At 45.2% G+C, this 72089-nt stretch overlaps 1 protein-coding gene across 2 annotated transcripts; it reads right to left on the bottom strand.

Moving 5' to 3' along the window:
- Positions 1–24635: 24635 nt before the first annotated feature.
- Ice1 (interactor of little elongation complex ELL subunit 1) lies at positions 24636–71380 on the bottom strand. Of its 2 annotated transcripts, XM_052159278.1 has the most exons (20): positions 71082–71380; positions 58670–58728; positions 58179–58213; positions 55791–55809; positions 55024–55135; positions 53373–53449; positions 52074–52111; positions 50345–50427; positions 50076–50115; positions 49936–49992; positions 45815–45901; positions 44050–44450; positions 37585–42252; positions 36521–36689; positions 34333–34493; positions 32079–32269; positions 30772–30878; positions 28630–28728; positions 27821–27883; positions 25719–25813 (listed from the first exon to the last, which is right to left on the bottom strand). In XM_052159278.1, exons 1-19 carry the CDS (start codon positions 71160–71162, stop codon positions 27870–27872), a joined length of 6498 nt encoding a protein of 2165 aa, XP_052015238.1. In that variant the 5' UTR covers positions 71163–71380; the 3' UTR covers positions 25719–25813; positions 27821–27869. The 2 variants fall into 2 exon arrangements, with proteins under 2 accessions (XP_052015237.1, XP_052015238.1); XM_052159277.1 differs by lacking the exon at positions 27821–27883 and having other exon boundaries at positions 24636–25813.
- Between the last annotated feature and the right edge of the window lie 709 nt (positions 71381–72089).

The raw sequence follows: 72089 nt of genomic DNA, 5'->3' as shown, positions 1-72089 counted from the left end.
TGCCATGCCCACTTGTGGGCCTCTGTTTTGATCATCATCCATGGCAAACAGAAGCTTTTTTAAAGAAGAATGAGAAATGCCTGTATCCCTGGGTATAATGATAAGTCACTAGGAGTTCATTTAATACTATGGCCATTTAGCATAATAATAATTGTAGGTTCCCTCCTAGGGTCTATGACCTATCTGGTCATAGGTCCTTGAGCCAGTATTAGTGCCATGTATGGTATTTTATTTGTGGACTGGTCCATTGTTAGAAGAGGGTCTTGTGTATTCAGATGCTGATTTCTGTGTCCTGAGATCAAGTTACAGTCTAGACGCAGGCGTTGTCATGAAAATTGAAAAAAAATCTCCTGTATCAATATGGTATAATTATCTCTAATCATTTAATAAAAATCCAAACAGCTGATGACTGGGCAGAGATAGGAAGGCGGGACTTCTGATCCTAGCCAGGGATTCCAGGGAGAAGAGTCAGACAGAATGAGTTTGTCTCAAGGCAGGTGAGGTTTCAGAAGAAAAAGGGCCATGAGGTTGGCGAAGAAGACAGTCACTATGAGGTGGGCCTGAGGAGGAGAACCAAGGGAGTTATCCACGAGGGCAGACAGCTTCAGCAGCGTGAGCCAAGGAGAGACTGAATGTAAATGACTTAGGGCCTGTGGCTGGGAACCAGCTATGTACCATAGAGGATTAGGAATATCTACTCAGTGTTTGTGTTCAAAGCTTGTTGAATAAATCTATAAGTCTCCATCTCAGTTACTTGGGAACTAGCTGGGTTAGAAAAATCACTCCTTTCAAATTGTATCCTATATTTCTCCTTAAGTCCAATCAGGAAGTGGTTAGTTACTCCCATATCAAGTTTTGAATGTAAGAAATCATAACATCCTCTCTTCTTAATGAAAACAAACCAGTGGGAAGTATGAAACCAAGATGAAAACGACCCAGTGGGAAGTATGAAACTCACCAAGATGGGGATGTGGGGAGAATCATGCACACAAGGCTCTTACCAGCCAGAAGGACTGGAAGCAATAACAGGAGAGAAAAGGAGATGGCTGGGTGGCCCAGTGAGCAGGGCTGATGGATGAGACAAGGTAATGTAACAAGTCCCTTTTATCCATGACACTAAAGCAAAAATTTAGGTAAAACAGAGGATCATGGAAGAGTTGGTGAAAGCACCCAAGAGTGGTATCAGGTGGTGATCTGTGGGTGCAATGGTCAGGCAGTGACCAGGGCTCACTTCAGTCCAGTGGTCACGGATTTAATAAGAGAAGAGTGAATGACCTGCACGTTGTTATCCAGCCTTGTTCTACTGCACACGCACAGGGAAGGGTAGCGACGGCCCAGAGCACTGGCCTTGCTGAGGAAGAGAGACTCTGAGAGGAGCAAGGGATCCACTTCCTCAGTGGGGACATCCTAGCATTTCTTTGAACAAAGAAAGTAGGTTAATTTGCCCAACATAACTGACTTGAGATACAAATCAGGTACGATGATTTGAAAGCCATCAGTTTTTCTAAAGCCCTGCTTTCTCCCTACGTGATCAAGAACTGGAGTTGGATACACAGCTGCTCTATCTGTCTGTGCGGAGCTCCCTTCACCAGCACGCCATTCGTGTGCTTTGGATACACACGCATTCTGTCTGCACATGGCACGTCGAACTCCCTTTGCCAATATGTCAATCATATCACTTTGACTTATGTTTCTATCATTCAACACCAGATCTTTACTTTCCTAAGTACTTCACAGACTTTTTAAAAGTACATGTAATATAGTCAACATGCAGAAAACCCAGAGCAGTCACGTCTAGCGTGGTAGATATCATGTTGTTCAGAGCAGTCACGACTAGTGTGGTGAGATCATGTTGTGACCACCATCTGCAGGCCTAAACCTGTGAATGAATGCCTTTGTTTATTTTGGAACAGTAATCCATCACAGTAATCCCTGATTCATTCTATAATTTTCCTCTTCTTGGGGTTGCCAATTGTATGAATGGCAGCCCCTTGGTTTTGCTAATGCCCCCTTAACACTTGCCGAGCTTCCCAGCATTTATTCCTCCAGGACTTCATTGAGGATCTGTATTTACCTGTTCTCTCACTCTCTGGCGAGATTCCTCAGCTCGACTTTTCAGTTTGTTTGTGTCTGACACCGTCAGCGGTCTCTGCTTATGCTTCTAGTTATTCCTGCTTGTTTTCACATCTATTTTATTTTATTTTTATTGAGACGGGGTGTCACTGTGTACTCCTGGCTGTCCTGGAATCCACTATGTAGATCAGAGTGTCCTGGAACATGTGGCAATCCTCCTGCTGCCTCTGAGTGCTGGGATTGCAGGAATTCCTGTGTGGACCTGGCATGAGGGGAGAGACCCCCTGAGACTGAAGCATCCGCTGTCTTTCTTCAGAGGATATTGCATTCTCTATGGCAGGAATGAAGGGGCTGGGTAACCTGTATCCAGAAGATGACTGTCCTGGCTCATACTTGGGGCTCATCTTTCTAGAGTTTGGCCTCCTCCTGAGTGACCCTCACCCTGCCTGCTTCCCAGCTGGGAGCCTGTGGAGACCTCTGCGGATTCTCAGACTTCAGTAGCCTCTCATTTCCTGAGAGGAAAATAGTATCTTACATCAAGTGCATGTGTGTGTGTATGCATGTGTGTTGCTTACATGTATGTATGTATATATCACATGTGTGCCTTGTCCTAATGTCAAATATTTATGTTAGTGTTTCGCTTACATGTATGTGTATGTATCACATGTGTGCCTGTTCTTAATGTCAAGGATTTATGTTTGTGGGAATTTTTCTTATATGTATGTGTGTGTATCATGTGTATATCTGGTGTCCATGGGGGGGTCAGAAGAAGGCACCAGATCCCTTAGAATCAGAGCTATAGAAAGTTGTGAGTGGCCATATGGGTCCTGGGAACCAAACATAGGTTCTCTGCAAAAGAAAAATGATTTTCACCACCAAGCCATCTGCCCAGGTCCACGTGAAACACCTTTTGAAAGTGCTGATCAATACAGGAAGGCTCAGTCCTTTATGGGTCATATCCCTAGGCAGGTGAGCCAGGGCCACATAAAAAAATGCTACTCCACCAAGCTGGTAAGTAGTGTTGGTTCCTTTTAGGTTTCTGTCTTGAGTTCCTGCCCTGACTTCCCTCAGTGATAGACTATTACTTGGAAGATGCTTTTGATCACTGTGTTTATCTCAGCATTGAAAAGGAAACCAGAATGTGAATTAACATAAAATAGACAAACATTATTGTAGAAATAAGTATGAATTAATTCACACCTGGACTTCCTTCCTGTTAGAAATCGAGCAGCAATATAAGATACCTCATGAAAACCTTACCTGTAACTGCCCGCAGTTACATCCAACGGGTTACCTGGAAGGGACGCTGGGGATGTATGGGAAGGCGGCAAAAAAGAGATGGAGACCAAGATAATAACACCTGCTATTCATGGTCTCAAAGTTTAATGATGAACTCCCAGTTTATATAGGCAGGGGGGAAAGGCTGGAAGCGTCTCAACAGAATCAGTTCAGTTGCTCCACAGGTGGCTAGTGTTTCTCAGGAAACTGCAGGTCCTTGAAGAACAATAGGCTTCACCTTTGTCTGAGCACTCCACCCTAGGTGGAGGGGATTATGGCTAACACAGGAGTTCCCACTCAAAAGCTGGGAGAGGAACTTCACGTTGGTCGATGTCAAGTTCCTGCCAGGCAGCATGGCACCTCAATAAGGCTATCTATACTTACCACCAGCTCTTCTGCATATCCCAACCCACATGTTGTGATCTACACACAGCTGTGCCCACACACAGTGAGCTGCAGTCTAAGTGGGGAAGTGACATTCAAGTGTCACTGCACAGCCTCAGAGGAAAAAACATGACAGGGATTTGTAAATGACTATTGGAAAGGTGATTGATAAACATGCATTTAACTTCTAAATATTTAAAATTGAGGGAAGTGGCATGATGACCCCTTCCATGCCCTCTGGGTCTACCTCTGTGAGGTGAAGCAAATTCAAGTCCTGGGCTAAAATTCATCAACATGGAACATGTACAGACTCTTCATGCACATCATTGTTGTCCTGAAGTTTCTGTTCAATGGCTATCCCATAGTATATGCATCATGCAATGTTCTGTGTATTATCCATGGCCACAAAGATCATTTCTCATGTAATCCTCATGTGGATGTAAACAAACACTGCCTATAACACATTTAAGATCTACTTCCTGGGGCCATTCTAGGATTGGGTCTAGTGAGCCTTGATGGTAACTAATATATCTGAAAGCTCATACTTTTGATTTTAATTACTAATAGACCCTCAAAAATGAAACAAGGGAAGATGCTTCCTACAGATGCATTCCAGAAGCTGAGGATTACATGCAGTTCCTCCTGCAATAGAATATGATACAGTTCCTCCTGCAATTATGGAAGCATCAATGGAATCTGAGGTGGTTGTGACAAAACCTGAAGTGACACCCTTACCACTGTGCTCTTCTGATGAACTTCATGACACACAAGCTTCTCAGGGATTAGGCTTCAATCAGTAGTGATGGGAGTGACTGTCTGTGACCTCTAGAATGACATCATAAATGTCCTGTAGCTTCTAATTGGTCTCTAAGTAGAAGACAGTTTTAGAACCCCCTTTCTCTAGGGTAAGGTTATAGCTTAGCCTTCCTCAGTAGAGTCTTGCAATTCACGTATGAGGACTTGCGTGGAATTCCCCAGTGCACATGTAAGAACCTGGGCATGCAGGCATGTGCTTGGCAACCCCAGTGCTGAGGGACAGAGACAGGTGTGTGGACATATAGATGGACTTACTGGCCAGCCTAATAAGGTCCTAGTGAGAGATCCTGCTCAAAATTACGGAGAATTGTGCCTTAGGATGACTGAAAACTGGGAGCATCTTCCGTTTCCACGGAAGATGTGTGTATGTACCTTTGCATACACATGCGCATCCCCAGTCACACAGACACACAGAGACACCCTCACATAGACATAGACACATACTCACAGAGAAACAGACACACACACATTCACATAGACACAGACACATACTCAGTCACATAGACAGACACAGACATAGACACACACATACCCTCACATAGACATACTCACATAGAAACAAACACAGACACACACACACACATGCAACACATACAGACATAAACACATATACAAAGACATAAACACACACTTATATACAAATATATACGTGTACTTACATAGACACAGACACACTCACATAGACACAGACACATATACTCACACACAAGCCTATATATACACTCACACATATACATACAGGTAAATATACTCACATAGACACAGACACATACTCATATAGATACAGACACAGACACATTCATATAGACATAGACACACACAGAGACATAGACACACACACACACACACACACACATACACATACGAAGAATTACCCTTCTTTAATGCAAGTCCCCTGTATCCAGAAGACAAGGCCATATTGTAAGGCCATATGTCAACAGATGTTCAACAACTGTCCTAGTGAGTGCAGCTTTAAAACAGCCCAACTCCAAGGACCTGGCTGCTACATGAAGAAGCCTCCAGTGCTTCTGGGTCCCTATTACAGCTCACAGTCCTGGTCACCTTGCTATTTCATTTTTCTAGGTCAGAGCCCAGACCTCCTTTCTGTATAATGTTGGGGCCCACAGAGCTTGTGAGCTAAGCACACAGCTGCTGTCTGCACCTCTGAGACCCTGGCCTGAGTGTGTGGAACCTGAGGACCGTGGGATTTGAGCATAGATGGGGCCACATCTCAGCTCTTTTCACCCAGTCATGCATTCCTATAGGTCCTCTCAGCCACATCACACTGATACCCATGCTCTGTAAGGCCGCAGAGTCCTTTCTCTATTTTTGAGGTCATTTTACTATTATAGGATAATTTGGGGATAATTATGAAGAATGCTATCCTGACTATCTCCATAATCTTGTGCTTAGGTTGAGATTTATTTCACAGATGGGATTTTTGAGAGTTCAATTGCTGGGTTAAGAAGGATTAATGAGAGTGGGCCCCCGAGAGTTCCTGCCACGTGTGTTTCCAGAGAGTTGTAAGGATTCTAGTGACACAGTAACAGATGAGCGTGCCCGCTTCACTTGGAGCCTCCGCAGCTAAATCTGGTCTTGTAATTAAGAAAACTATTAATTTGAAGCACGAAATTCATAGTTTGAATTATCTCCCAAATGCACGTAGACGGGGACTGGCAGTGAGGGCAGCTAGAATAATAGCCATATTATGGCCAGAAGGCAGAGCCAAATGAGGGGTGCGTTAACAGGACAAAGAAATCAGAAAGAATGACTGTCAAGCCCTGGGAGAGCAGAAGAGTGAGACGGATGATTGGGACATGGGACAACGTTTCCAGAGGAACGTGCAGGGGCCTGGCAGGCTCACAGGAGTTCCTGCAAACCCATGTGCACACAGGATCCCTTGCAGGGCCACATGCGTGCTGGGGTCACCAAGCTGAAGACTCTGAGGTACAGGTGGTGCTCTTTGTGAAAGGGACTTAGATTAGATGAGGTTTCAGTGGGAGTTAGGCTGAGGGGTTGGGGAGACCAGACAGGGTTATCACACAACGGGTCAAAGATATAAACAGGATGTCACTGCACCTGCTTTCTTACCTGTTCACCTCCCATGTCCTCTCTGATGGTGGCTGGAGACTGGAACAAAAGCTTTAGATGAAGAGTCAGAAAATGAAGAAAAAACACAGAATGGGGTGAATTCTGCTGAACAGATGAGCCATTTTCTTTTCTTTTCTTTTTTTTTCCGAGACAGGGTTTCTCTGTGTAGCCCTGGCTGTCCTGGAACTCACTCTATAGACCAGTCTGGCCTCAAACTCAGAAATCTGCCTGCCTCTGCCTCCCAAGTGCTGGGATTAAAGGTGTGCGCCACCACTGCCTGGCCAGATGAGTCATTTTCTAAAACACTTAGTGTTTCCACTTATTTTTAAGGGCTAAGCTGATTTCCATGAGGCACTAAAATCAGCCCTTGAGATCCTGACTCGCGCTACCTGCTACACTGCCCTGTTTTTCCAGATACCCATAGCTTATAGCACCCATACCCTGTTATGTGTACTTCGATGCACCAGTAATTGTTTGTGTAAATGCCTGTTGGCTTTGAATTGCATTGCATGGCATGACAGATGTGATCGGTGACCCTGGTTATAAAATGCAAGCTGACCATCAACTGAGCCTTCCAAACAAGAATTTGGAAATAAAGTGGCCAAAAACCCCAACCCCAGCTGCCCAGGCTCTAGGCCGCATTGCCCTTGAGCATCTTGGTAGTGAAGTGTTTTGGAGCCACGAGGCTCCTTGACTTGGGAAGAGAGGCTAAGAAGACTGGATCCACGAAGTGAGTTCATTTCTAGGGTTCTTGCTTGGAGCAGGAGGCCCTGGGGAAGGAAGATGGGTTACTCATATTCAACACTGTGTCCCAGGCTGTTGAGAGACTCTCAGGATGGTGGAGGCTCACCCTGTATAAGTACTGACTGTGTAGAACTTGCTTCTGTCGCGCGTGCGCACACACACACACACACACACATGGAGGTGGTCTGGAATCTCCCCATTTCACAGGTGGGTACAGGACTTGAAAAGCCTTGTGCAGGGTGTGGTTTGGATGTGGGTGTTGATCTCTCAGAGGTCCATCCCCGGCGGATCCTATTCCCAATGCCATGTCTATAAAATGAGCCAACAGGCTGGACCACTGCAAAGGTGGATGGTGGCTCCTTTTTTCAGTCTGTTTAGTTAAAGTGTATCCCTGTTTTTCTTCATTTGATGCAACACAATAATCCCTAAGTGTCAGCCTCTGCTCCCGGGTGAATCTTTCCCTGTGACATCTCTTGACAGCCTCTGATCCTAGGTGAGTCTTTCCCTGTGACATTTCCCATAAGTCCTTTGCTATATTTGAATCAACAAAATTAGTGGACTGCAGAATGCTCGCCATTAAATTATCCTACAAGATCCTTAACAATGCAGAAGTGTCACCCTGATAAATTTTTATTTTTGCAAGCTGGTGGTATGTCTAACACAATGCTCAGTGTGCTGGCTTTATTGTAGCCTTGAAAAGTTACTCAATTTTATTATATTCTGTTCCTTTTGAATTACTGATTCGATAAGCAACTTTCCAATCTCAAGGAAACAGAAAATTGTTGTAGGAACTGAGTCACACCTGACTCCCATTGCCTCTCACATTCTTCCACAAACTATCCATGGCAGTACAGAGGCCATGTGTCTCAACCATAGACTAAAATCAACATTTCCCATAGAAAGTTAGCCATTTGGGGGCAATTAAGAGTTATTGGAGACAGGCATGTTAGCTGCTGACCTGGTTTGATTTGACCTGTGATTTGTTCCCAGTGACTCATATGCTAGAGGCTGATTTCCACTGTGATCATGGGCAGAGGGCATGGGACCATAAACAGACAGGACCAAGCGGGATCGGGCAGGGACGCTAGGGGATCTGTGTGAAGTAGACTACTCCAAGGGTCCAGACTGGTTCCTCAAAGGAACTCAGTTGCTGTAAAAAGTCATCCTTTCCCCTGTGGCTCCCTGGCCTTCTCTATGGCCATAGTCATCCTATGTACACAGAATTGCACCACAGCATAAGTCGTCCACCATAAGGCCCCCATCAGAGACCCAACTGATGAGGCTGCCTGACGCCTGACCTTGAACTCCAGGCTCTAAAAGTGTGAATATGTAAATGTACTATTTATAAAGTCATCGGGCCTCAATTATTTTGTAACAGGTAGAAAAAAAATCACTGAATCAATACAGCTCATTCTTGTGACAACTCTCACCTGCCTTCTGGTCCTCCATGATGTGAACCCCATCTAGTGAAGGCTCAAATGAATTGAGCTCCTCCACAGGCCTCCTTTGACATGATGGACCAAGACCCATGAGATCTGGAGTCAAAATAAATATCAATAATCCCTTATGTGTTTCAGGGAGGGAATATCATAGCAACATAGAAGTATGCAACTCAGAGAAGTGAGAGCCTTGTGCACCTAGACTAGACCATGTGGTTCTTGTCTTGTGGACCTGGTTTGTGGACTAGAGACTCCAAGGAAGAGCTGGGAGAACAAAAGATCACCAGAGTTCAGGGATGCCAGCTCATGGGGTTCCAAACAGGAGCAAGGACCCTACTGGGACTGAACCAAGGTAGTCTGTTTTAGGTTCTGGCCTGTGTCCTGAATCAGAGTGAGGCTGGGTAAGAAATACGTTAAGAAATCATAGCATTCATGCTGTGTCCTGGTTGCAGCCAGAGGCTTTTAGTCAGGTTTACAGTGAGAACCCAGAGCAAAAAGCGGAACAAAAAGATGTAGAAAAAACCCCCGCAGTTTGCCAGATGAACCCACATAAAGCTGCAGAGAAAATCCTGTGCTACAGGCTAGTATCTCATGTGGAGAAGCAAGCATGGAACTATTACAGCACAGGTGGTAAGAAGCTATTCTATACACTTGTGAGATTTCACAGACTTTTGATACCCCACATATCCCAGGCCCCAGGGAATAAAGCCATAAACACATTTAAAATGCTTTTCTCTGGCGAGGGAGTTTGTCCCGGTTTTCCTGCTTGCATGAAGGCATTTAAGGACGCGCTCGCCCATGTTTGGTCACTCAGACCATGGCCAAGCAGGGAAGCCTCTGCTAAGGCTATTCACAGCACTTCTCATGTAGTATGAACTTTGCCTGCAAGGAAAATTCTGGATTCAGAAGCTCATGAAGGCTTCTATCAATAGTCTAGCAGGAAAAACAAAACAAAACTTGAGGCCAGAGAACATGTGCCATGGTCAGATTCCCCACAGAAATGCCAGAAGGGGGCTGGAGCTGTGACTGCCCTTACAGAGGACTCAGGTTCAGTTCCCAACATCCGCAGGGCAGCTTAAGGTCTAAAGCTCTGTGTGGCCTCCATGGGCATTGCATAAACACATACAGACACTTGACCATGCGCACGCATGCACACACACACACACACACACACAGATACACACAGACACACACAGACACAGACATAGACACACACACACACCTTTTAAAAAAGAGGGTCATGTATGGAGCTGCCAGGATGAGGCATAGATTTCAGTGAAGCTGTCAGGATGTTGGAAATGCATGAACATGGGAAGCCTGCAAAAGGAAGTTAGGGGCAGTGAGTGAGGCCACGGCAGGAGATGGGTGATGTGAGCTATTAGGAACAAGGCCGTGGGTGCCAGGTGTCCTGCACATGACCTCTGGGCTCCAGGTGGAGCGAATCCTATTTGCCTTCAGTCCCCCTCTCTTCTGGGTTTCTATTCTTTTTAGAATGAGTGTTTAGTGTGCGACATTTCACGTTGGAAGTCAATGACACTGTTTTCTGTTTCACAGGGTGAAGCTGCTAGACTCTTTTGAGTCTTAACAGAAACCTGGATTTGGACCTTTGCGTAACACTGGGTCCTTTAAACCATTGGCTGCTCTTGGAGTTGGACTAGATGCATTTTCAACTAAGAAAAAAAAATGAGCCTTTGCAGTTAGGAGAAATTGTACAGCTTGAATCAGACATGTTGGGGGGCATTTTGAGTGTCTGCTCCTTAGTAGATAGTAATATTTTGTGAAGGTGTGGGACCCTCAGGAAGTGGGTCTGGTTGGTGGACATAGAGGTGGCTCAGCTCTCCACCTCCTGTGTACAGCGTGATGGGAAGAGGCTTTACCACGTTCCTGACACCAGGTAGGGGGTGCCATGGCTGTCATCACTTCCTTTCCATGATGGGCTTGAGACTCAGTGTAACCTTGAGTCAAAAGTTTTTCCTTCCCTGTCCCTATCAGGGGTTGCAGTCATAATGACACGAATATAACTAATACATCAACTTGCTACTTTATGTAGTTCTTGGGCAAAAAGCCTAGAGGAGCAACCCAGCGCACATCCCCGGGAGGGACAAGGGGATGTGGAGTCTGCGTGTGTGGATCCCTGCAGAACGAGGGCCACAGAGTCTAGAGCAGTGTAGCAAAGTGCGGAGCCTCCCAACTCAAGTCTAGGAAACATTGTCTTTTGTTGCATTGGAACAGCTTGATATTTGTGTAAAACAACAATCAGTAGGGATCCCCAACTATGGGTACCACAAGGAAAATGTGAAAGACATCTCTTACTCAGTTACCCAGTGCAGATATGATCCTCTGGAGACAATTCTCAGCCAGCATGGAGGGTCACAATACAAGATGTAGGTGGGTGGGGCTGGCAATGGGCTGGCCATCCTGACCCTGCCCAGGCCCACTCACAGAGAGCAGGAGGCAAGACTGGCACACACAAGGAGGGCGGGGACAGAGTCTGCGGCGTGGCACAAGCCTGCATGACTGAAGTCCTTAGAGGGCTCTGGGGCTGTCCCTGAGGCCTTCTCCCACTTACACCCCACCTTGAGCTTCTGCCCTGGATTGTACCCCCTGCCCCAGCTGGGGAGCAGTTCCTGTTCTCTCCACACAGCTGTCTACTCATAACGGTATGCACACATCCACACAGCACAGCAGCTGCAGCTGGGTCCTATGTGGAAGTCTGGGCAAGCAGTCCTGAGCAAGATGGAGAGAAGCCTTCCGTGCTCCTCCTCCAGCATAGGAGCAGCCATCTCCTTCCTTCCTTCCTTCCTTCCTTCCTTCCTTCCTTCCTTCCTTCCTTCCTTCTTTCCTTCCTTCCTTCCTTCCTTCCTTCCTTCCTTCCTTCCTTCCTTCCTTCCTTCCTTCTTTCCCTCCCTCCATTTTTTACACCCAGAGGGATGTCTAGGAACATATGCTGAGCAAGCTATGGGAGCAAGCCAGTAAGTGGCACTTCTCCATGCTCTCTGCTTCGGTTCTTGCCTCCTGGTCCTTACCTTGAGTTCCTTTCTTGACCTCCCTCAGGGATGGAGTGTGACCCGAGAGTGTTAGCTGAAATGAGCCCTTTCTTCCCCAAGTTGCTTTGGTGGTGTTTATCACTACAACAGAAAGCGAATTAGGACACGTGGGGTGCGGCCATCCAGGTGGCTTGGACAAAGCCCTTGTATTTCAGGTCTGTCTGGGACTTGTCTCTGCCGAGGCGGCGTTAACCCATAGCAGCCTGAGAGCCTGACCTTCACCTGACTGCTGAGTTCACCAGAGCACAATCAGCAGTGCAATCGTCCTTGAGGACAAAGAGGCACCTTGTGATTAAAAAATCACGCAGACCCTGAGATGGAGCGGATCAGCCTAACAACCTTGAAGTCTCCCACGATTTTTCACTGAGGAAATAATGAACACACACATCATGAAGAATTATGCAGTGAGGAGAGAGCAACACCCCCACTTTAAGAAGTCTAGACTCAGAAATATGAATGTCTTTGTCCCCAAATATGCCAGCTGGGAGCTGTGCTCATCAATCACTTCAAAAATGTTTTCTTCCAAATAAACGACCTTTCACACTAGGCCGCCTGTCTCCCTGAGTCTGGATGAGTGACTGGTGCAGGGGGATGTGGCGAGTGTGCTGGTCTCAGCCTTCCATAACCAGTTCTGGAGAGGGAGCCTGGGTGTTGAGAGTCACAACACAATAGAGGTGATAGTCCATAGCGATATCTACTGACAGACGGGCAACAGATACACAGACAGAACACAAGATAGGCAATAGAGCCCCAGACAGATCTGATGGATGGACGACAGACACAGAGAACACAAGATAGGCAATAAATTCACAGACAGATCTACTGACAGATAAATGCCACACAGACAGACTACATTATTCAGACCTTATATTTCTACAATTGGATATCTGGCAGAAAGAACCAAAGGGATGGGAGTAGTTTTTGGTTCTTGGTTACAGCGGATCCAGCCCAGGCTCTGTCAGCCACAGGCACACAGGCAGAACACCAGGGACATGAAGGCACACAGCAGTTGACAGCCTCTACCTCATTCTAAGCCTCAGGTGAACAAGAAACAGAGGGAGAATGGGCAGGAGGGTGTTTTTTATTCCTAAATCCACATTCTTGTGGAAGCTGCTGGCATATCTGAAATCTGTAAAGAATGGCTGTGTGGAAATTCATGGTGCAGTTGTCTATGATATACACACTCATGTACACACATACACACAGACACACACACACACACACACATCAGGAGGAAAAGGTGACAGACAGACAGACAGACAGACAGACAGACAGACAGTGATAAACAGTGTCTCACATTACCCAGTGCACATATATTCACAAATGTGTGCCCTCCATTGCTCCCTAAAGACTCAGGTTTGGAATTATGTAACTGTCTCTCCAGCCAAAGAAAATTATTCTAGTAATGCTTGGAGAGAAATGATGGGGAAAAATTCCCTTACCTTTTGTCTTTTGAACACGTGCTCACTTTGCCTTATTTAAATTAACTGTTTTTATTCCAGGAGAAGGGTAGACTCATGTACAATTGCCAGTCAGAAATTCCATGTCCTCCATGATCACAGCTTACAAACAGCAGCAAGGCATCATAATCAGGAGAGAGGCAGTAGCTATAATCAGGATCACCAATGCAGGGGTCCCTCACTCTGTGGAGTAGTAAGACCTAAGTCTCCCCCTGCCCTGTTACACTCCTCTGTGTAATCAATCACTGGCAATCAATAGCACCAATGACTACTAGTAATAAATGATGCACTTGCTTTCTGTGATTTCATTTCAGAATATTTCACAGTGGGTAATATTAAAGCTCTTCTCCACGTTTGAGGCCAGTTTTTGAAGGATACAGAATTCCAGGTTGGTGCTTGTCTGTGTTTACATTCATGTGCCTTTTCAGTACTTTAAAGATGAGTTTTCACAGACTCTGGTGACTTTTCTGTCTGCTGACAACAGTGCTCACAGCATTCTTGCTTCCCTGCACGCTTTCCTGTGACTTCCCTGGCCAGTCACTACTTGCTGCTCACTTCCGGTTTCCGGCAGTCACCTGAGGTGTACCTAACTAACGGCTTGCGTCGTTGGCATTTCCTGGGTGCTTTGCATCTGTGGATTGGTGGCTTTCAACACTTTTACTCTCGGTGATTTCTCACTGAACCTCATCTACTTTCTCTTCTCTTCTCCTCTCATGTTAGGCACCGCTGTGCTGTATCCCAGGGCCTTTTCCTTAAGCCAGTGCTATCTTTCACTATTGTCTGTGTTGGTTTTTCTTGTCATTTGTTTGCCTTTTGAGTTTCTTTAGCCGAGACTGGCCTTGCCATCCTGGCCATCCTCCTCTTGCCTCAGCCTCCACAGTGCTGAGATTACAAGTGTGAGGCATCATGACTGACTGGGCTGGGAAACGCCTAAAGCCTTAGTGAGACCCGCCTTTGCATGTGTCTGTGAGGGGTTTTACAGAGGAAATGAAGGACCTGCCTTGAAGAAGGTCCGCATCATTCCATGGCTTGGGGGGGCCTGAGCTGAATGAAGGAGGACAGCTGGGGACCAGAACCCCTTCTCTGCTTTCTGATTTACCCAGGTGTGAGCATGTAGCCTCCCTCATGCTCCCGCCATGGCAACCAACGGCCACTCTGACCTTCTTGCTTTCCCTGACAGGATGAACTGTGTCCCATGAGCCAAAATAAGCCTTTCCTCCCTTAATTTGCTCCTTGTCAGGTATTTCGGTCACAGAACCAAAAAGTAGGAACACAGACACTCAGAGCCAGCCCTAGAGTTCACAGGCTAATGTGCCGAGTCAGTCCATCCTCCGCCCATCTGCAGACTAACGGTGGGTGTCCGTCCCATTTCATGCAGCACTGCAGAGGTCTGACATGTCCTCACACATGCTAGACATTTTTCAGAAGATCATGTCATCTAGTTAGTCCTGGATATTATGGGAACCCTTATTAAACAATTCCAACTTGTGAGCCACAGAGACTGCTTCGGTTAGCCATTGTTGTCTCCTGGGACATCAGAATCTGTCTGCTGGGGGAAGTTTTACTATAATTAATCCTGATCTATAGTCCAGCTGGGTCTGAGCTTTTGGACAAATATTTGCTTCTCTAGAGATCCACCTTCACACACTGTATAAGCTGCCTCAGCATTTCCCACTTTGGGATACTTAGTTTCTGAGCACTTGCAGAATTAACATTTTTTTTCTTCGTGCTACTGAAATCACCAGCTGCCAGGCCAGGAGACATCTCACTGTGGTGTATAGAAAGGACAGGGCACTTGAAGCCTGAGCTTTCCCTCTGGGCCTCTATTGCTCTGTGTGCCCATGTGTAACCTCAGTCAAGGCTGCTGTTCCCAGACAGAAGGTTCTTGGGTCAATTTGTGCTCAGAGTACAAAGGTCTTTGTCCTCAGCACCCACTCTCTTGCCCTGCTTTAGTGAGGAGTCCTGGAATTGGGGCTCTCGATCTTATCTAGTCTTTGGCATTCTGGACCTAAGATGAGGGCTGAGGGAAGGAATGGCTGTTTGGGGATTCCCTAGAATAACCTGTGCTATAATTGTTTGCTAAAGTTTACATCAAGTCCCCTTGCCCTTACACAGGGAAGACTTCTTTCTCTATTGTACCTACAAGAGTGAGCACAGTTCTGGGCATCAGAAGAAGATGCCCCATTTCTAGACTGGAGCTCACTTATTTTTTCCACATAAGCTCTAATATTCACATAAAAAAGCACATGATTTTGTGACATATCCATCAAGTTAGCGTTGAGAAGAAGTCTCTTTTTCTACATCCTACACACACATAACAGACATCTTCCACCCTGCTTACCCTCCACTGTCTATCACCATGTTTCTATAGGCTGTTTCCTGGTGTGTGTGTGTGTGTGTTTGGGGTATGTGTTTAAGTAGTGTGTGTGTCTGCAAGAGTGTTTGTGTGTGGTATGTGTGGTTATTTTTCTACACCATGTTTTGGCTTTATAATTTGAAGCATGTCTTTGTGTCTCTAGGAGCTTCATATGTCCTTCAAGCCTTCTTAACATTTTTATAGTCTCTCCTTCTGGCATGCTCTCCCCTTCATGCCCCTGTTAGCCTCTGAACACGCTGAGCTCCCTGATGCTTTCTATTGTGAGCCTGATGCATAACGGACGAATGCAGTCTCTTGACCCCATGCACAGTCGCCCCTGTTGGTTGTCTTGGGACATTTTCTTGGGCTTCTCACAGTTTTCACATTTGTAGATATGTGAAGCCATGCTCCTTTAAAGTTTGTCTATAACAATCCTTCATTCTCCCCTTTGCTTTTTGTGGTGGCAAGGTCTCACATACCCCAGGTAGGCCTTGGATGCTCAGTCTTTCTCCACCTCCCCCACCCCCCACCCCCATGCCCCGAGTTTTAGAATTGCCAGCCTGGACCACAACATCCAGCTCCTGCCTGGCCGAGGATGCCAATCAGTGAGTGGAGCGGCCACTTGCCCAGCTCCCAAGCACTTTCCTCACCAGAGCAACCTGCTCCGGCTCTGGCTCCGGCTCCGGCTCCGGCTCCAGCTCTAGCACTCCCTCTGTGGTCGACTCCTCCCTGTCCTTTCTCATCTCTACGAGTCCCCTTCACTTTTTGCCAGCTCACCTGTGCAGGGCACAATTACCACCTGGTACTCCGTGTTGCAGGTAGAGTCTCTGTGGGAATCCCTCCTCCTCTGCCTGTGAGCCAAGCTGTCAACCACGTTGTTCATACCGCCACATGGCCATGTTAACTGTGCAGATTCAGACTCAAGGTAAGAGACAAGGCCCATTCAACCTATTAGCTAAGGGGCCTTGATATCACCAAGTCTGCTCTGCAGAACACCAGAAGGGACAGCTTTACTCTGTGTACAGGCCACTTCCCCATCACAGCTGGAGAAAAATAAAGTGTTGATGTGATTTCTACTTAGTCTCTATTGTAGTATCTGTAAGTGTTAAGGTGAATGCAGATGATGATTTAGTTATCTATTTAGCAGTGCTGAAGACCATGCCCAGGACCTTGTGAATGCCAGGCCACTTACATTTAAACATGTATTATTTCCACAAATTCTTTTATCCACATTTAACTTCAAATAATTCAAACAATAAAAATCTCAACCTTCATTTCTAATATGAAACTAATCACTGAGAAGAAATAATTATCTTAGATGACTAGACTTTGTTATTTAACTACTGCTTGGAATCTTGTGAATAAATCTTTGGTTGACTAAATCTGTGTGAGACTGAATTTAGAAGCAAAGTGCTGATCCACATTTGAATTTACACAGAGATTCTGCGAGATGAGGTATTATCTATTTTGAGATGGAAGTCATTTTCTGTACGGGAAGGACAAACCTCAGGGGTGGTACACATGGCGGGGTCCTGAGCAGGACACATCAGAAGGGTGATTTCTGTATCGACAGACAGACCTTGTCTGTGTCCTCCCTCTCTCACTCCTCTAACTCACAGTGATGTTTCCACAGTGAAGCCCACACCAGCTGTGCTGTGTGAAGGACCAATGGAGATACATTTGGGTTGCAGACAAGCAAACTGACAATACTCTTGTCTTTATGGGACCAATTTTCCTGTGGTCGGCTCAAACCCACTTACCAGGAGAGAATGAGTAGCATCTTCTGTCCCCAGGAGATGATGGAGCCAGCTACCAAGCAAGCCAAGCCTTTCCACACCTGTTCTCCTACCCTTGTTCAGTCACCTGAAATGCCCAGATGTGGGCTCTGGAAACACATCCTGCCTTTGATGAATGGCTGTGAGGCCCAGAAGGCAGACTCTGCTGCCACCAAGTTGTAGTCTGGTCGTGCCTCAGGCTCGAGAGGCCCGGTATAGTGACAATAATCTGCTCTGAGGAAGACAGAGGTGTTGAATTCCTTGGTTAAGAGTTTGTGTTCTCTCTCCAGCAGAGAGGTTGATAAGCTCACTGAACTGCAGCCTGTAGCAACTTCAATAGTTAACAAGGTGAGCTGTGATACTCGGTATGAACTGAACATGAAAGAAATCCTGGCTCATCCTCACTCACAGTCAAGAGGCACAAGCCAAAATTAAGGCAAAGCAACGCAAAGCAACCCAAACCTTCCCATTCTGGTCTGAAACTTGCTAGCTCTGTTGAAATGCCACGATGTCAGACTCTCCCTGTGCAATGGGACAATGGGTATTCTTTCAGGACTTTGCATTTTGTATGAGTGTTAAGGCTTGCCCAATGTTTTTGAATGACAAATATTAAAGATTATATGAGTCTTATAAGGCAGCTCATACCGATAGTTCACTCAGAAGATACAGGAGAAATGAGTAGGAGACCAGCCTGGACTACATAGTGACTTCAAGGACAGTCTGGGCTACAGAGTGGGACTATGTCTCAAAAATTATTTGTGGTTTACCTGTCTTATTTCATCTTTGCTACCTACAAGCATGAGGTCAGAGGCCTGTCCCCCACTCATTCTGCACCTGACCCATCCAAGCCTCCTGTCTGTGAGAATCCCAGAGAAGCCACACTGCAGCCATGCTTGAGGAGGCATCTAAAGTCTCAATGCTGCCTCTTTGGTCCCTCCCTGGCTCCTTAGAAGCCAGGTCACATCTGCTTTGCCTCTGAAGAAATTCTTCACATCATCTACGGCTGGCTGCAGCAGTGGATTCTTTCCTAATATGTGAAAGGCCCTGGGTTTGGCCCCCAACACAGCAAACAGGAGCATAAGAGATAGGGGCATGAAGAGGATGGAGGTGGATTGTCTGAAAGACCTTTTGTTTCCAAATGTGTTCTCAGCAGTGGCCTCCAGACCAAGGTGCACAGCACCCCCTGCTGGGAAGTCAAGGTTGCCAAGGCAGATTTTCCACTAAAAAGACTAGTAGGAACTACCAATAATAATGCAAAATTAAACAAAATAAAAGCCTTGGGTGGCCAGGTACAGGGATCTGTCTTGAGACTTCTGTCTTCATGTCTTTATATCTCCTTTCTGTGCACTAGCTCAGCCATATTGTAGAATCTGAATGAATAGGACACAATGTAGAACTTGTGAAAAAATGTGAAATACTGCCAGATGCACCTTGTTTTATTTTTGTTTTTTCTTGAGTGCCTTTAAAGAGGTGTATTTTTAAAGGGGGTATGCATTTAAAGGGGATGCGCTTTTAAGAGGGCATGCCTTTACAGGGATGTGCCTTTAAAAGGGGATACACATTAAGAACTGGAGGAAATGTGAAAGAAGGCTTGCTTTCTGGCTTTACATCTTTCTTAATTTCCCACACCTCACCAAGGTTCCTCTTTAAAAGTTAGTTGCCAGACGAAGAGTTAGGTTTAGGGGTTGCACTGCAGATGTATCAACTGGGAGAACAGCTATCTAGTTGGACCAAGGCCCAGTCAATAGGAAGGAATCCATCCTGGCACTGTAGAGCTAGCCAACTACCCATGGCTGGAGAGGCCATAGAGCTAAGGAGAGCCACTACTGCTGCTTCCTACGCCAACATGTCTTCCCCCTGTTCTGCCTCTGTCCAGGTGAGTGAAGCTCTGCCCTTTCATGAAGGAAGTAATGGAGACTTAGAGAGGCACACACCAGTTAGAATGCAGGGAATAAGGCACCGTGTGTGTTGAGGGTGGTGAAAGAGAGGGACAATGGAAGTGCTATATAAAATTCTAAAAAGGTAAGAAAATTTAAAGTCAGTTACACAAAATCATAGAAAAACCCAGAAAATTTATTTTCTCATTTCCAAACAAGCTTCACAAACAGAAATACACCTGAAGTATGACTCTGGACCATGGCTGATGTGATAAGGGTTGAATTCCATTCTCTACAAATGCAGAATGAAAGAGGCAGGAAGGAGGGCTCTGGCATTCTGTGTTCTGCTCAGCTAGTCTTCCTTAGTAGATTTATGACATGCCTGTTGGGCACATTCCGAGTGGACACTGTTTGCTAAGCCACACCTCACAGCTCTATTCTGCCGTGAATACATAGCAACCAACTCAGGCGTGGCTCTGAAGCCAGCATCAAACACTTGTTTCTTCTGCAAGCTCACCTCCTAGCATCTCATAATGAATGCGTTTGCATTTCAAAGTACCAACAGCTGGGCCCAATTCTAATTTGAGGGTTTGCTTACTATTTTAGATTTAATTTTTAAGGTATCGCCATGTATGAGAAAGTGTGGTATGAGTATAAACTGTGCAATGTTTGGATAGGTCAGGCACATACCCTGTCAACATCTGTAGTGGGTTACCTGCTGTGTGGCAGCACACCAAAGCCTCTTCCTGGAATCCAAGTGCTCACTAGGGAGGACTCTCCGTCCTCAATCCCTCCTCTCTGGCCATCATCACTTTACTCTTAGCTTATATAAGCAGCTTTTCTATGCCCCACAGGACATCATGGGACTTAAGTTTTTCTGTGCCTAAGTTCACTTAACACAACATCCAGTTTATTATCCAGTCACAGCAACACAATTTTGTGAGCAGACATCATATTCTCTCATGTGCATATATAGTTTCTTTGCATATTAGTTGCTCAGCCGGTGGACACTTAGGACACTTAGGCTGGTTTGTAGCTACTGGTCACCATAAATGAACTGTGGACAAGGGGGTGCAGATGTCTTTGCAGTAGGCTGATTCCATTTTTTTTGGCCATATGGAGTGGCCTCAAGCTTTACGTTAAGAACATCCTCACTGGAGTGTTAATTTCAAGCCACACCCATCACCCTATTATACGGTTTCACTGGCAATAGACACATATATTCCTGTGACACACAGCTTCCTGTGAGTTTGGCCTACATTTTTCTGGCCATCAGTAGTGAACATTTTATCATGTGTCTATCAGACATTACCACATCTTCTGAGAGGCATCTGTTTGGGCCGCTTGCCCATTTTTAATGGGTGTGATGATTAATCTTGATTGTCCACTTGATAGGATTGAGTCACCATGGAAACAGATCTCTAGGCATGTCTATGTGGGATAGACTGATGAGGTTGGCTGAAATGGTAAGGCCCACTCTATGTATGGCTGACACCATTTCCACCAGTTGGGGGCTCAGAACGAGTAAGGCAGGGCTGAGCAAAAGCATTCAGCACCCTTGGCTTCCTGGCTGTGCGTATTATGTGACCTGCTACTTCACCCTCCTGCCATCATCCCTCCCCACCACCGTGCAGTGTCCCTTTGGACTGCCTGCAGAAATATTCCCCCTCCCAAGTTGCTTCATACCCAGTGTTTATCTTGGCAACAAGAAAAGTAACTACTTGCTTGGATGCCACCTTCTTAATTCCTTGCACTCTCTCCATATTTAGCCTGGATTGATGCACTTGCAGGTGATGCCTTCCATTTTGTAGGTCATTTCTTCAGGCTGTTTCATTGCTAAGTAGCTTTTTAGTGTGGTGTGATCCCTATCATAAGTTATTGTGTTTGCCTATGCTTTGGAGATCTGATAAGGAAAAAACCAAAACAAAACACAAGCCAATAATCTCCCCAAAGCCCACCTATTCCAGTATCCTGAAGTATTTTCAACTTTTCATCGAAAATACTTCATCTTCCATCTTACTTGTTTGTTTTATGGTTTTGCATCCGTTTTATTTTTCTAACTAGTAAACAAAAATATTCAATTCCCAGCGAGACCTGTTGACCTTTTCCCACTCCATGTTCTTTCATAACTATATGGATGCTGAGCTAGTTTAGATGTCTGATTGCAGATTTCTCATTGCTCTGAGCCTGTCTTCACATTAGTACCACAATGTGTTGACTACCACTGCTCAGTAGTGCTTTACCCTAAGGCAGCACAGCACAACGCCTTCTGCATTGTTCTTGCTCAAGACTGCTTTCCTATTTGGAAGTTTCTATGGCTCTGAACAGAGTGCAGACTAGAGGTTGTAGAGTTGTGAAAGATGTCCTGTTTGATCAAGACTGCAACAGATTTCAGAGATTTTTACAGTAGTGATTTTTGGACCCCATGAACATGGAGCAGCCTATCTCTGTGTGTTCTCAGCTTGTTGTTCTTCTTTTGGGGGTGTTGAGAGTTTTTCATTTCTTTCGTTGACTTTATTGCCTTTGATGTTCTGTCCTGATTTGCTTCAGATATCTCGTGCTTGGCAAAGGCAATATTACTGAACGTTGAATGCTATTTTGTTTTGAGATTTGTGCATTCTTTAGTCCTAACACATTTTTTGTAGGTCTCTGTTTACAGTCACCTTATCTGCAGTGACAGTGACCTTCCTCTTTTTACTGCTTTTTTCTTCTTTTCCCAGTCTGATTCCCCTGTCTAGGACTTCTGGAATGACAGTGAATGGCAATGTCCTTTTCTTGCTCCCATTTGAGAAAGAAAATGGCCAGTCTTTTCTTATTCAATTTAACACCAACTTCAGGCTAATAGTAACTGTCCTTTGTTGACACTGACTGGGTGTTCCTCAGCACCCAGCTGGTTCAGTTTCATCTGCAGGGATATGTCCTGAACCTACCCAGAGATCTTCATGGATTTCATCCTCCATAGAAGAGGCAAGCTGCCCTGTGAGCTCCCAGCAGGAAATGGGGAAGGGCTGGGGTGGTAGACAAACTGATGACAAAGCAGTGGTGGTCAAAGAACATTAAGGCAATGCCTTGGTATAAAAAACAGCATCTGTTAATACTTTGTTTAGAAAGGCAGGAAAGGGGTGTCTAGTGTTCACAATCATTCATGAGGAACTGTCAGATTGGAGGCAGAAATGACTTGCAAGTTAGGTCCTTCCTTAGTGTAGAAATTCAGCTTCTAGAACCACCTCATTAAAACCTTTGCCTCATCTCTGCTGTGAGGTACCAAGTTGATTACAAACACTTAGAGCCACTCTTCACACTTTAACTGCTTCCTACAGGACATATCAGACTGGTGAGAAGCTCTTGTCCTCTGATTGGCTCTGTGCCACTCATCAGCCAAGTCGGAGTGCCAGTCCTGCCCGGTTGCCACGGTCTGTAATCCACCTGGACATGTGGGGTTTTACCCTCAGGTGTTCTATTTTGTGATTATTTTTAACAATCACCAAAGGGAATTTGACTGAACAGTTAGAAATTATTTGTACCTGTTATCTCGGACCCCCAGGAACCTTAGACATAATGGGCCCAAGAAGCCAAACTAGTGGCCTAGGAGTAGAAAAGTGCTTTCCTGAGGAGCAGCCACCCAGTCACCTGGCCCTGCTCACAGGATGGTCTGCAGCACCCTCTGGTGGCTACCATTCAAATCCATCCCTCTTCGACAATGGATGTAATGAGGCAAAAACAAATGACCACCTTCACTGATGTGACAGCTCCAAGGCTATATCGCACCATGTATGCTCTCAGCTTGGAGGTCTTCAGAGGACCAGCATGTGTGTCCAGCCCATTTGGCTCCATGAAGTCAGGATGATAAAAGCCTCCACCTGTACTCTGCTGGGTACCAGGATCCATCAGCCTGAAGCTATCTCACCTACAGAGTGCCATACAGCACCATGGCTGACTTCTGTCCTTGCAGATGGATGGACGGATGGACAGACGGACAGATGGATGGATGGTGGCCAGAGTTGGAACTGGTGCCACTGGACTGGAAAATGGCACTGTCTGTGGAAACGCCCAGATGCTCAACCACTGGACACACATGAAGCCCTGCCTCCCCCTTACCACTTGCTCTGCCACATTCACGAATAGATGTTTCATTGCTTTACCCAGCACAGGACACCAGCATCAGGAGAGCCGAGGTGAAGCTCTCTCTAGCTGAAGAGACAAATGGGAGGGTAAGGAAGAGAGGGAAAGGAAGATAGGAAGATGTGAATTATGAACGAATTTAGCACAGATCCCTACCCTGACCTCTAACACCATTTGCTTATTGGGACTCCAGGCCACTAACGGTTGAACAGCTTGCACCCGAAGTAAATGGAAAACATTCATTTGTGATCCCCACCACTAAACCTGTGCCACTCAGCCCAGTGGTTCAGCATCCTAGTCCTCAGCTACACTTGAACACAACACTGTTTCCACCTCTGGGGCAGGCTTTGAAAACCATCGACCCTGACCACCTGCACTTCTGCCTACAGCATCTTGCACCTGTCCCCTCTGAGGGTTCAGCCTGTGTGCCTCACCCCGCAGCCTCTCTGCATCTTCCCTCTTCCCCCTCTACCTGTTGAGGTCCTGTGTCAATCTGCCTTTCTGGGCATGCCTGTGCATCCTTTACCGTGGAACAGCCCCAGTAACAGCCATCATCATACCTCTGGAGGCGTGGGTTCCACGGTGAGGCCGTGCAGCTCAATCCTAACTGCCCTGCAGGCTGCTGTGCAACAGTGCCTTGCATGTGGGCCCCACACCTTCTCACCCTCAGCAGGGCTTCTGCTCGGGGCTACCCTCACTTTCCAGGGGCAATGCTACCACTCCCTCTTCTTGGCCCATGCTCTTCTTCTGGGTCCTTCCAACTTTACCTCCTCAGAGGACCCAGATCTCATGCTGACGTTTGTGCCCTTCTCTGTCACTGCCAAGACCCCATCACTGCCAAGTCTAGTGGGTGATGACTTAAAAGATTTACCCACTCGCAGGTCAGAGCTCTGAGATATGGCTCTTAACAAGGCATGTTGAGCACTGGATCAGAGCATAGGCAGGAGGAGGCACTAGAGAAGAACTTCCAAAGGGACAACCTACTCACTCATGTTTGTGAAAGCTACTTAAGACACAGATGCAAGTCACCAGAATCATTGTCAGGTGTGACTTTACAGACAGCAATTATAGCTGAAAGTGAAGTCGACATAGAGTCACTGATACTCTACAGTCTGGGAGACATCTTCATCCACACTACCGGTAGGACATGAAGCACCACATAAAACAATCATAACAAGTGTGTATGGCTTGCTTTTATTTTTTATTATAAAAACACATACAAGAGTTTTAAGAAATGATGAATATAAGACAAATCAGAATCACAGTGAGTTATTAAACCCATTTCTATATACAAATAAAAAAATTCCGAAAGTGGAATATCATCCAATGTGAGACACATCATAGATAGCACTGTCTGTATGCACACCCCCCAGAGCTGTCCCTATGCACACCCCCACAGAGCTGTCTCTATGCACACAGCCCACAGAGCTGTCCCTATGCACACAGCCCACAGGGCCCTGCTGCTCCCGCAGACCGGCCATCTCTACACAGCCAAAGGGGAGTCTTGCACTGTCAGTTAATCTTGATAGCTATTTATGGTTCAGGACACTTAGAAATGGGAAGAAACACACTCAAGTACACTTCCACCAAGTTTGTCCTACTACAATACTACGGTAGCTGCGTGCTATGCTCTGGTAAAACTTCAGTAGCCATTTCCAGCTACGAGAGTGAGAGACTCACTTAGTTCTTGTTTTAAAAGCCAATTTGCTTTTCCCGAGCCATTTATTTGAGCATAAACTCTAAAAATGACTCAGGTACCAAATAATGTTTTTACATGTTTAAGATCATAATAAAAAATGCCAGTCAACCTTTAAAAGCCACTAAAAAGGACACTTTTTGCAGCCAAAAAATAAAAAGGGCTAAGTTCAAGTTTTTGTTGTTTGACCAAAATACAATAATACAATCTATGTCTGTGACCATACAGCCATAACTGAAATGCATGTGGTGTAGGGAAAAATGCAGCTGCCTGCTTCTGTCCTCATCAGACCACAAGCCACAGCATCTGCATCATGCCTTTCTCTGCCTTCTCTGCTGAAGACAGGTAAGTCCTTTACAGTAAAGCTTGCTAAAGCATTTCTCTCTGTAGTGATCATGACTTTCTGATAAGCCTCCTGTCTCAGGGAACTGAGCCCCCAGCTCTCAGGGTACACAGTCGCCTTTGCTTGTAGAGCCAGCTGAGCCATCAGCACTCAGAGAGCCAACCTCTTCCAGACAGCTGACAATTGCGGATGGAATAGTGTTGGAAGTTTGTGTCCGCCAAGCTTCTAGAATCTTGGATATCTCTGCTGGATTGCTAGGACTCAAGTCACAAAGGGCATACACAGCTGCAAGCTGTACACCCCATGGGATATCTGAAAGGGATTTTCAAATCAGTTATAACACATCAACAAAGAAAACATCCGTTATTCAGTATGTCCGTGGATAACCTAAAGAAAACTACTCAGACATGGACTATTTCCAGCCACTAATGAATATTAGATTACAAAGAAAAATTTTTCACAATAAAAATGTTCAAGACCTATTAACAAATGAAAAATAAAAGCTTCCAGTCCCTCTGGGCACTGGCTGTTATGAGGACCTCAGGGCTCCTCTAACCCCACGAAGCTGGAAAAAATGAGGATCTTCTAGCAACCTACTAATATAAAACTCTCAAATACCCTCCAACCCTGTCTCTAAATAGACATAGTCATGAAAATAATAACTTTGGTCTTTTTTTTTACTAAATAGTCCATTTATACAAAAGCCTACCCTTATGTTAACTGACATCAGAGGACACTGTGACTCTGAATCGGTGTGAATCCAGACCAGTGTGGCTCCAGGCCAGTGTGACTCCAGGCCACTGTGACTCCAGGCCAGTGTGACTCCAGGCCAGCGTGGCTTCAGGTCAGTGTTACTTCAGGCTAGTATGGCTCCAGATCAGTATAACTCCAGGTCAGTGTGGCTCCAGACCAGTTTGACTCTAGGCCAGTGTGACTCTAGGCCAGTGTGACTCTAGGCCAGTGTGGCTCCAGACCAGTTTGACTCTAGGCCAGTGAGACTCCAGACCAGTGTGATTCCAGACTAAAGTGACTCAAAGCCACTGTAGCTCTAGACTAGTGTGACTCTAGGCCACTGTGGTTCTAGGCCATTGTGACTCTAGGCCGGTTATGCCGCTAGGTCAGTGTGGCTCCAGCCCAATGTAATTCAAGGCCAGTGGCTCCAAACCAGTGTGACTCCAGGCCAGTATGACTATAGGCCACTGTGGATCTAGGCAAGTACGGTTATAGGTCAGGGTGATTCTAGCTTAGTGTTTCTCTAGCCTAGTGTGGCTCTAGGCCAGTGTAATTCCAGACCATCATGGCTCCAGTGCAGTGTGACTCTATGCCAATTTGACTCTAGACCAGTATAATTCCAAGCCTATGTGGCTTCAGGCCAGTATGACTCTAGACCAGTGTATTCCAGGCCAGTGTGGCTCTAGGTCAGTGTGACTCTAGGTCAGTGTGACTCCCAACCACTGAGGCTCCAGGCCATTTTGACAGAACTAGTTTAATCAGAGTGCCATTATCCCTATGCTGTCAAAAGTTTACTTTTTAAAATATTCATTAATTTATAACTTAGTTAATGTAATTCACTGAATTTTAAGTGTTTTAGGAGCTAAAGTTCATTATTAGCCATGTATCTCCATCTTCTATTAGCAAGACAGGGATAAACAAAGCAAATTAGAATTTTAGGTTGTGTTCTTGATACAGATGCGTAGTCACAGAGCACAAACTGGATTATCTCTAACCATGACATTCATTTATGATCCATCTATGCCTTATATGCATAGCAAAGGTAATTTAATACAACAAACACTTTCATCTTATTTAGCAGTTTCATGATAGGAATTTTATGGCAGTGGTGGTATTTTGTCAGTGTTTAAGAAGTTTTAGATTCTGGAATAGGGACAATGTTCATTTTCAGCCAAAGGCATCTCTGGAAGGTTCCCCTCCTCAAATAGGAAGCAAACACCAGAGACATCCATGTGTCTAAATGTTAGTTCTAACTGATAATTTAGAAGAATTTCTTCCCTGATCTGAAGAATCAAGAAAAGCATAGCATGTGGTTCCCTCCAGGGCCAGGACTCAAAGAGACACAAACAAGGCATTTCCAGCCTTAAGCAGGCACGTGTGGCCCTATGCAGACCTCCAGCCTGCAGCACACAGGCTGACAGGCATGGCTGGCTCCTTCCTCTCCCCTCTGGCATTTAGTGTATGAAATGAGGACAGTGCCTTTCCACCTCCAGGGAACTGGGAGGGATTTACTAAGATACACGGCTTTTAGGTTACACCCATGACAGCAACACAGTCCAGGCTGCACGGGATAGTGAGACAACTTACCAGCTATGACCCTGGCTACTTTTTATGTCAAGTAGTATCCAAACTGTCATCAAGAGCATTTTCCTATGGAAGCAATGAACACTGCCTTAGCAGCAGGACAGTGTCTTAAAGAAAGTACTTATAGCTGCTATTCATATGCCTGGCACATCAGGCCTGCCACCTACAGCTGCTAGGATTAGCCCAGTGCCACCAGGTGTCTAAGCTGTCAATCTGAATAGCTAGTACAAAACTGTTCAACTTCATTATTCATTCGCTGCTCAATATTCAAAAGAGAAAGCAGACTCCTCATTCTAAGGGTTACTCGGGAGTTAAGCTTTACCCACAAAAGTAAGACATTCAATTACGTGCCATGAAATCCATATTAGTTAACAACCCCCAGCCCCCATCTCCTACAGGACACACCCTCCAGCTGCTGCACAGCTTTTTACTGACGATATAGCCCAAGAGGCAGCCATGGGCATTCTCTCAATTGTTGTTTACTCCTCTCTGAGGATTGTAGTTTGTGTCAAGCTGACACAACACTAGCTAGCACACTATCTACCTAAGAAAGCAGCAGGTATTTTGTGCTTAAACATGCATGGGTAAGAGGCGGCAAGCCATCTCAGGATGCTTCCTGAATGACCAGGCACCAGCCCAGGAGCAGAGTTCCCTTTTTTGAGGAAGTTCTGCTCAACAGGGCAAACCGACCCTTGAAGAAACAGCACATCACCAAAGGTCAGAAGCACATAATTAAGTTGGAGGGGCACTGGCTCATGTCCTCAGGACATGCAGGGAGTACAGTTCAAGGGTAAGGAAAGCCACAGTCTTACCTTCATCCTGAGCGTGTTGTATGAACATACCAATAACTGAGCTGATATTTTTCACAGCAGTTGGAAATCCCTCCTTCAAACCCAACTGGCCTAATCGACCTGGAGAAACAAAATACAGCCAAGTAGAGTTCAGTAAGTGCTGGCTAATATTTCCTGGAAATTTTTTCCCATTTCCCCCCATCTGTGGTGTGGTTTAAGCCTCAAGACCTGTAGTGAAGTGGGAGCTACCACTCAGTGAGACAGCTGAGGCTACAGGGCTCACAGCGATGCAGCTGCTCACTACCTCACCATGCACACCTGCTGCCTTCTTGATATAGGCTACGGGCACTGAGAAGAGGGACTGCAACTGAGAAAGTGCCTCTGTAAGATCAGGCTACAGAGAAGCCTAACAATTGCTGTGAGAGGGCCGAGAGTTCATTGTGGGGGGTGCCATCCATGGGCATGGGTCCTGGGTTCTCTAAAAGCGCAGGCTGAGCAAGCCCGTAAGCAGCAATCCTTCAGAGGCGCCACATCAGTTCCTACCTCCAGGTTCCTGTCCTGACTTCCTTTGATCTGTGATGTGGAATCATAAGCAAATAAATCCTTTCCTTCCCAAGTTGCTTTGGTCACTAACTAACTAAATGATGTGACCCTAACTAAGACAGGTAGGAATGCAGAAATGGAACTGAAGTAGTAGTCACCACAGGCAAAATAACACATAGGTAAACTTACCAGTTTAACAGAGAAGCCTGTGGCTCACTGACAGACTGTGGGGACAGAGCAGCACCAGACCAACCACAGCAGCTTCTCACAGGGTGAAGAAGGCAACTCTTTCTGGCTGCTGCTAATGCCAATCTTACTAAAGAATCTGCTTGATGGACAAGGCATAGCTCTCTCATTTTTCATCCAACTTGGACTGTGGTACACACGAGTGACATGGAGGTCACAAGAGTGCCGGCTGCACACTCACAGCACACTGAGCACAGGGTGTTGTGAGGATACTCAGCCTGAACTGTGAGCTCACCAGCTTGCACCAGCTTCCCTGCTTAGAAGCACTCCAATACTTAAATATGAGTGGGTGCTCGTATTTGATCGTGTGTCCTCGTGACATTTGGAAGATGTGTGTAATCAACTATTCTCCAGGTGAACACTGCAGATCACAAAACTGAAATTGGGCAAGCGAGTTCTTCACCATGGAAATTAGACTAGTGGACTTCTGGTTTCACAAGTAACTTTAAGAACTGACTAACAGGTGCCACAGCAAGACTCCATTTCAGGAAAAACAAGGCAGACTATCTACAAATATTCAAAATGGTTCCTGAAACACTCTTTACTTCCACTGATTCTATTCTGCACACACACACACAGGCACACTAGCTGATGCTAAGTGTGCCAGCACGGGCCCTCTCCTCTGGACTGCCTTCTTCTTCCTGCTCAAAGACAGAGATGGCCTCTTATCAAGGAACTCAGCCCGCCAGCCTGAGTCAGCCCCTGAGACTATCCGGGACCCCACACTTACACCTCTAGCCTTGACTTAGCTCTGGTGAATGCTAGACTTTGGCCACCTCATTAGGTAACACAACAGCATGCACATTTTGACTTGTTTCTCATGAAGGTGCATACCTACTCAGACTCCAGTTTTTGACTTCAATGTTTTATACATGCTCTAAGCATAGCATCACTAATTAGTGTGTGCAGTTCACAAGGAAGAAGAAGCAAATTTGTAGATACAGTGACAATCAGCAGGGACATTGTGTTTCCCACTACATACTTACAAGGTTTATTCATATGGCTTATTCCCAAAGCCAACATTATCTCCAATAGTATTGCCTTTGAGCTTTAATTCAGTGAAACCCAAAGGGCTCTTTGAAGAAACCAGCTTTTTGAAGAAACTAGCTTATAGGAAGATATTCAATTTGGGGCTCCTGGAGATTAACTGGAAGCCTTCTTTAGTGGCTAGGATTAAACAGAAGCCTCTTTAGCAGCTAGTGCCTCTGCCCACTTGTCATCTAGCTGGGCCATGATGACATTTTAGAGACTGAATAACTTGCGATTCTGTCTGTGTATGTGTCAACATCACATCTAAAATGTCACAAATGGCCAGAACACTGAGGTAAGAAAGCAGTAAGGAAGGGTAAGGATAGAGCTGCTGCATAGACTTACCAATCAGTCTTAGCACAGATGCCACAATGACATCAGGGGTATACGCGATGTTCGAATGTCCCTTCCTGTATTTGATCCACTTATCCATCACAGGCCACAGCTCCTTACTAGAAAACAGCATGACAAGATACATGCCCATCATTGTGCAGACAGTACTAGGTGCATACCCATCACCGTGCAGACAGTACTAGGTACACTGTACTGCTCCTATAATTCGACTTTGCTTTCCAGCTCTTCCACCCCTTCTGTTTACAGATGTAGATAACATGGTAAAAGAATGGTACTTTCACTGCCACTGAAAGGCTCCTGGGCAAAGCACTCTGACAAGTGCCAGCTCTAGTCCCTCCTGCCACTGAGAAAAAATGACCATGTCTCTCTGAGCTCTTAGAGAAAAATCCACCCAAATCCTGCATCCTTGCAGATCAGGTACTAGTCAGAAGCTCTGTCATTTCCTTATGTAGGACTGACTGAGTGGGGCATGCTTTTCCATGTTTATGTGCAAGGATCTCCTCACAGGAAGCACCTGACACAGACCTCATTCTAGAAATGGACCTAGTCTCAGTTCTCACATGTGAGATCCAGGTGTCTGTCATTCCTGGAATCAAGGGAGTGGGAAGAACAAGACTCTCATGTACAAAGAGCTTGGGTCTCACAGAAACCTTCAAGCATTTCAAAGACACAAGTCACCAGCTGTATGGTAACTAGTTTAACATCATATCTTGTCTTAAACCAGGCTTTCTCGGTCAGAGTTCAAAAGTAATTTCTTTATTCAAGAGTCAGTCTTCTCCACTGTCTTCAAGCATGGTGCATGGTTGGTGTGAGAAGCACAGAAAAGCAGAGAAAGCAAGCTTAACTAACTAAATTCAGTGGCTTTCTGGAACACCAGGCCCCACCCTCTCCAGCGCAGAGCAGCTAACTGGTAATCTGCACACATCTCTCCCTCTGGTCTGGCCTGTCCCTGCATGAAGGTGACAAGTGCAGCACATGGTTAGCCTGCACTCACTGAGCTGCCTTGTGTGCATGTGTCTGAGGACAGAAGGGAACAGAAGGCCCTCACACTCCCATCATTCTATTGGGGAAACATCAACAAGGCCATGAAAAGTAGTCAGCGGCATGCAGACAAGCTAAGCTGAGGCCTTAGTAGAGACTTGGAGCGACACTTCCAGGGTACTTTTGTTAGCTCTTATAAAAATGAAAGTTACCTGTACTTCAAATGCCTTGGTAAGACGGGAGGACTAGGCAGCCCACACTCCGGCGTTAGCAGGTTACCTTCCCTTAACCACCTTCCCTTAGAGCAGCAAACTTACCTTATGATGTTGTCATGCGTCCAAATCCACCTCTGGTGGCAGCACAGGAGATCAATGGCAAATATGTATTCCCAGATGTTTGCACTTAGGTCTTCGCCAAACTCCTCACTCAACTGAAATTCTGTTTTGGGGCACAGCTGTATGGTCAGAAGCAGTTTAGAAACTACGATTCCAACATCTATAGGAGCATTCTAGAAAAGAAAAATAAACACATTTTTAAAAAATTACGTCTTAGGAGTTAACAATCTGTACTGTATCAAGCATCTGGTGAACTGCTGTTTAGCCTATGAGTAATTTTGAAGCAGCCTGAGTTTGAACTAGAAGCTGTAGAAACAAAAGTACTGGAGCCACAATCAGCACCACACAAAGCTGAGCTGCAGTCTAGACAGAAGCACAAACTGCATTTGGTATAACCAGGGATTAAGGTTATAAAATAGAGCTACAATTTAACAATAGACTGCCCCTTTAAATTCTATAAATTCTGCCTTCTGCAAATGTTAATCACTCTGCCAGAGGACGTGCCTGGCTTCCTTCACTTTTGAGTACATTCCGGGCTTCGTGTTCTCCTCTATGCCAGTGGCTTAAGCACTTCTCTTCCCTGCCAGGTAGTAAATCACATGGACACACTGACTGAGGGGCAGCTCACCTCTACAGAGCACATTACCACACTGCACCTAGTTCTGCTTCTATGAACATTCACATAGGCCTTTTTTTGATGAAAAGCTTCCTTTCCCTTGAGAAAGACCCGGGGTGGGACTGCAGGGGACTGTGTGCAACTCCCACAAGGCTAAGCATCCCATCAGCACTGCCAGCAGGTCCTAGAGCAAACACAGGCTCAGATCAACAAAGGAGAGCCTGAGTTTGGAAATTCTCAGGTTTCCACAAAGGTATATGTACATCTTCTTGGAGAAGTTGATAACTTGGCAAGCTGAGAAGCTGCAGGAACAAATTCAAACACATCTAGTGGCTCCTTGGGAAGAGACTGAGCACAAAAGCAACCCAACTCTTAATGTCAAACATTTGTAGTCAAGAGCATTTTGTATAAGGGATGCTGTCTCAGGATAAGTGCAGCAGGAACATGTAATGTTGGGGGTGTCTGATGGCTGCATCATGCAGCCCACCTCCTACATCTTCTGTTTGTGCTGGGATTAACTTCAAGACACTGTAGGCCCAGCAAGTGTCCACTCTCAGGGGCAGACAAACAAAACGACTCAGTAGAGCCCATGACACTATCTTACAAGCAGCATCACACACACATGTATTTTGATCGTTTGAGACAAGATCTCTCTATGTAGTCTGGCTGTCCTGGGATGGCTACGTGGACCAGGCTGTCCTTGAACCTGCCTCTGTCTCTGCATGCCTTAGGCCCAACAAGGGCTAGATCTAAAGAGATGGTTACAGACTTGTGTTCTGTGCCTTCTCATAAATATAAAGCCAAATACAGATTAGCTCAAAGAATACTTTAAAAGGAAATCACAATGGTACACATATAGTTTATGTGTACATAAACGATATAAACTATAAGCATTTTCTAAATCATTTGAGGTATTACATGCTCATAAAAACCAGAAAAGAACAGGATGAATGTAAGTTCCACAGCAACTTCAGCATCTACTGTCATGGTTTGCTAATGTCAACTAGATTCTCATCAGGTGAAATCTATGACTAAGCAAGTCTCAATCTGAACACTACTTTAATAAGCCAGTGATTAAAGAAAAAGCACATTAAAAGATAAAAGTGAAAAGAACAGACCAAACAACTTCTCACCTAAGGACCTTTTGCAAAAATCAATTAATTTATAGTCCCTTTCTCTGTGGATTACAGACCAATAGATTTCATCAGTCATAAATTACTGTATCAGATGTCATACATTTTGGAGGTCTGCCATATTTCCTGGGATGTCATAAATACTCAATGAGTAAAATGCTTAAACATAAGATAATATGACACTTTAAAGCATCTGTGGTATCTCTACAATACAAGAACAAGCTGGTGAGATGACACAGTAGATAAAGGTTCTTGCCACCAAGCCAGAGAACAGACCTAGTGGTTGTTCTCTGATGTCCACACACAAAGTGTGCACATATGCATGTATAGGCACAGCCTAATAAATAAATAATAAGCAACCAAATACATGCATATCACTTTTTAGAAATGTTGAACAAAGACAAAAGGAAAACAATACAAAGCTGCACAGTAACACCTATGCTCATCCCATGAGTATAGCAGAAAAGAAATAAAAAACAAAGTGCACCTTTTCCCAGCTCAGGAAAGCTCTCAAGCAGTTCAGAACCTCTCCTCGGGCACGCTGCCTGGCAACCAGCTGCATCGCTTCGCTAATGGCTGACTGGGAGAGAAATACTTCACGCCACATGTTGGCAATGAACAGAGTCAACTTCTCAGATTCTGGAAAATCTGTAAGAAAGAGGGATGAAAAGAGCTTCATGTCTGTCTCACCTTGGAACTGATTTAAAACGAGGCACTGATTTTACTTCTCAGTAAGGCATGGGCAGCCAACAGGGCTCTCTGGTCTTCAATGTTTCACAAGCTGTTGTCCCTCCATCTTTAGTCTCCTTTTAAATTGTCTTTTGTTTGTTTTGAGACAGGTCTCGTTTTGTCGTCTTGACCTCCTGCCTCCATCTCCTAAATCCTGGGATTGTGAAAGTGAGCTACCACGTCTGGCTTGGCATAGTGCTAGATTTTAAACTTTGCACAAAAGTAGAAAACAGGTGGTATCAAAGGGATCCATCAAAGGACAGGAAGTTAAAACATCTTGCTTCCAAATTGCTTCAGGCTCAGAATTTTCTCATTTGCTACACATTACAACAGGACAATTCCATTCATTTCCACACAGATATTAACCACTTGTTAAGTAACTGGACTGTACTTTGGAAAGTGGGTTATTTGGATAATTTCAGGCAGGCCTTGGGAAGCTCTCCCTGTCAGGGAAGTAATGTGGATTACCCCAAGAGGGGCAGGTAGAAGGGCTAGGACAGTGCAAACCCTCACGGCACCTGCACTGAAAACTGTTTTTGTTTATAATATTAAGACATACTGAGAAATTCCAATCCTAGGTACATATACAAGAGAAATGGAAATATCCTTACAGACTTAAGAACAGGTGTTTGCTATGGCTTAATTCATGCTTGCCTAGAATTGGAAAGAAACAAGTGAACAGATAGGACAGCACATTGTTACCTGTTGGATAACTGAATACGACATGGTTGTGCCAAGCAAGACAACAGACACATCTCAGAAGTTAGATTGAGTATGTCCAAGAGGGAGAGCACATGATACCTAGATTACCCTAAAGCTGTCGTATCTACTGGATTTGTGCTGACAGCAAACAGATTTGGGGTTCTCCATTTGGGGATGAGGTGTTCACTAAGAGTATGTTATCGTTTGCCAAGTTACTGTGTCTAAAGCTTTGTCCTACTTGCACTGAAAGCATATTGGGTTAGAACTTTGTTGTGCTCTTACTGTGATTAACGGGGTATGCAGGTCAGAGTTCACGCTTGATGCTCTATTGCTGTGTACATCTGCTCTGATGCCTGCTTCCTGTCTTGGCATGTCTACATGCCCCACATGGCACACGCCACAAAGTGAGCAGGATTAGGATTAGGATTAGGATTAGGGTTAGGGTTAGGGTTAGGGACTGTGAGACAGGAAATGATTGAGGACATCTACGAAGCTATGGAATGAACATGGACAATCCCCTCTAAGAACAGGCATGCAGTCTGAGTGAGTCCGTGGCTGAATCACAGTCCTCCCACACTGGCCTTTGTGTTCCTATGTCACCAATTTGCAGCCCTGTCATGGTCACACAGCACACATCCCATGAAGGGTCACTGAACAGATCTGTAAGCAGCAACAGTGAGGGCTGACTGATACAGACACCCTGATGCAGCGCTGGGCCGCGTTCCTGTCTGTTCTTGTTGATGAATACTCATGATCTGACAGCCCTGCTCCTCTACCTCATCAGTGAGGTACAAAGTCCATCTTACAGTCACTGCCATTTAGCCAGAGGCACAGCAATATGGATAGCCATTATACAAGGATCCCCATAGTATACAACACAGGAATAAAGGAAATAGACAGTGGGAAAGAAGAGACAACCTATACAAACACATATGCTAATGTAAGTCTAAACAATCTGTACAAACACAAGTACATGTACCAATGTCAGTAAGTCTAAATAAAGTATGTTGAAATCTAGTATGACTAGGTATAGTTACTTAATCTTTATGATAGATCAAAACTTGTTTTTTAAGACAGGCTCTCTATACCATGCTATTTTCAAACTCATGAGATTTTAGATTGAGTTTAGCTGAGAAGGGAGAAGCAAGTGTACAGTGAGCCTGCAGCAGTGGGTGTTCACACAGCAGTGTTGTACCCAGAGCATGCGCGCGCCTACACACATACACACACACACACACACACACCTTCCTTCAGAAGGCTGTAACAGAATAAGCGAGCTCTTTCCAAGTCACCAAGTTGCCGACAGATGCCCACATACACTCTACACAGTGCATGGATGTAACTATGGTCCAGAGATGTCTTCTGAATCTTTAGCTCTGAGAGAATAGAGCGAAGTAAGTATTCTCCTAAATGCTAGATTGGGAAAAAGATAAAACACTTATTAGTGATACAAGAACCAATCCTAATTTGCCATCTCTCAGAACAATAAAACTTTTATAGCACCAGAAGGTAGACCACAATAACTGGTAATAACTTGCCTTGCATGCTAGCAGAGGTGAGGGAGCTCCCTATGACTAACCTCTTGAGATCAAACTATAGATACCACAGCAAGACTGTAAATCCACCTACTTGCCTATTATGACATGGTCACCATTCAGATAAATTCTCATTTGTTCTTTCTGCTAAGAATCCACGAGTGCAAATACCTATGTAAATACATTAAGTTCAGGCCAATTGTACCCCCATTTTTATTTATTCTATGGTCTAGATTAGGTGCTATTTATCATTGAAAATGTGTTAACTATTCACACAGAAAATAATCTCTTAAAGATACTTCAGCCTCTTAGGCTTTCTGAGAGGCAGCAGCAGGACAGTTCTTCCACAAGGACATCCTGGGTGCAACACTGGACACTGAAGGGTGAGTCAGCAGGCACTGGAGTTACTGGCCAGGAGCTGAGGGCTGCTTAGCACACATAGCTAGAGTCCTCAGGAGCTCCACAGCTAGTCTGTACAACGGTCTACACTGTATGAACCACTATCCAATGTGGAAGCTGAAGGAAGTATACTTAAAATGTAAAATGAAACTGAAAATGCTAGCACCTCCTGGACATGTGTGAAAAGTTTCCTCCATAGTGTTGTGTGTCAAGCCTCCACTGCCTTCCTGTATTTCTAATCTAGAGATACAGGCTAGAAATGCAGGCTTCAGTGTTAAGAGGGGTCTAATTTTCAGTGTCACCTGCACGAGCTAGTCCCTGCTAGACACTGATGCTTAACACATCTAGAGAGAGAGAGAAAGACTGCCACGTACCTTGTTTGTTGTGCTAAATTCATAAACGACTTCCTTCTCTTGGTCTCTCATGACAGGTTTTTTGGAGATATTCCCCACATACACGTGACTACGAATGACGGGCAGCAGGTCAAAGGAGGACTCGGCAATCTTCCTCAGAGCCCGGGTGATGGCTATGCTATAGGACTCTGCCATCTCCCTTGGGTTCACACGCAGAAGTGAAGCTGAACTGCAGGCTGGGACATCAGCTTGCTCCTCCTCAGCTGGCACGAGTTCACCTGGTGGGCTTCCTCCTTGGGGGTCCTTGGGGATGCCTTCCCCAGTGACCTCGCTGGTGTCTGGTTCTGGGGACTCGTTGTCCAGGCGCAGTCTCTTAGCACTCCTCAGCATGGATACTGCTAGTGTTCTTTTCCCACCTGCATCCTGTTGAACACCCGAGTCTTGTGACTTACCTTGGCCACCGTCACCACCAGAGCTGCCCCCCGTCAGGACAAATGCAGTTGATGTTGAGGTTATAGCTTTGAGTCCTAGGAGAGCACTGACACGCCCTGGTAACACCTTTCCATCCACAGTGGAGCCTCGGGAGAGCTGCATGTTCCCTTTGAGGAGGCTGAGGGTCCGGGCTCTGGCAGATAACTCTGGGTACATGGTGTCAAGGATTTTTACAGAATTCTCCTGTGGCCCACTCACAGCAGCATGGCCTGGTGCACAGGATGGGAGTCGGCCAGGCACAGGAAGTGCATGCTTTGGTGTAGCAGCACAGAACTGCAATGGAGAGGACACTATCCTTCCACTAGCTGTTGCTGTGGATGGGGACGGAGAGGGATCCAGTGGGGAGGCTTGCTGGAGTTCCTCAGGCCATGGAGACAACACAGGGGGCCCAGGAACATCACACAAGGGGGAAACATGGCCAGCAGGTGAGGACCTTGAGGATGGACTAGAACTTGGTCTCAGAGGAGACAGTCTCCGTGATGTCCTTGGAGGTGTGGCTATTAGTGGGGGGAGCAAGGGAGGCAATGGTGGCCCCACTTCTTGCCGGATCTTGCTCAGAGTGTCAGGGGAACAGTTGGTGGGGGTGGCCACATCTGTACCTGCCATGGTGGGCTGAGCTTGGCTTCTTGGTATTTTTGTATTTGTTCTTTCTCCTGATACTGGCTGAGGGACTTCATTCAGATCCACTTCCCCTCTGTTGACTCCTGGTGTCTTGGCTAGCTTGCTTGCTTGATCTTTGTTGGAAATCTTTGATCGAGGCTTATTTTTACCAAGTGGCTCTAATTTCCAGTTATAATATGTGTGATCCGATGCCACCTTCTCAGTCTCAAGTGTCTGGTCATATATCTGAGAACGAATCCAGATGCTAGGTTTGACAGGTCTGTTCCGAAGACGACTCTTATCAAAATTGGCACTCTGACCACTGCTGGAAACATCCTCCTGGGCACCAGAGAGATCAACACAGGCAGACTCTTGAGGTAGAGGGCCAGAAGGAATGGCTTCAGGGGACTTCTCCATAGAACCGTCCTCTAGGCCTCCCTGATCCTGGGAGGGTGCAGCATCCCCAAGAGTGTCACACAGAACTACTTGTTCCATGCCAGGGGAGATGGCCACACCGCTGATGATAGTCCAGTTATCTCCCTTTTCAATCACAAGGTCTTGATCCTTATTTATAAGCACACTTATAACTTCAGAGGTCACTGCAGAGATCTGGTAGCGAAACGCTGTCTCTGTCACACAATCAGAACTCTGCTCTAACCTTGATGGGGCTGGGGAGTCGGAACTCAGGGTCAGCAGCTCCCCAGGTTCTGCCAGGCCCTCTTCCCCAGTGCTGAGGAACTCCCCGGAATCTGGCTCATCTTCATATCCGCTCTGAATGTGTTCAGGGTCAGACCTGCTACTTAGTGGGGAGCTGCCTCCACCATCCATAGCTGATGGTTCTGGTATTTCATCAGTGTGGGGCATGGGGCTGGATGTTTCTTCAGGCAGAGTGTTTTCTGTCAGATCTTCAGCTGCCTGGCTGTGATGTGCATTTATGAGCAATGCATGCTCAGTATCCTTCCCGCCACAGTCCACAGGGTTTGGATCAAGTTCTTCCCCAGTCTTGGTGAGAACATCAGATGACACTTCCAGAGGACACTGAGCGGGCTGGCATGATTTCTTGCCACAACTGTCATCTCCCTCTGACTCAGCCCACTCCTCCGAGGCTCTAAGTTCTTTTTCACAGAACCTCTTACCACATTTCTTTCTGGAGATTTCACTTTGCCTTAACTCTTTGTTCATTTCTTCATTTAGGGTGGCTTTGCTAGAACATTCTGAAATAGAGGCCCTTGAACTATAATCCCTTAACTGACAACTTTCAAGAACCATAACCACTTCTGAAGTAGAAAGCTTGTCTATATAAAGGAAGGTGCTTAAGTTACATTCTTGAAATGCGGAGGTCAGATCACCTACATCTGAGGGGTGTCCTGCCTCACCCACCCCAGCCTCTTGGTCTCCCGAAGGTCTGTGTGAGTCTCCTGCTGCATCCTGTCTGCTCCCCATCACAGCTTCAGCCTCATGCTCTCCCTCACTGCAACTAACAGGCTCATCCTCTACTTCAGTGTCTTCCTCTCCCCGCTCTCGCTCTCTGATTCCTGTGTAGCAGGAGGAAGCCCCAGGGAGAATACTTTGGGAGGTCCCTTGTGTTTCCTCTTCTGCACGGCCAAGGCTCGAAGGGCAAACAGGGCCTGTGGGCACACGAGCTTTTAGAGGACCCCTGCTGGCATTCTGTGGAGCATTATGAGAATCTCTGGCAATTACTGGGGCTTCCATGTTGGCCTGGTGACGAGGTCCACGGGGCATCTGTTCAGTAGAGAAGACTCCTGAGGCCACCCCAGATGGAAGCAGCTCCTCAGCCTCCAGCCGACTGGCGCCTGACTGTGTGGTTTGGGGAGACTTCCTGGCCTTCTCCAGCAAGTATTCATTCATAACACACTGGAAAATGTTGTCTTCAGAGGAGAAAGGTGACTTAGAATCTGTGGAATCAACACTCTCTGCAAGCAAGGAGTCACTTGGAGAATCACAAATAGGTTGTCGCCAAGACACAGAAACTTCTGGAGAAGGGATTTCTTCATCAGCTGCCTGCTCGGGGACTTGTTCTATGGGGTCTCTATCTCCAACACAGTCTGGTACTGATGGCCTAAGACCTGTCTCCTTGCCACCATTTACAGCAGGGTTCAGTGTATTCCCACGTGGCCGCCAGGGTTCCAGGCTGCTACTCAGCACTCTCTTGGGTCTTGCCTGCTTTGTTATGACTGACACTTGGTTTGGCAGCAAAGAAGCAGCTGCCTTAAATTCTAGAGGGGTGGTACTTTCTCCAGAAGGTCCAAGCATAGCCATCCGCCTGCTGTTCTGTGAGGCGGGTGCTGCCTTCTCTAGCGAAAGCCTGGTCTTTTGCTGGTACTCTGAGGTAGCTCTGGGGCTGCCCCCACTACCTCGCCTTAGGACATCACTGCGGTGCCATGAGGTACTGTCGGCAGAGCAGGGGCTCCTTCTGGCGAAGCCAGCCTGCGAGCGTGTCAATGAGGTCCAGTCTGACTTAGGCAGTATGAGTGTAGTGCCTGGCCCTCGGCCTCCACACTGTCCACCTCCTGTTGGCTTCTGAAATACTGACTGGGGAAGTGAGTGTCCCTTTACTGTGCTTTTTAAAGTGCTGAAAGATTCCAGGCCCCTGCTCTTCCAATCACTAAAGGTAGATGTTCCTAATTTTGACTTTGGACTCAAAGTAGACAAGCTGTTTTCTGGGTCATTTACTTTTGGAAAACATGCTGTTGGCTCAGACCGCAGAAGAAATGGGTTTAAAGTTCTAGTTGGTGACTTTTGTTCTGTACAGGTTACTTCTGCTGGACTGCCTGCAGTGACACACCCTCGCCATGAAGTCTGGCGGTTACTGCAGACAGACACTGGTACCGAGGTAGCAGAGGAAGACGAAGGAAGACTGGCTGGCTGGTCCTGACCTGCTGCAGCTGCACATACGCCTGACTGTGGAGTAGACTCCTGCACATCTCTTTCCCTTCTCTGGAAATGGCCAGAACCTGTCACACAGTGTGACTTGGAAGCAAATCCGTCGGTGAGTGTCCGTTTAGAAAATTCTGACTGGGATGGGCACAAAGCTTTTGATGACAGGGTTTTTCCTTCAGATTCTTTGAGCTCACTGAATGTCCTCTTGCCAAGGGGAGAGAAACGAATCTCTGGCTCCACAGCTCCAGCTTCCTTCTTCCGCCCTGGGCCTCGGGATGCCGTCTCCAGCCACAGTCTCCGGTTACGCTTCCGTAGCCCTTTCCCAACTTGCACAGACTTATCTACCTCCCTGGCCTCTACCTTTCTTTCTGTATCTTCTACGGAGTCTCCTTTGTTCCTCACAAATTCAGATGATGCAGTCCAGTGCCTTCCCCAAGCTAGAGGAGATGTGGCTGACGGTTCTCCCAGTGTTGTTCTTCCGGTAACAAATCCAAGAGGTGTCAGTTTGTTTACAGCCTGGGCAGAATCCAGTGACCCAGGCTTTTCCATATACATATTACTCCTTTTAATTTTTTCAAGCAAGGCAAAATAACCCCGTGACTCCGCTGTGAAATCTTCCAAAGCTGATTCCATAGACTGTCTTGGTGGGACAGAGTCACCGTCGCTAGAATCCGTGAACTCTCCAAAGAAGGATTCCTTAAAGTCACATAAACACATAGCCACTGTCAGCACAACTAAACACATTTAAAAGAGTAGGGGCTTCCAGGAGAAACACCACACCTGTGAGGGCTTGGCCAGGCTCTGGGGTGGTGCTTACTCTATCAACTCTTAAGAAGCCAGGTCCTCTAACCAAGGGCCTCCCCAGTCCCAGTCTACAGAGCGCCAGGCTGGGTCTGTCCTTTCAGCTCTCATATGTTCCTAGTCCTGGGTTCTGTTAAGGAGGAGACTGGATACTGAGGTTTATTGGCTTCTGGCTCCATTGCCCTTTGGTTCCTCTCTTTGTTAGACTCGTGATGAGGCTAGCCTCTGAGCCATGTTTTATTCTGGGGACCGCACAGATCCAGATATACTTCTCCAGACAGTGGGGAGTCATCTCTGCTCCAAAACCCTTCCTACATGCTCAACTAGTGGCTCGAATATGGGTTAACTGCCTCTCTCTTATGTCATCAAACCCTGCCTCTACTTCTGCTTATTTGTTGAACGCTGCCAAGGATTCTGACTGGGTCCCACCTTTTCCATATTCTTGCTGAATGCCACCACAACTATGCGGCTCTGCTTCGCACAGCCACAGATTCTAAGTGTCTGCACCCTGCTCATCTCCATGGCAGGTATCATGTGTGTTAATTTTAGATGAGACAAAACATAGGTAAGAAATCAGTAGGAAAATCGATGGGTATTTATAGAATTCCCAAGTGGGGCTCTGCCACACATTTCACATTAGCTATTTTGCAACTACTTTGACTCCATTTCCCCTAAAGACCACAGTGAAAATGTCATCAAGTACCACTCCATAAGTCATTTTTAAAACTTGACTCCGGCCCCAATGCCACCACCTATGCCCAGATATTACAACCTAGTCCTGGCCAGCATTCATCCTCCTCCTGAACTGCTGATCCTTTCCCATTCATACTGTGACTAAACATAAACTTTCTTATGACAATCTGTCACAGCCCTTGCCTTCAGAGTCTAGGATTTCCCACCTCCCTAACAACACAGTTGAGTTCCTAAGAACCAACTCGCAAGATTCACAAGGCCCTTCCAGAAATAGCCCACAAGAAGTTCCCCCAGTCATGACAGCCTGGGGTTGAACACTGCTATAGAGCGGCTTCTCGCCTGAACCCACCCAGTCCTCATGGCTTTCTTTCAAGGGCTCTTCTTTTCCCACCAGCCTCTCCTAGGTAGAGCTCTGTAGTTTGAGGCAGAGCATGCCCTGTAGGTCAGCAGAACTTACTCCAAGTAGAGGAACTCCATGCTGGGTCCTACTTTCATAGACCAGTCCAACCCTATCCTCCATCACCTTTGTACCCACAGTACCTGACTAGGTATCTGGAATATAGGTACATGTAAAGTCTCCTTAGGGGAGCAAATGGTATGTAAACATTTGAAGATATACTCAAGGATGAAATGCTCCTGGGTGAAGGGTCAAAAACGTTAGACATGGAGATGTTTCTGTCTCCAAAAAGACCCCATGTCTGCAAGAGTATACTTCATTCTCTCCATGTTTAACTCATGCTACGCATTAGCAATACAAATAAGTGCCATCTTTGTACACAAGAATTGTAACTAAAGACAAGTCTTCACTAAGGTGGAGTGAAGAAAATCATACCACATATGTTGATCCAAAGGATCCTGGCACAGCTCTTTATTTCCTTGTTACTCTATAGTAAAACTGGCTAAAAAGAACAGTTTTCCTGAGTACACTAATACCTTTGAAACACCCTGGAAAAAGGACAAACATATCCAAATGGAATTAAAATCAGAAAGCCAACTCACAGGTGCCAAGGAAGAAGGTAAAGAGCCCGATGCTGTCGGAGGGGGTGAGGGCACTGGAGACAGAAGAGGAGGGGGAAGTTTGAAGAAGTCAATTGCAGCTTGAAGATCATCATCAAAAAAGTGTTCATGGTCGTAGACGTTGGTCCTGCTGCTGTCATCATCAGGCCTCTGCCCTGAGACTTCAGGACGCCTCTCCTCACGAAAATGCTCAGTGCTGGGGCTTGCCCCACTGGGTAGCTCTTCTTCTGCACTCTCGGAGGAAGAGAAGTCACCCTCCATCTCCATGGACAGCTTGGTGAAGAAGGAGCGCATGTCTGCGGCCCCGGTAGGGCTGCCTTGCCCCAGGAGCAGCTCATCTTGCCCAGAGGCTCTGGGTGCACTGGTTCCTTTGGCAGGTTTCTCTGAACAGGAGAGAAGCAGGCATCACATATTTAATAATGCCAAGGAAACTTACAAATTACATCCTGGTAGCAAGTCAAACTACTCGCACAATTAACCTGAAAGAAGTAGTCGGCTTTAAGAAGGTCACCAATCAACTTCTAAAGTTATTACAGACTGGGACAGGGTTGTGGATAGAGTGGTCCATTGAGGCACCAGGGCTAGCTCAGAGCACAGCAGCAGAGACCTTACTGCCTAAGCACACTGGGAGATGCTTTCCTTTCAACAGTCTCATGTACCTTGTATATAATAAAGCCTTTGGGTAGGTGTAACATTGGCTGATTTCAGATGACTGTTCAGAAAGATAAAACTGACTCAGCTTGTGAAGAGAGACCTCTGCCTCTGTCACCCACTCCCTCCCTCAAATACTTCGAGCATGGTATGACAAACAGGTAACTAATACAACTTTGTGGAGGGAGGGGGTCTTGAGTTTCATGAACTTCAGTTGATGACGATGATTTAGCCTAGAAATATGGATCCCACGGGGTCACTACAATCACCAAGTGTTTGACACAGGAGTGAGACCTCTTCAGAGGTGAGACTAGAACAGAGAGGTGCCTAGGCAGGACAAGTATGTCTGAGGCACACAGGGGCTGCTCTGGGGACAGCTTCTAGTAAAATATGAACTTGCAATGCACTGGCAGGAGCTGAGCTCCACTGACAGAAGAAACAGACAACAGAGGGGAGCAGAGGACTGCAATGAACTGGAAAGCAGGAGAGCTGCCCTGACATGAGACAGACCAAAGAGTCAGCATCAAAGAGGAGAGGGGCAGCCTTCCTTAAGCAAGAATTCCTGGAACTAAACACAGAAGAATTACATTTAAAAAAAATTTTCCCCCCAGGCAAACTGGAAGCAAAGGAGATAGATCTACCATGGAAGTGATCCTCAGTGAGTCACAGTGTACCACACATTCTCTTCCTAGTCGCCAGCACAGTGTCCTGAGCAGAAATGGAGTCTAAAACTAGATCCAGTGTCGGTGGGAAAATGTGCCATTTCCATGAGCCCCGCAGTTGGTTAATAGGACTGGGGAGGAGTGCTGATGCAACCATTTTTTTGTATGAAAATGAAGGTAATGTAAAAGAAGCCATGGTGTAGCACAGGAACATTACTTGGTCTTCCACATACGCCTGCCAAGCATGCCTTAGCTTCCCTATCAAGTGCTCTGAGGAGAGCTGCTACCAAAGGTTGACAGCATCTGCTGGTTAGAATGAGTTACACTGCTTCATACACTTCCAAGTACCCACTCTCGGCTACACACTGGAGGCAGAGGCAGCCTGTGGCAAATGCTGTCCCTCACGCCTTAGGACCGTCTGTTCTGTCTCTCACCTGGGATGCGTCTGCCACTCTCTCCAGAGAGTCTGTGCGCAGTGTTCACACAGAGCCACAGCTCTTTCAGGAGAACTTTCACCTTCCCTGTAAACAGCAAAGCACAGCGATCAGACATATTCCTGTGACTGGAGACTTCTTATCCAAGCAGGAAGCAACACCCAACCTCCTCACTGCTACCACTGTGCACAATGCTGTCAACAAAGTCAAGCAAGACTTCTGCTACAACCTGAAGACTCCACATAGGTTTGTTCGCTCTTTGTTTCTTCTACAGCAGCGGTTCTCAATCTTTCCAATGCTGTGACCCTTCAATATACAGTTCCTCATGTTGTGGTGACCTCCAATCATAAAATGATTTTTGTTGCTACTTCATAACTGTAATTTTCTAATGTAAGATCTGTTTTCTGATGGCTTTAGGCAACCCCTGTGAGAGGGTCATTCAATCACCAAAAGGGTCATGACCCACAGGTTGAGAACCACTGTTCTGGGGATGGCCTCAGAAGGCCAGCCCATTTGTTATTAAAGGCATTACAGCTTCTCTCTATCATAGCAAAGGCACAGTTAGCCGTGCCTTTGTTCCACAGTGCTGAGATGGGCAAAGCATCCCTCAGTTACACGAGTTCATCTGCACAGGCACCAGATAACCATGCAGCAACCACCCAGAGGAGGGATGGACACAGTCCATGGGCATGAGGGGAAGGGACGGAGTGGAAGCAATATGCAGAAAAGCCTGCAGAGGGCGCCCGCAGCAGAAGACTTCACAGAAGAAGACAGACTTTCATAGAATAGGAAACTGCTGGGACTTAAATTCCAAAAATCTCTGGACTCTCAAACTGCTATGGAACCACTGACCCAAGGTGAAAGACCAGAGGGAGACATAAGTAAAAGAGGCCTGATAAAAACCGTAAAATCGCTAACCCAGGTCAAGAGAAAATTGAATAGATAAACCTTGTGTGTTAAAATCTCCAGGAAATCGGCCACTGTATTAACAGTACTCATAATAGGACACTAAACTCTGTCACCCCAATGAAGCCCACAGATGGGGCTATCAAGACAAGCATGGCTGACACAGTTCCAAGTAAATCTGCATGGTTGCCCCACCCCCACCTTCCTATTCCAAGTCAACCTAGTCACCATAGGAGACTCCAGACCCCTGCGGCTGAGAAGCTTATCTGAATTAGAATTAACCTACCCCAGAGCCTGCTTCCAAATACTGTAATCCCCTTTGCTTAAATGACCTGACCATGGTCCCTGCTTAGTACATATACCCAAAGTAGCCAACAAGGAACCCTAAAAACAAAGAAAACAAGTTACTTTTTCATCCTCCTGGAGAAGTCACAATGCCAAGGAGCACACATGCCTTCTCAGAACAGACCCCAAAGCTGGCCTTTCCAACAAGCAGAAAGAAAGCCTCCATGCAGTTTTCTGCTGCAATTGTGAGTGGGCACCTATGTTTTTAGTCTCTGAAGGGTGCCTGCTTTTATCACAATCTAGAATGCTTATGCGATTTTTCCACTCCACTGTCCCCGCGTGTCAAGAGCACCTTCTTTAAGGATGAGCATGTCAAGTGTGGCTAGAGCGAGGTCCTGCTCAGCTCTTCCTTTAAAGAAGCTTAGTGCTCAGACAGCTACTCCTGAGAAACTGTCTACACTGTTCGATACCCACTGAGCCGAGGCAACACTGTGCTGACGAATGCCTGCCGCTTTTATGGCCTACCCTTCTTCTCCTGTGCATGCTGTCCTTCTCTAGACACCTGATGGCTCAACTGCCATTTGAAAAGGGGAGGCCTCTTAATCTGCTCATCTTCAGACAGGTCAACAAAGCACATGGCTTGCATGATACTGGACACAGCAGCAGCGCACTCTGCTGCTCTAATCCCATTTCCATATGAGACTTGCGACACCATGTGGCCTGTCATCTACTCTCCATACCTGAGGATGGCACTGGGAATGGAAGCCGCCATGAGCAGGGGCTGCTCAGGCCCAAGCACAGGCTTTCCTGTCCTGAATCGCATTACAGTGAGATGTTTCCACGACCACCATCCAGCTTCAGTTACCAAGGCCTAGTCACTGTAACTGCCACGATTTCCTGTTTTATTGACTTAAGGGAGGATTTTTATCAATATCACATTTGTGTGCTTGCTGCATTAGCCACCCTTTATGACGTTTCTAAGGAACTCGGTATGTGGTTTACAGTCCTCATAAATGATCATTCTGGCAGTTGCTTCTTCAGCCTTCTACAACCCCTTCTTTCAAAGGCACACAGGGAAGTCCCCCATGAACGGCCGTGTCCTCAAGAATCCCCAGGAGGCTTGTCTCGCATGGCTCATGTGCTCAGTATAGAATGTTTTCTTACCGACCTCAGCATTCTGAACCCCTTATTCCACATGCCTGGAATTGCTCGGTTGGCCTTACTGCTTTCATATGAACACTGTGAGCCTATCTAAGTCAGCCTTGAGCACTCAACCTTTCTAGCCTCATTTGATCTGAAGCAGGCATCTTGTGGTGTCAGCACGCACTCAGTACCTGTGTTTCTGCCCATGGACTCACCTTTCCTCCTCATGGATCCGCCCTCCTGGCTCATTCGCCCCTCTGAAGCCCTGGAGCAGGTGAATGCTGAGACTTGTGCTTTGTCGTCTGTGGCATTCAGCATCTTCGATGCTGTCCCTTTACACTCCATTCTCAAAGAGCCCATACTTCATCTCCCAGCTCAGGAATCAACTACTAGTCTAGCCAACACTTCATTAGGGAGCATGTTTAGTTCTCAAGGTCCCTCCATCTCATGTGCTACAGTGGCCCATGGGCATGCTGCTGAGCATGTTGAAGGGCAGTAACAGGTCTGAGCATCTCTTGCTTGTGTGTTAACACTCCTCTTTAGTCTTCTACAATCTGAGGGCTTTCCCATGCCACTTGTACTTTTCAAAGTTTTAGGCAAACTCTGAATCTACCATCTGTCAATCACTGCAGGTCCTTCTTTCAGGAACCCTGTGGAAGGCTAGTGAGAGGGCTTACTTAGGAGAATTTAAACAGTGTGCATAAGCATCTTATGGGGGGAGGAAGCAGATAGCCCTCAAACCAGCCATTACCTACCCAATTATTTCACCTCTAACAGTTCTCATTCACAGCTCACATTTTAACAAACTACACCTGGGGAGTTCCTGAACAAAACTCTAGCAACGGTTTCTAAACGTGCCATGCTCCTCCTTAACAGTTATGTATAGAACATTAGTGCTCTGGCCCTCCGACCTGGAAGAGCAAACTTTGAAACTTCTTCTCTGCTACCGTGGTCATCAGCTTTTCATCTTCTGCTTCATGTTTTTTCTACAGATGCTAATCCTTGACAGTAATGGTTCTCAACCTTCCTAAAACTGTGACTCTTCAATACAGTCCCTCATGTTTCGGTGACCCAAAGCCAGACAATTATTTTAGTTGTCACTACCTAACTATAATTTTGCTGTTACGAGTCATAATGTAAATAGCTTTGCTTTCCAACGGTCTTAGGTGACCTCTGATCCCTGTGAAAGAGTCATTTGAGCCCCAAAGAAGTCATGACCCACAGATTTGAGAACCATTGATCTAAAGTGTCCAGGAAAGCTACTTATGTTTTTGGAGCCGGCGTATCAATAGCCAAGGTGACTTCAGATTCACAATGCTCATGCCTGGATGTTCAAGTGCTCATGTGCAGTGTGTGTGTCCTGCCTGTGCCTGCTGCATCTGCCCTATCTGAGCTCTGTAGTCAGCAGTACTTTACCACTCAGATATGGTCTCCTCATTTTATTTATTGTCCCCAGAAAGCTGTGGCTAGTTCTGCCTCACCTAACACTGCTCAGCATCCAGGAAACTTAATAAATTAATCTGAGAGGCTATAATCTAGGTAGAAACCTATCATTATTTGCTGAAAAAAAAGTGGGATTTAGATAAATACTTTTCTCAAAGAATGTCTTTGTTGAGTCATATTTGTAAGAAAATAGTTGGCTTTATGAGCATGTATAAGTAAACCTGTATATATATAAATCTAGCCATTCAAAATAACAAAGTATCTACCAACACCATATTTTCACAGAAACTATGGCACATGAGCCGGCTAAGCACAACAGCAAGCACAACTGTGAGCATACTCACTTTTATCTATGCTTCCATGTGAGTCACTTGAGATCTGTGTTCCAATGTGTCTCAACTCTGAAAACACATACCGAGAAGGGTTTAAAATGAACACTGCAACTCAAACTGCCCTTCCACATAAGCATTAACCAAATACTCACCCTTCTCATCTTTCTGTTTGGAAAATTCATCAAGCCTTTCCTGAGCGGGTGGGGAAGAAAAACCAAGAATGCTTATGCTGTACAGACATTGTGTGGACACTGTGTGGCAAAGGTCAGGCAGGTGCAAGAAAACAGTGACTGTAGCCACAATTTGGATGCCACAGAGGCCCTGAGTAATAGCTGCAAAGTGTGTGCATCTTTTACAGAGTACCTGCGCCTACAGAAGCCCCAGTCAGGGACATAAGTGTGTGCATCATTTTACCCAGTACCTGTGTCTTCTTAAACTCCTTTTCAAGTATTTTCTTTTCATTTCTCAATTGCTTGAAGTCCTGAGTTTGCTTGACAGCAGCCTCTATGTTTAACAAGTACAGCAAAGCAACAGAAAGGTGTGGATTAGTAATCTCCCATAAAAGGCAATCCAGACAAGAGTCTTTTCTCCATGTTGCAGACAGTAGAACTGACTAAGGCTGTAAGGATCCCTTCCACACCAGACATAACAACTCCAAATGCTAGTATACAACATTGGCTGGTCAGGGACAGCACACAAAGCTTCAGATTGTGAGCAGATCATTCATTTCTTCTTTGGTTCAAAAGCACCAAACAGTGCACACACCAGTAAGAATCTAACCAGAACTAACATCAGAGACATGTACATGCACCAATGCCAAGGATAGCAGTGTCACACAAGACACCAGTAACAGTTCTCTTCTCCCTAGATTTGACTGTCCTCGACACTTGTGGGGAAAATTCCTTTTGCTACATGAACAACAAAGGCCACATTGAATTTCACTGAAGGTGTGGTCTCTAAGCTGCATACATCCTCTCAGGCACTCTACTCATCTTCACAGACAAGGGAGGACAAGGCTGGGAGCGCTCACTCACTCAGTGCTTGCCAGTGTTCACGAGACGGCTATTATTCAACCATCTGCAGTTGACTCTACACTGAGCACAGGGACAAGGAATACGTCATCACTCTTGCTCTATATGGCCTTTTGCAAGTAAATTTGAACTCCTTACATGGAAACAACTCATTCTGAAGCAGAACCTAACCACTGTGATGCTGGGAGTCAACGTAGGCAGACACCTGGTATCATGTTGGCCAGAGAGTGACAGCACAGATACTGCCTGTGGCACCACCCATGAGCAACTATGCATAACACAGATGGTCCAATCTGAGCTGGCAGCTGAAAACACAGTTAAGATGTAAGGACAGAACAGATCCCAGTGTAGCCCTTTTGCTTTCTGCCTACTCAGAAACATGAAACACCAGATACAACCAGGGCACTTCCTAGAATTCTGTGTGTGTGTGCCAGAGCAATCTATGTGCAGCAGTTCCCTGACATGAGCCTTGAGTGGAGGGAACTTCAATTGAGGAACTGCCCCCATAAGATCGGGTGCAGGCAAGCCTCTATGACATTTTCTTAAATTAGTGATCGATGTGGGAGGTCTCAGTCCATTGTGGGTGGTTACATCCCTGAATTGCAGGCCCTGGTTTCCTATAAGCAGGCTGAGCAAGCTACAAGGAGCAAGCCAGGAAGCAGCACCCTCCATGGTCTCTGCATCAGCTCCTGCCTCCAGGGTCCTGTTTTGTTTGAGTTCCTGCCTTGGCTTCCTAAATAGATTGTGAGATATAAACCAAATAAACCTCTCCTCCCCAAAATGCTTTGTGTAATGGTGCTTACCATAGGAGTAGAAATCTTAACTAAGATAAATCACAAAGTGACAACCTTTTCTAGTAACCACCAACTTCAGTTGAAACAAAGACAGACCTAAGGCTGAATCACTGCTTCCTTCCATGTTGCCTGGTTACAAGCAACGATGACAGAGAAGAGGACTAACCCGAGCACCTACGTACTCATCTCCACACACTGAGCTGACTGCACAGGAGTGGCACACACCCCTTCCTAGCACACCCACTGATACTTCAGAGTTGCACACGTAGCACAAGTCTATACAACAATGTGGCTCAGCTGGCTGGTGAGCGGCAACCACACATACCTTCTAGCTTCTTCACCTTCGCTTCTAGTTTCTTCTTCCTAGTAATAAAACCTTGTTAGTTAGATGGCAAAAGAAATTTAGGTCATCACACATTCATCACACATATCATTCTAGTTAGTAAGATTTATATAAAAGAGATTTTGCTCATAACTAGTTTCACACATCAGCTAATCTACCAGCATATGATCCTATGGTAGAATGACCCTGAGAAAGAACACTGTACCATTTAATCTGTAGTATTTCTAAGATGGGTTTTTTTTTTTGTTTGTTTGGATTTTGGGGTTTTTTTTGAGACAGGGTTTCTCTGTGTAGCCTTGGCTGTCCTGAAACTCACTCTGTAGACCAGGCTGGCCTCAAACTCAGAAATCTGCCTGCCTCTGCCTCCCAGAGTGCTGGGACTACAGGCGTGCACCACCACCACCACCACCCAGCTAAGATGGGTTCTTTTAAAATCTGACTTCTATTTGAGAAACACAAAATGGGCCTAATGAGTCTTTGCCATAAACACATGGGAGACTTCTTTCTCCTTCGGGACAATAAATGTCATCTCTGAGCTGTGTCCAAATGGTCTCCCCGGGTCATCCAGCACTCGGGCTTTTTCAGGAGCATGCAAGTGAGCAAGGGAAGCAGAGGGTGGAAGCTTCCCTTGGTCTAAGATGGATTTCTGAGATAAAGAAGATAGGAAGCTCAGAATAATATCTATACAGTCATGCCCCAGTCCCGGCAAGTGGTGACATAGACAGCTCCACAGGTGCTCGGAGGGATGTGGCTGACCTAGCAAACCTGAGGGTAATTAGCAAGATGCTTTTAGCAGCCCATTTCACTGATGGCAACAAACATCCCTTGCCAGTGAGATACTGCAGATGATGCCTGGAGAAGACTGTTGCAAAGACGGGAGATCCAGGACTGTGTTTCAGGACACACAGGCACAGGTGCAGCGCACACATGACAAAGTATGTTTGATTGCTCTGAGCACTCCTGCAGCACCAGATGACCTTAGCACAACAGTCCTGAGCCCTCTGAGACAGTGGTGGGAACTATGTGAGATTAGTCCAAGTTTGCACAGCTAATTAATCACAACCAATGAACAGAAACAGGGAAGGGAGGGAGGAAAAGGAAAAAGAGGACAGGAGGGGAGGAGAAGGGAGGGGAGAGAGGAAAAAGGAGGAGAGGAGAGGGGAGGAGGGAAGGAGAAGAGAAGAGAAGAGAAGAGAAGAGAAGAGAAGAGAAGAGAAGAGAAGAGAAGAGAAGAGAAGAGAAGGCACCATTATTAACAGCTGTTCTAGGACAGTCACTTACTGGGCATCAGTTTTCAAGCATTCTTCTTTCACTCTAGCATATTCCTGGTGAGTGTTCTGATACAGCTTCAGAGAACTCTGACAAGGAAAACAGAAAGATCACTCCAAGCAGTCACTGGCCAGGGTCCTCACTTGTTTTACCATAACTAAATCCTCTGCAGCACACGACTGAGTGCAGCCAGACCTGTCTGTTAGCAAGGCCCATGGTCACTCAGCACTGCCACGAGTAGCCAAGGTTCCTGATAAACAGAGCCGACAGCAGAGCAGAGCAAAAGCTACTCAATTCCCAGCCACACCACTGCTAATACCAAACAGCTAACGTTCACCTCAGCAGCTACAATAACAGAATCAAAGCTGATACTAGTACATTATTGTCAGGAAATGGAAAGCAAGTTTATCAATATTAATGGAAAATATATGAATATTGACTCAACTGCCATGATGACCCTATGGACTGACTGGGAAGACACTATGTTTACTGTGGCCTGTACTTGGCATCTCTGACATTAAGAGCTCAGAGAGACAAGCTTTATCAAGCTTTTTCAGAATGGATTTGACAGGTCGGCTTATCCCTGAAAATCATGGACACTGAATGATTTTGAGGGTCGCCACTGAGCTGACTCCAAGGTTCACACTTCCTTGCGGACATGCTGCAGATATTACACAGCCAAGCATATACAAGACAGAACACTGTGACTGGCTGCTTAACCTTCACTGCAGTTAAGTGGGGAGAGAAAAAGGAACACTGATGCGTATGCTCATGGAGTACAACTGCACATCACTGCTAAATCCAAAACATGGGCATGAATGACAGACAACGGCAATCTTCCCTGAAAAGAGCCATCAAGGACAAAGCGTGGGATAACTATGGATAGCCCCACCTCCACTCAGACTACAGATGCTTCTACATACAAATTCCATGGGCACAGTACTAGGACTCTTGTAGAAACCACTAACAATCACACAGGACAGCATTTAGAGCACTTTGAGCAGACTGTTTCAGGGGCCTAACTTTGAAGAAAAGAGCCTGTGAGCAGTCAAAGCCATGTTTCCGATCCAAAGCATCTGCTCCCTTGGGTAAGGGACACTCACTCACCTGTGGGAGCCAGTGAGTGAACCTTGCTTTGTGTGGATCTCATGACCCTGAGGAACCGCAGGGATGGAGCATGGCTACCAAAACCTGAACCAAGCTGGCAAGACCATTCAAATCAACTGGCTCAACATCCAAGAAAGGCCCTCAAGAACAACTGGACTCTACTAGATCAGAGGCCCTGAGTGCTGAGCTGAGGTTAGACCAGCACAACTAATGAAACCCGACTGTGCCCACATTGCCACACAATGATTCTCCTATCACTAATTTTGAATGTCTATGATTTGTCCTGCTTAAATCAAGAAAAAAAAATTAAGTTAAAAAAGGAGGGTTACTCAGAGATCATAAAAGCTACAACAATTTACTCATAACCTTCTCAGCACTTGGGAGCAGTCAAGCCATGCACCATCCAGAGCAGGATACTCAGAGTGGAGACCTAGAGGGGTTCCCACGAGCTCTTACATCCTTTGCCAATGTGTACACACTCCCAAATCCCAACCACAGAGTGTACAGCTATCCCTAACAGACGACAGTGACCCCCATAGGAAAGAGGCTCGGGCACCTTTTTCTCCTCCAGCTCAGCTTTCAAGGACCCCAATTCTTCTTGGCACTTCTGCAGAGGGGAGATCTTCTGGAGCATCTGCTCGACCTGGTGATGCAGTGTGCTGTTCTCTCTGAAGATGAACAAAGTGTTGGCATCACTGAGCATGAACAAGTAGAGTTTGCTAATAAACACTAACTTGAAATATATTCTTCCTGCTCACACTAAAGATAAGACTACTTTTTATCTTTTAGGCATAACTTTTTAATGAAACTGTGTCAAAAAACATCAAATACTAGTCCAACAGATACCAGTACATGGGAGAGGCTGAGGACACTGTGCCAAATATCTGGCACTTATAATCTTCATCTTCTCCCCATCTGTCCTGATTAAGTGGTACAACATCTTATAATCTCATTTCTAACCCCACGCTAGCTTCTAAGTGATAACTGTAGTCAGAGCATAAGCATCACTACAATTTTAGTGGTTTTATTTTGGTATAAACACAAGAAAAATGGCATTGAACAGTATAATTGTATAGGTAAAACTAACTGGAGAACTTCAGCTACAGTTCACACAGTGGTCACAATTACTGAAGCAAACCATGAGGATGCAATTTGAAACCTATGCCATAAATATATTTGAGCCATTTGATGAGACAATGCAATCTGCTTGTAAGGGAGCGCCCAAAGCAGCTTAACCCACGACAGGCCTCTGGCCTGCCACACATCCACCTCTACCCGAGAAGTCACAGCTATTATCACAGCTACAAAAGCCAGGCAGCTCACCTTCTTGCAAACTGCAGCTGTAAAGCTTGTTAAAGAAAACTCAGAACCTTGGTTTTCTGATATTTATTTAGAGATCATTCTGTCTAGAGTAATCATGTACACCTAGGCTAGCAGTAACTCTACAATATGCACACATCTGCCTCTAACAGTGGCAAGCGAGCCTGCATTAACCCTATTTACCAATGTATAAAACTGTGGTGGTGTGAGTAAGAATGGCCCTCACAGGCTCATATATTTGCTTAGTCACCAGAGTTGCACTATTTGAGGATTAGAAGGATTAAGAGGTGTGGCCTTGCTGCTGGAACAGGCGTGGCTTGGTGGAAAAAGTATGCCACTGGGATGGGCTTAGAGGTTTCAAAAAGCTCACACTAGGCCCAGCATATAAATCCATTTTGTGTTTTTATATGCATGTGTGTGTGTGTGTGTGTGTGTATATGTATATATATGGATTATATGTATAAATGTATATATATGGATTATACATATAAATGTGTCTATCATTTCATATATATATACATATGTGTATATATGTATACAAATGTGTATATATGTATTATATATATATAAATGTGTCTATCTTCCTTCCTTCCTTCCTTCCTTCCTTCCTTCCTTCCTTCCTTCCTTCCATCCATCCTTCCTTCCTTCCGTCCGTCCGTCCGTCCGTCCATCCATCCATCCATCCATCCATCCATCCATCCACCCACCCATCTGCCTACAGATCAGAATGTAGCTTTCGGCTACTACTCTGGTGCCTGACTTTATGCCACCATGCTTCCCACCATAATAGCAGACTGACCCTCTGACAGTGGAAGCAAGCCTCTAATTAAATGCTTTCTTTATAAGAGTTGCCTTGGCCATGGTGTCTCACCACAGCAACAGGACGGTGACTAAGATAGAACACAAGTCAAAACATCTATTTCTGTACTAAAGCCTTAAATAAATGACTAATTAGAATGACAAGAATTAAGACTGATATAGTTGACAGAAAATACTTTTATTTCTATATATATCAGAACCTCTCAACAGTCCTGCAGACAAAAATGAGGCACGCACAAAGCACTTGGGACCACATTACTTATCAAGGTCAAGAAGTACACATTCGTTCATTCTCCTCACTCCACTGTGGCCACAGAGGATGCACTCAGGTTCTTCAGAAGAGGTAGAGTAAGGGGTCAAGCTACATTAAGCCTAAGACACTGGTGACTAAAGGTCAGAGAGCTTCATTTCTGAGCTGTAACAAATATCTACTTGGGGCTAATGCCAAAGTGGTTTTAAAATTAGTTTCTGTAGCTGACACCAAATATCCCATCACAAAATAAACCTCTGTATCTCAAACAACAACTTCAGGCTTTATCTATTTAAGAAAGGACCTGTGTTGGGGTTGGCAATCTGGCTCAGTGGTTAAGACTAAGCAGTTTCTAGTTCAGATCACAGCACCTGTAGGAGGTGCTCAAAGCTACCTGTAATTCTAGTTTCAGAGGCTCCAATGCCCTCTCTGACCAGCAAGGGTATCACATTCATGTGCACAAGCCCAGGGATATATAATTAATAAATCTTTAAGAAAAAGAATCAATTGTTTATTTTTATTTAAATTTTGACAGGGAAATTTTAGAAAATTAGACCACTTACTCTACCATGAAATTACAAATGTAATCAACCAAGAAGTTTATGCCATTTCTCTACAAGTGCTGTAGGGACCATTGCTCTAAGTGGCTTCACAATACTTCAGGCACCATGGACTCCACCTCTGCAAGAGCAATGTGCCCCGGCTCTGAAAAGAGCCCAATCTCAGGTGTACACAGGTTGATTTTTTGGGAAGAAATGTTATTATGTTCTTTTGAGAGAGATTTGAACCAAGGCAGCTATCACAAAATGATGTGGCAGAACCAGCTTTTTCTTGAAGTTACCTACCCTTGGTTAGCCAACATGGTAAGCCTCGGCTGAGAATTGTATTACAAATATAAAATTGCATTACCTTTGTAATTTGTGGATACACATTTATAGGAATAAGATCAGTTTCCTAACCATGTCAGTGTTCTCAGTTAAAGATACCAATCAGCAAGCATTACTGCAGCTACCACAATGCATCAACAATCCTGATGTCATTCCTATATACACAAGGAACATGCACTCATTAGAAAGCTAAGGACCCTAATAACATCAGAGAGCAAGCGACAGAAAGAGTCTGCTAGGTCACCTTAGTTTAGGATCCCCACTACACACCCATTGCTACCAAACTAAAGTCCTGCTGTTAGCTGAGTTTGTGAGATGGGCTCCCATTAAGACAGCAGACACTTCCTTTTGAAAGGTAATTGTCAAGAGGGGCCCTTCTATCTTTTGAAGTTAGATAGTGCCAACTATCCAAAGGGAAAAGCAAGCAAAGGATATCATCGCATTTCTTCTGATATTCTGTCAGCAGGTTACTGCAAAAGAGAAAAGAGCAGTTAGGCCCCCATGTCACCGGGCAAGCACACTACACAGAGGTAGGGCTCAGATCACTCTAGGAGGCCCTCCCCTTTGGTCCCCAGAAACAAAAGGATGCTGGACTGACATTACCTTGATTCCTTAATGCACTACACAGGAGCTTTTGATCTAAAACATGAGACTATCAAGGGATATTAAAATAATTAAATCTCACAATGTAGCATGAAATGGTGAGGAACTTTGACACCCAACAGACAGAACAATTTCGGAGAGAAAACAGCTTTTAAAATCCAATTTGATAAATAAAATTGTATAATAAAGGCCAATAATAAAGCAAAGGGCTCAGGGTTTCTACTTCAGCCAGCACACTGGGTTGGCTGTGGACTCCAAACCACCACTGACTTCAGTCAGCTGGAGAGATTGGCAGAGGTCTGCCGACACACAGATATACTTACTCTGTATTAATAATTTTTTGTTTCAAGGCAATTAATGCTTCAACATATTCATTTAAGTTCTGAAAGAAAAAAAGCTACAGTTAGTTATTTATGCTTCTGCGGCATTTCAGTACGTCTAATTGTCCTAGGGACTTATAATAAAAGCAGGTTTATGGAGCCATACCAACAGAAATGGGCAAACCTCCCCTGCACTCCTCTGGAGCCTAGAGCCTGGAGCCTGGCACCCTTGGTAAGAACTGCATCATCTGTCACACTGAGATCAGAGGGTGGCAATAAATCACTGACTGCCTACTACTTAGCAGAAACATAAAAGATGCCAGAAAAATACAACAAAATAACAAAAATTAAGATTATGTGACAGATCAACTATTATAATGGTTTCACAATTAAATTTAAAAGTAATTTTGTGAAATCTATATTACACTGCAGGAAACAGTCACAAACTTGTTCCAAATCCTGTTAGGAAACTGAAGATTAAAGCATTCTTATTATGCTGTCCAGGCATTCCCAACAATTAAAACATAGATTTTTCTTTTCTTTAGCTGAGTTCTTGAAATGTCAAGTTTCCAATCAGTAAAACCTTCAAGTGTAACATTAATGTTTTAAGTACACAACAGTAGCTTTGCAGCATCTCACAGGGACAAGTCTGCAACCAGAGCTGCTGCTATCTTTCCTGTCTCAAAGGTAGGTCAGCCTCTAGTCAATGCAGAGGATTCAGAGAGGAGCAGTAACTTTCTATGCAGCGACCATGTTTTTTGCAGCTATAGACACATACCAGCTCAAAGAGACAAAAGTCCAGGCTAGAATCGGTGTGAAAGTGTATGTCCTCTGCACTCTCCACACACCTTTCCTAGTTCTCTTCTGAAGGAAACATGGTCCCGCTGAGTCTTTCCTAACAGTGAGCAAAGGCTTTCCTTGCTTGAGATGCTCCACCTTGGCTGTGATCTTGGATACTATTACAGGAGTTCCCATTAGCATTACTTACTAATTTATTTGTGTGTTTACAAGTGTGCTGTGGTGTGTGGAGTTGGTTCTCTCACCTTCATTCACATGGGTTCACTGGATGGAGTCCAGATCGCCAGGCTTGTATAGAAAGCACCTATTCTGGCAGAGCAGAGCCCTCTCCCCAGCCCCTTGTGGGCATATGTTCTTCTTCCTTAACAAGATGCTGGTAAAACACTTGCTTGGTGCTGCAGCGACATTGTAAACTACAGTATTTAATAGGTAGTAGCCTCTCATTAAGTGCTACACACAGGCATGCTTGCTAAATAATCATTCAAGGGCATTCATACAACCACCAGACATGGCTAAATACTGATACAGCTGAGAATATCTGAGAATGTGCTACAGCTCTGTTTCCAGAAGCAAACTTGGCAGGTTCTTTATCACATGAAAATGAGATTTATTTTATGTCATCAAGCACTATTCTTTTTTATATATTTATGTCTGATACTCTTTTAGGATTTATTCTTATATGTGCAGACTCCCAAACCTTACATCAGATGATAAGGAGTGGACTCTTCAGCAGTACCAGCATATTCGGCCTTTCATTACATATAACACACTTTCTACATAGACTACGATCATGTGTAATGGTTCAGGATGGCTCCTGAACACTGCCAAAACACAGGAGAGTACACAAAGCTTAATCTATCCACAGTGCCAACATTTCACATTTCCGTATGGCACCAAACACCATAAATTTAGTACCAACTCAATAGCCTTGATGCAGTCAGAACAGATAAAAGCTGAAGAATCTCTGTCCTAAGCAAAATGGCTCAGCGATTCCAAGAAGGCAAGTGCATCAGCACGAGGAAATTAAGTCGGAAGAGGAATCTGGTCCACCTTCATTGCTTTAAAGGAATGCAATATGGGTCGGTTTCCATCTGCGCCAAGAGCAGATCCTGTGCCTTAGAAACCAGAGCTGATCCTGTGCCACAGTGCAATACCTACTGTCAGAGAGAGCTGGTGCCGACACACCTATGAGCACAGGTAAGACCAACACTTCTGCTCAAATCATGGCCTAAGAGGGACCCGCTCAGAGCCATCAGGACATAGGAACCAAGGAACTGCTGGGGACGGATCTGACCAGGAGTTGACCCTCTGTCACAGCTCTCCTACCCAAATTCCACCCAGAGAGAACTGGTCTCCCAGGAGTACTGACACACAGGCTTGCAGGAGGGACAAGCCACAGTCAGAGACAGCAAACCCAGCTATAACCAGATGGTGAGAGGCAAGGACAAGAACATAAGCACCAGAAACCATGTGAACTGGGCATCATCAAAGCCCAGTTCTCCCAACACAGCAAGCCCAGGATACCCCAACACAACAGAGAAGCAAGACTGATTTAAAGTCACAGTTCATGATGATGATAGAGGACTTTAAGGAGGACATAAATAACTCCCTTAAAGAATACAGGAGAACACAGGTAAACCGCTAGAAGCCCTTAAAAAGGAAACACAAAAATTCCTTAAAGTATTTCAGGAAAACACAACCAAACAGGTGAAAGAATTAAACAAAACCATCTAGGATTTAAAAATGGAAATAGAAACAATAAAGAAATCACAAAGGGAGAAAACACTGGAGATAGAAAACCTAGGGAAGAGATTAGGAATCATAGATGCAAGCATTACCAACAGAATACAAGAGATAGAAGAAAGAATCTCAGGTGCAGAAGATACCATAGAAAACACCGACACAACAGTCAAAGAAAATGCAAAATGCAAAAAGCTCCTAACCCAAAACATCCAGGAAATCCAGGACACAATGAGAAGCCAAATCTAAGGATAATAGGTATAGAATAAAGTGAAGATTCCCAACTTAAAGGGCCAGTAACTATCTTCAACAAAATTATAGAAGAAAACTTCCCTAACCTAACGAAAGAGATGCCCATAAACATACAAGAGGCTTACAGAACTCCAAATAGATAGGACCAGAAAAGAAATACCTCCTGTCACATAACAGTCAAAACACCAAATGCATAAAACAAAGAAAAGAATATCAAAAGCAGTAAGAGAAAAATGTCAAGTAACATATAAAGGCAGACCTATCAGAATTATACCAGTCTTCTCACCAAAGACTATGAAAGCTAGAAGATCCTGGGCAGATGTTACACAGATCCTTGGAGAACACAAATGTTAGCTCGGGTTACTATACCCAGTAAAACTCTCAAGTACCATAGATGGAGAAACCAAGATATTCCATGACAAAAACAAATTAACACAATATCTTTCTACAAATCCAGCCCTACAAAGGATAATAGATAGAAAATGCTAACATAAGGAGGGAAACAACACCCTAGAAAAAACAAGAAAGTAATCTTTCAATAAACCCTAAAAGAAGATAAGCTACACAAATATAAAAATAATATCAAAAATAACAGGAAGCAACAATCACTATTCCTTAATATCTCTTAACATTAATGGACTCAATTCCCCCAATAAAAAGGCATCGACATCCATATCAACTGCATATGTAAACAGGACCCAGCATTTTGCTTCATACAAGAAACATAACTCAGTGTCAAAGACAAACACTACCTCAGAGTAAAGCATTGGAAAACAATTTTCCAAGCAAATAGTCCCAAGAAACAAGCAGGAGGAGCCATTCTAATATTGAATAAAAGCAACTTTCAACCAAAAGTTATCAAAAAGGATAAGGAAGTACACTTCATACTCATCAAAGGAAAAATCTACCAAGAAGAACTTTTCTGAATATCTATGCTCTAAATGCAAGGGCACCCACATTCATAAAAGAAACTTTACTTAAGCTCAAAGCACACATTGCACCTCACAAAATAATAGTGGGAGACTTCAACACCCTACTCTCATCAATGGACAGATCAGGGAAACACAAACTAAACAGAGGCACATTGAAACTAACAGAAGTTATGGACCAAATGGATTTAAAAGATATCTATAGAACATTTCATCCTAAAACAAAATATACTTTCTTTCTAGCACCTCATGGTACCTTCTCCAAAACTGACCATATAATTGGTCACAAAACAGGCCTCAACAGATACAAGAAGAGTGAAATAATGCCATGCATCCTATCAGATCACCAGAGACTAAGGCTGGTCTTCAACATTAAAGCTGAACAATGCCCTACTCAGTGATAACTTGGTAAGGAAGAAATAAAGAAAGAAGTGAAAGAGTTCTTAGAATTTAATGAAAATGAAGGCACAACATTCCCAAACTTATGGAATACAATGAAAGTAGTGCTAAGAGGAAATCTCAGCTCTTGAATGCCTCCAAAAAGAAACTGGAGAGAACATACACCACCAGCTTAACAGCACACCTGAAAGCTCTAGAACAAAAAGCTGCAAATATACCCAAGAGGAGTAGACAGCAGAAATAAAGTCAAAGCTGAAATCAACAAAGTAGAAACAAAAAGAACTATACAAAGAATCAATAAAACCAGGATCTGGTTCTTTGAGAAAAATCAACAAAACAGATGAACCCTTAGCCAGACTAACCAGAGGGCACAGAGACAGTATCCAAATTAACAAAATGAGGATAACAGAAACTGAGGAAATTCAAAAAATCATCGGATCCTACTACAAAAGCCTATATTCATCAAAACTGAAAATTCTGGATGAAATAAACAATTTTGTACACAGATACCAAATACCGAAGTTAAATCAGGATGAGATAAAATATCTGAACAGTCCCATAACCCCTAAAGAAATAGAAGCAGTCATTAAAAGTCTCCCAACTAAACAAACAAACAAACAAACAAACAAAACAAAAAACAAAAACACATGACCAGTTGGGTTTAGTGCAGAATTCTATCAGACCTTCAAAGACGACCTAATACCAATACTCTTCAAACTATTCCACAAAATAGAAAATGAAGGAATACTACCCAGTCCATTCTATGAAGCCACAGTTATGCTGCATATCTCCCTTGGAGATGGAACAGTTTCTGTCTAATCAGGAACTTTTCACAATTTCCTTTCTTAGGGCTTCCTAAGAGATTTTTTTCTACTTTCATCATGCTTAATGTTTCAAATAGATTTTAAAAACTGGGTGAGTACATATTACTTTTAGCTTCAGAAGATATCATGTATATTTATGAGGCATTTAACTATTATAAATTATTTTGATGACTTAAATATGTCAATATTGAGTTGAATATTTTAAAATAAATTTTATTAGTTTAAAAAACTAAAATAAAATGTAAAAAAAAAAAAAAAAAAAAAAAAAAAGAATGCAACCTAAGACAGCAAAGATGTACTTCTCACCTACTACTCCAAACTTAAATAGTACTGCAGGGATATAAGAGGTGCACCTACATCTCCATCCCTATGTGGTTACCTCTGTGTAAGAGGTCTGCAGATGCTGGGATATAAGGGGTGCACCTACATCTTCATCCCTATGTGGTTACCTCTGTGCAAGAGGTCTGTAGATACAGGGATATAAGGGGTGCACCTACATCTTCATCCCTATGTGGTTACCTCTGTGCAAGAGGTCTGTAGATACAGGGATATAAAGGGTGCACCTACATCTTCATCCCTATGTGGTTACCTCTGTGCAAGAGGTCTGTAGATACAGGAATATAAGGGGTGCACCTACATCTCCATCCCTATGTGGTTACCTCTGTATAAGAGGTCTGCTTAGATGCTCCCCAAACTATATCAGTTTCTATGTCCTGCAGGAATGCCATCTTTGCTGTTTCTCTTTTGTTTCTCAAGTGGGTCTTATACATGTGTAGAAATATAACTAGTTTGTATCTGTTCTCTGTAACAACTTGTTCATTTTATAAAAACGCCACTTTTATGCAAAAGTCTCTACAACAAAAAGCACGAAGTAAATATTCAAGAGTGTCAACACTGCACAGGCGGAGCACCCAGAGGCCCCATGGCAGCACTACCCTTCCGCAACTGTGCTTGGGCTCCAGCTCCAGCTTTCCACTCCGTGAGGGAAGGTGTTTTTCTGCCATCCAGCAGGAAGTCAATCTCCCCAAGATGTCTTACTGGACCATACACACTTGGGGCATGAGTGTTGACCCACAGTGACCCAAGGCATGGAGTGAGGGGACCTGAGCAAACTCAGCTGAGAAGGGCCCTTCCTTTTATACCAGTCCTTTGTCCCCCAGGGAGGATGGGATAAAACCCAAATTCTAGCAGCAGCTTGGTAAAAGACTGATCCCCAATACCATATACCAGTCCAAAAGGCCCTGCACAACACACTCAATTTGAAGGCACCACAGGCTCCCTCCCCAGCTCTTAATGAACCACCAAAGATTTCCAAACCTGAGCATTGCTCATGAATGGAAAAAGGGAGACTAAAGCCAGACTTCAAGTAAACAAAAGCAGAGGAGCTGACTAGAAAACCTCAAAGGTACTAACACTCTGACAGAAACGATGGCACACCGGAGAAGCCATATTGAGGTTAAAGGGACACAGAGAACACTCAGAATATCAGGCACAGGAACATCCACTAGGGTGCCTGTAAAGAAAGGGACAGCCAGTGCTGACAGGGATGGGAAAATTGACTCCCAATCACAGATGATGGCTCTTGCTACAGGACTAAGCATTACACTCCTGGGCATACACTCTGAAGAACAGAAGACACATGCCTGTGGCAGGTTCCTTAGCAATATTTACAACAGTGCTCTTTACACTACAGACAGAAACATAAGCTTAATGCTCATTAGAGGATGAATGGCTAAGCCACCAAGTACTGACAATGAAAAGCAATGAGCAATGCTACTGCCAGATGAACCCTTACATATGACACCGCAGACCTTGCATATTAACCCATTCCTGCAAGCCGTCCATAATAAAGAAGCCTGTAGATGAGGACTTGGCAGAAAGCAGAGGATGGCTGCTGGCTGGGAAAGGCCTCTGGGAGGGCAGTGGAAATGTTTCAGAATGAGTGGGTGGACACACCACTGTTAGATGTATAAATCACTAATGTATACACTAAGAGGATACAGTTTAGATGAATTAAGTTACAGCTAAATTACAAGAGTTTAATTACAGACTCAAAAGTTCTGACCACAGAACTCACAAAAAGGTCTCAGAAAAGAAAGCAAAATCAGAGGTGAAAGAAAAGAAAGAGTTAATAAGTTTTGGTGTCAGAGAAAACGGTTTCAGGCCCAATAATAAGTGCTCTGGAGAAGCCACATAGAAAAGACAGAAAGTGTGTCTCCAACATCCAGCCAAGAGCCTGAGGATCCCAAAGAATGCCACCCATGGAACAGAAACAGGAGTTCAGGGGGTGGAGCTAGGGTAAAGATCCTCTAAGCCAGCTGAATGGATGCATCACCTCAAGCTCCTGTGGTCACCTCTCCCCCATGGACTGTATCCCCTCAAACCATGAGCCAAAACAAATGCCTCAGAAATTGATTTTGCTAAGTGTTTATCATAATGACAAGAAAAACTAAAACCCAACTGCTAAGCCAGGCATGGTAGAGTATGGTTGTAATCCCAGCATTGGGAGGTGGTAGTAGGTTTAGAAGCTAAACTCAGTGGGTCAGTGGTGGTGCACACCTTTAATCCTGGCGCTTAGGAGGCAGAGGCAGGAGTACTTCTGAGTTCGAGGCCAGCCTTGAACAGTTCCAGTACAGTAAGGGCTACAGAGAGAAACCTTGTCTCGAAATAAAAGAAAAAAAAGAAGCTAAACTCAGCTACACAGTGAGTTGCTGAGTAGCCTAGACCAGCTACACATTACTGTCTTTAATATATATACATATATAAATTAGGACAAAGAAGAAACGATGAGGAATGCAAACATCATAGCAGACATCAGAGCATAACTGAGTTAACCCGTGAGCGCAATCTCCACCTCACTAGCTGACGTCCTGCACCTTGAGAACAGAGAGAGGGGCAGACAGGCCAATATTAGTGCACCACCCTCAAATTCCAAGATTACAAAACTAGACTAAATATCTTCAACTAAATCAAGTAATAAGTTTACTGATTTTCATTATAAAACTCATTCATTACTTTTATTCACAAAATTTAAACAATTAAAATGTTATCTTTTAGCCAAACAGTGGTGGCGCACACCTTTAATTCAAGCACTTGGGAAGCAGAAGCAGGTGGATTTATGAGTTCAAGGCTAGCCTGGTCTACAGAGTGAGTTCCAGTACAGCAAGGGGGGGGGGGGATGTTCATCTTTTGGGAACATGATATGGGCAAGGCTGCACTGTCTTAATAGAACACTAGAGACAGTTTTCTCTCTCAACACCCATCACATATAACTGCCTTAGGAAAACAAACGGGGGAAGAAACCTTAAAACCACAAAACAAAACATCCTAGAGCAATGGTTCTCACCCTGTGGGTGGAGACCCCTTTGGGGGTCAAATGATTTGTTCACAATGATCACCTAAAATTATCATAAAACATGGATTTTTAAATTACAATTCATAACAGTAGCAAATTACTGCTATAAAGTAGCAAAGAAAATAGTTTTAGTTTGGGGATCACCACAACATAAGGGAATTAAAAGGTCACAGCATTAGGAAGCTTGAAAACCACTGTGCTAGAGAAAAAGTATACCCTTCCAAGTTGCCTGTTTTAGCAGCTTCTGCACTACTCCCAAAGCATGTCAATATCCTAGTATTGCCAATTGGATACTGCAGTGTTCCTAACTGAACAGTTTATTTCTTGTTTTCATATCCAGGTTTATTTATGTTGTTTGGAACTGAACTTCCTGAATAGTGAGATCAGCATATGAGAGGTGGGAGCCCTCTCGGTCCTACTGACCCACATTCCTGTACAGTGCAGGTAGGGGCCAGCTAGTCAACAGTTCTAGGAAAGGGGGGGATGTTCTCTGCAGATGTCTGACAACTCTTCTTTCAGTAGTCACCCTTTAAGTTCCTGGAGCTTCTTTACAAGTTGGGGATCCTTTAAATGATAAACTTCTAACCAGCTTCCTATTCTGGAGACTATCTGAAGCTATTACATGCTGACCAACTCTAATACAAAGTGCAGGGTCTCAAATGTTCCCCAAAAGGAAAGTGACTTCCAACCAATCTCTTGGTTTTACTCTAAAACTGTGTAACTCAATGCTTGCCTAATTTACATAGCACCAAGATTCAGGCCAGCATTCATTTTTGTGACTACCGAGGTTCTAGAACATGTAGCTGCTGGACCACAGATCAGTAACAAATTACTACAACCAAAGATCAAGAGCACTCTGTGAAACTATAAAAAGATACTTAAGATGCTGGGAAGCACAGCTGCCTTTATAAAGATACATTTCTGACAGAGCAGATAAAAGGTAACTGTATCTTCCACACTAAAGAAAACAAGGGGCAGACAGACAGCAATGTGTTCTGCAAACAGAGAGTTCAGAACAAGGCCTCTCTACCCTAAAAGTCCAAGTCTGAATGAAGGTCCCGCACCAGATCAGGTGCAACTGTGGGAAAAACTATGTGGCCATCTTCTGCAGGAACAAGAAGTACCAGTGAGTGGTGTCTCCTGAGATTTCTCTCCTGAGAAGTTTAAGCTACTCACAGCAAACACTTGCTGTGGTGATCAGTCCAGTCATCTTTCTCCTCCCAACAGGCTAGCAACTCAGTGTAAGTCTCCTTATCTCTTTCCACCCCTCCCTATTCCATGCTTTCTTCTTCAAGAGCCCGGACTCAGCTGCTAGATTCTCTTCAGAAGCTAGAGGTTGTCAGAGTTCAAGTGACTGAAAATACTACCTAACCCATCCCCCAGAAAAAGATTCTTATTATGAACTCCAAGCCCATAGAAACCTAAACCTGGCTTCCAGTCCCTTGGAAGTACATTAGGCCATTCCAGATATACTTCATAAACATCTAATAAATAACCAAGCCTCCCCAGTCTAATGTTTTAAAGCTTTAGCCCCGATTTCCACCAGCCTTTCCACCTCCGCTTCCTTCCCTCCTTCTACCACTCTTCATGTGGCTATTCAAGGGCTGAAATCTTGGTACCCTCCACACCCCGGACATGAGAACCATCCCAACACTTCACCCCACTCTGCTTCTCACACTCAGAGCTTTTCCTGCTATCATTTTGTTCCCTAGAGCTTTGATGAACTGCTTGCTGTAATGCTCACTAGGTCACATTAGTGCGATAACTAACCTTTTGTCAAACACAGCTCCTCTTCATCAATTTATCTTGTGCCTTCCACCTGTGACTTTTAAGTTTTTACTACACACTTTGCTTCCGTGGCATTAATAGACAAAAGCTTTCGTCTCTCAACATACAGGAAATAAGCACAGAACTTCCTAGGATGTTCTGTCATTTGCTAGGGACCCATCTTCCCAGACTCACTTTGCAAATTAAAGACAGAACTCAATGCTATCTCTGGAACACTGCAGACTGAAAAGCCTCTCAGAAGCTACCCTCCGTTTGGTGGAACCACAGCCCTGGGGCTCTTTTACTCTTGTCTAAGGCTGTTTTCACACCCCAGTGGCAAAGTGAGCAGGTGTGAACAACTTCCCAGAGCACAGTTATTTATGATCTTGCCACTTAAAGAAGAAAGTTTACAGACCAGGTCTATACAGAGCTAAAGGAACCTCTCCTTTACTCACTGTTCACCAAAGTGAAAGTGTGGCTTGGAGGCAAGAAAAAAAGGTGTCCTTGGAAGTGAAAGCAGTAACGTCTAGGCCATAGGTTAGAATGCTTCCTACAGTGAAGGTGGTAAGAAATAAAGACAGGAGGCAGGATCAGGAGACTGGATGCAGACTGTCAAAGAAGGGAGGCACCAGGATGGTCATGAGTTTCTGGACTAAGTAACCTAAAGAACTCAATAGCACTGCTGATTCAACAGGACAGGGACCTCTGATGGGCAGTGTCTCCTAATGCAGGTCTCCAGAGGGCTAAGATGCATGGGTCACACAGCTGCTTGTGCAAATACCTGCAATGATTCACCACTTCATCCGGAAAAGCCCAAGCCCATACAACAGTGTGGGAGGACCACACGACCAGGGCTCTTCTGGCTATTTTGACCTCTGCAAATCTTAAACCTTCAGTCCACCTTGGCCTCATGGGCCTTTATGTTCCTCACAAGCACACCGGGAAAGCAACTCACCCACTAGGATGTCTGGCTCCAAAGAAATCAACAGAACCCATTCATCTACAACCTTGCTCAAACAATTTTTCCAAAGACCACAAAATCCCAGCAACCGAAGGCCTGGTCCTTACCCATTCTCCCCTCCTATTTTTGCCTCTGATTATCACCAATACAATACTTCTAATATAACTTTCCTCTTCTATTTACATACATTGTTATAAACCAGCAGGGGATCAAAAAAATTATAAGTGAATAGGCCCAAAACACAAACATGGTCCATTCAAGATGCATGCCATTCAGAATCTTTTAAAGGGAGGAGAGGTTTATAAGAGGTGTACACAATGTAGCCAAGCTACAACACGGCTGGACTCTCCATCATCTCTGTATGAGAGTGCATCACAGATCCCATTTCCTATTCCCCAGACAACTAGAATATAGAAATCGGCGCAGAGGCATTGCACTTTCCAATAGAAATCAAGCTCCTACAGCTACCTGGTCTGCATCTCTCATCTCACCAATCACGAGATATCTCACCTTCCACAGGCTTTGCTCATCAAACATCAAGAAACCACCCCACCTGTTAAAACCGATATCCAGAGCTGCTTTTCAACATCCACAACTCCCACTGCCCCATTCACAACACCTCACCCAGACCCCCTGACATCTTCCATTATTTTCTTCCCAGCATTGAAAATACCGTCGAGTCGTACTTGCGCACGTTCATCTTATCCTTGTCCAGTTGGTTTACCAGAATGTGAACAGTGCTTAGAACACTAGGCAGAAAGGGGATGAACTGAACGGTGGGGGGTTGGGGGGAAGGACAAATTCCGTTTTGCCACTGACAATAATTGAACGGGACTCTTAAGACAGAAAGCTGTAAGAGTCTCCAGAACTGAGCACTGGGGGCTATTTCCATTGCATCAGTAAAACCTTGAACCCGTCTGCAGCGATTCATTGTTAAGAACAGAGCATGACTCTGTAACAAACTACCGAGACCTACATATCCTTATTGGACTATTTTAATCAGACAACTAACATGCAAAAGCTAAGCTTGATAGTATTTTAATAGATACTTGTAAGCTGAAATGCAGCTCCGGAATCTTGAAGTCTAGCGACCTGGGCACGCAACATAAAACATAAAATCCTTGCCTTCAAGCAACAAATAATTAGGAGTGCGAGGAGGCCTTCATCCCAGAGAGGAAGATTCTCTCTCCGCGCTTAGACAGCGTCACCCACCAACCCAACTCGGCCCTGCAAACCCTGAGTCGGGAAGGCGAGGAGTCCTGAAGAGCACGCTCACTCTTTCCGCCTCCAGGATCGCAGCAGCGGAACCAATTCCGGCCTCCGGGATTAAACAAAACACCGGCACCCACTCCCAAAACAGCACAAAAAGGTCAGCCGGGGGTCCTCTCACCTGCTGCAGGGAGGCGCAGCCCTGACACCGCGCGAGGTCGGCTGGCCCGGGCGCCGCCGGGTGCGTCTCGCCCGGCATCATGGTGCTGCGGCCCGGCCTGCAGGGCGCGCGCTCAGGGGCCCGCTGCCTCGGCCCTGCTCCGCCGCCCGGGCCACCGCCAGCCTGGCCGCTTCCCGCCGGGCGCGGGCAGGTCCATGCGTGCAACGAGGTCCCCGTGGAGCCGGCCTAGGGCTCAGACCAGCGAAGCAGCCCAGAGCGATGAGGAGCGGCGCAGCCCGGAGGGCCCAAAGCGACGACAGCACGTGAGGTCCCCGCCCCACCCGGCCCCGCCCCCCATCAGGGCTGCTCGCGAATCCGCCTGATCAAAAAGCCAGCACAGAGCGGGGCCTCACAAAAAGCAAAGCCCTAGAACATATCCTGGAAGAGATGAATAAGAGCCAGGTCCTGCCTTCACGAACTGTCTGTGCTCCCGTCAGCTGCCTCATTGCAGGCCCTGTGTAGACGCCTAAATTCCTTCAGCCTCCAAGGGGCGGGGTTTTGTGACGTCATTGGAAGGCGGACCTCTGAGGGAGGACCCGAGCCTGGGTCTGGAAAGTGCGAGTGCTTCTTTCAGAGCTACTGCACTCTTCTCCCAGTAGACGGGCAGGGAACGAAAGAAAAACTACAATTCCCGGGGTGCCTCGCAGTAGCAGGGGTGAACACTTCCTAGGCCAACCTCCAGGGCTCCATGCTCTGCTACTAATGTGTGGGATGTGACTGCACACAGCCAACCTGACATCCCCTTCGAGCGTTTTCCCGGCCACCGCCACCATCACCCTTATGCAGGAGAGGTGGAAAGGTGAAATCCTCATTCAGCTCTAAAAGCGTCTTGAAATCAGGGCTTGAACTCTCGCTGACCTCCTAACATTGTATCCACTATCCTCAGAAACTTTATTTGTTGCCATCAGTATCTGTCTACTAGGAAGTTTCTGGCCGCTCCTCATCTTCTGGTTACAAAGTCCCAATCTC

Source organism: Apodemus sylvaticus, chromosome 16 (genome assembly GCF_947179515.1).
Source record: "Apodemus sylvaticus chromosome 16, mApoSyl1.1, whole genome shotgun sequence".
Lineage (NCBI taxonomy): Eukaryota > Metazoa > Chordata > Mammalia > Rodentia > Muridae > Apodemus > Apodemus sylvaticus.
This window is presented reverse-complemented; position numbering and strand designations above follow the sequence as displayed.

Excerpts from the sequence above, each read along its gene's own strand:
- Ice1 (XM_052159277.1), bottom strand. The coding sequence starts at position 71,162 with ATGATGCCGGGCGAGACGCACCCGGCGGCGCCCGGGCCAGCCGACCTC. Across the intron at positions 58,214-58,669 it reads CAAAAAATTATTAATACAGA|TAACCTGCTGACAGAATATC; the intron begins GTAAGTATATCT and ends TCTCTTTTGCAG. Across the intron at positions 50,116-50,344 it reads AGGAGTTTAAGAAGACACAG|GAAAGGCTTGATGAATTTTC; the intron begins GTACTGGGTAAA and ends CCACCCGCTCAG.